Source organism: Danio rerio, chromosome 17, assembly GCF_052040795.2.
Source record: "Danio rerio strain M-AB ecotype USA chromosome 17, GRCz13ab, whole genome shotgun sequence".
In the NCBI taxonomy this organism is placed as follows: domain Eukaryota; kingdom Metazoa; phylum Chordata; class Actinopteri; order Cypriniformes; family Danionidae; genus Danio; species Danio rerio.
In genome coordinates this window covers 41,989,232-42,058,938 of record NC_141037.1, presented here as the reverse complement: position 1 = coordinate 42,058,938, position 69,707 = coordinate 41,989,232, and positions in this window count along the sequence as shown.

Genomic DNA, 69,707 nt, shown 5'->3' with positions numbered 1-69,707 from the left:
TCTCCCTGGACTTTCAGTAGAGGCCCCAGGGTGCCCCCAGGCCCTCCACCTAAGGAGTTCTGACCCCAGCAAGCTACACAGGGGTCCACCTCTCTCCCTGGACTTGCGTTAGAGGCCCAAGGGTACCCCCTTGCGCTCCACCTATGGGCTTCAGACCACATCAAGCTACCTAGGGGTCCACAACTCTCCCTGGATTTGCAGTAGAGGCCCCAGGGTGCCCCCTGGCCCTCCACCTACTGGCCTCTGACCCCAGCAAGCTACCCAGGGGTCCATCTTTCTCCCTGGACTTGAAGTAGAGGCCCCAGGGTGCCCACTGGCCCTCCAGATAGAGGCTTAAGACCCCAGCAAGCTACCCAGGGGTCCACAACCCTCCCTGGACTTGCAGTAGAGGCCCCAAGGTGCCCCTTGGCCCTCCACCTAGGGGCCTCTGACCCCACCAAGCTACCCAGGGGTCCACAACTCTCCCTGGACTTGCAGTAGAGGCCCCAGGGTGCCCCTTGGCCCTCCACCTTGGGGCTTCTAACATCGGCAAGGTACCCAGGTTTCCACATCTCTCCCTGGACTTGCAGTATAGGCCCCAGGGTGCCCCCTGGCCCTCCACCTAGGGGCCTAAGATCTCAGCAAGCTACCCAGGGGTCCACCTCTCTCCCTTGACTTGAAGAATAGGCCCCAGGGTGCCCCCTGGCCCTCCACCTAGGGGCTTAGGACCCTAACAAGCTACCCAGGGGTCCACAACCCTCCCTGGACTTGCAGTAGAGGCTCCAAGGTGCCCCTTGGCCCTCCACCTTGGGGCCTCTGACATCAGCAACGTACCCAGGTGTCCACATCTCTCCCTGGACTTGCAGTGTAGGCCCCAGGGTGCCCCCTGGCCCTCCACCTAAGGTCCTAAGATCTCAGCAAGCTACCCAGGGGTCCACCTCTCTCCCTTGATTTGAAGTATAGGCCCCAGGGTGCCCCCTTGCCCTCCACCTAGGGGCTTAGGACCCCAGCAAGCTACCCAGGGGTCCACCTCTCTCCCTGGACTTGCAGTAGAGGCCCCAGGGTGCCCCCTGGCCCTCCACCTAGGGGCCTAAGACCCTAGCAAGCTACACAGGGGTCCACCTCTCTCCCTGTACTTGCGTTAGAGGCCCTAGGGTACTCCCTTGCCCTCCACCTATGGGCTTCAGACCTCATCAAGCTACCCAGGGATCCACATCTCTCCTTGGACTTGCAGTATAGGCCTCAGGGTGCCCCCTGGCCCTCCACCTAGGGGCCTCTGACCCCAGCAAGCTACCAAGGGGTCCAAAACTCTCCCTGGACTTGCAGTAGAGGCCCCAGGGTGCCCCCTTGGCCCTCCATCTAGGGTCCTCAGACCGTAGGAATCTTCCAAGGAGTCCACAACTCTCGCTGGACTTGCAGTAGAGGCCCCAGGGTGCCCCCTGGCCCTCCACCTAAGGGCCTCTGACCCCAGCTAGCTAGCCAGGGGTCCACCTCTCTCCCTGGACTTGCAGTAGAGGCCCTAGGGTATCCCCTGGCCCTCCACCTAGGGGCTTTATTCCCCAGCAAGCTACCCTGGGGTCCACCTCTCTCCCTGGACTTGCAGTAGAGGCCCCAGGGTGCCCGCTGGCCCTCCACCTAGGGGCCTCTGACCCCAGCAAGTTACCCAGGGGTCCAGCTTTCTCCCTGGACTTGTAGTAGAGGCCCCAGGGTGCCCACTGGCCCTTCACCTAGGGGCCTAAGATCTCAGCAAACTACCCAGGGGTCCACCTCTCTCCCTTGATTTGAAGTATAGGCCCCAGGGTGCCCTCTTGCCCTCCACCTAGGGGCTTAGGACCCCAGCAAGCTACCCAGGGGTCCACCTCTCTCCCTGGACTTGCAGTAGAGGCCCCAGGGTGCCCCCTGGCCCTCCACCTAGGGGCCTAAGACTCTAGCAAGCTACACAGGGGCCCAATTATCTCCCTGGACTGGCAGTATAGGCCCCAGGGTGCCCTCTGGCCCTCCACCTAGGGGCTTCTGACCCCAGCAAGCTACCCAGGGGTCCACAACTCTCCCTGGACTTTCAGTAGAGGCCCCAGGGTGCCCCCTGGCCCTCCACCTAAGGACCTCTGACCCCAGCAAGCTACACAGGGGTCCACCTCTCTCCCTGGATCTGCAGGATAGAACCCAGGGTGCCCCGTAGCCCTCCACCTAGGGGCCTCTGACCCCAGCAAGCTACCCAGAGGTCCACCTCTCTCCCTGGACTTGCAGTAGAGGCCCCAGGGTGCCCCCTGGCCCTCCACCTAGGGACCTCTGACCCCAGCAAGCTACCCAGAGGTCCACCTCTCTCCCTGGACTTGCAGTAGGGGCCTTAGGGTACCTCCTGGCCCTACACCTAGGGGCCTCTGACATCAGCAAGCTACCCAGGGTTCCACAACTCTCCCTGGACTTGCAGTGAGGCCCCAGGGTGCCCCCTTGCCCTCCACCTAGGGGCCTCTGACCCCAGAAAGCTACCCAGGGGTCCACCTTTCTCCCTGGACTTGAAGTAGAGGCCCCAAGGTGCCCCCTTACCCTCCACCTAGGGGCCTCTTACCCCAGGAAGCTACCTAGGGGTCCACCTATCTTCCTGGACTTGCAGTATAGGCCCCAGGGTGCCCCCTTGCCCTCCACCCTGGGGCTTCTGACCCCAGCAAGCTACCCAAGAGTCCACAACTCTCCGTGGACTTGCAGTAGAGGCCTCAGGGTGCCCCTTGGCCCTCCACCTAGGCCACTCTCAGCCAAGCAAACATCCCAGGGGTCCACCTCTCTCCCTGGACTTGCAGGATAGAACCCAGGGTGCCCCCTGGCCCTCCACCTAGTTGCCTCTGACCCCTGCAAGCTACCCAGGGTTCCAACTGTCTACCTGGACTTGCAGTAGGGGCCCCTGGTTGCCCTTTGGCCCTCCACCTAGGGGCCTCTGTCCCCAGCAAGCTACGCAAGGGTCTACCTCTCTCCCTGGACTTGCAGTAGAGGCCCTGGGGTGCCCCCTGGCCCTCCACCTAGGGGCCTCTGACCCCAGCAAGCTACCCAGGGGTCCACCTCTCTCCCTGGATCTGCAGGATAGGCCCCAGGGTGGCCCGTGGCCCTCCACCTAGGGTTCTCTGACCTCATGAAGCTACCTAGGAGTCCACCTCTCTCCCTGGACTTGCCGTATAGAACCCAGGGTGCTCCCTGGTCCTCCACCTATAGGCCTCTGACCCCTGAAAGCTACCCAGGAGTCCACCTCTCTTCCTGGACTTGCAGTAGTGGCCCCATGATGCCTACTTGGCCCTCCACCTAGGGGCCTCTGACCCCAGCAAGCTACCCAGGGGTCCAAAACTCTCCCTGGACTTGCAGTAGAGGCCCCAGGGTGCCCCCTGGCCCTCCACCTAGGGGCGTAGGACCCCAGCAAGCTACCCAGGGGTCCACCTCCCTCCCTGGACTTGCAGTAGAGGCCCCAGGGTGCCCCCTGGGCCTCCACATAGGGGCTTAAGACCACAGCAAGCTACACAGGGGTCCAGTTATCTCCCTGGACTGGCAGTATAAGTCCCAGGGTGCCCCCTGGCCCTCCACCTAGGGGCTTCTGACCCCAGCAAGATACCCAGGGGTCCACAACTCTCCCTGGACTTTCAGTAGAGGCCCCAGGGTGCCCCCTAACCCTCCACCTTAGGGCCTCTGACCCCAGCAAGCTACAGAGGGGTCCACCTCTTTCCCTGGACTTGCGTAAGAGGCCCTAGGGTACCCCCTTGCCCTCCACCTATAGGCTTCAGACCTTATCAAGCTACCCAGGGTTCCACCTCTCTCCCTGGACTTGCAGTATAGGCCCCAGGGTGCCCACTGGCCCTCCACCTAGGGGCCTCTCACCTCAGCAAGCTACCAAGGGGTCCAAAAGTCTCCCTGGACTTGCAGTAGAGGCCCCAAGGTGCCCCCTGGCCCTCCATCTAGGGTCCTCAGACCCTAGGAATCTACCAAGGGGTCCACAACTATCCCTGGACTTGCACTAGAAGCCCCTGGGTGCCCCCTGGCCCTTCACCTAAGGGTCTCTGACCCCAGCTAGCTACCCAGGGGTCCACCTCTCTCCCTGGACTTGCAGTAGAGAACCTAGGGTATCCCCTGGCCCTCCACCTAGGGGCTTTTTCCCCCAGCAAGCTACCCAGGGGTCCACCTCTCTCCCTGGACTTGCAGTAGAGGCAACAGGGTGCCCGCTGGCCCTCCACCTAGGGGCCTCTGACCCCAGCAAGCTACCCAGGGGTCCACCTCTCTCCCTGGACTTGCAGGATAATCCCAAGGGTGCCCCTTGGCCCTCCACCTAGTTGCCTCTGATCCCAGCAAGCTACCCATGGGTCCACCTCTCTCCCTGGGCTTGAAGTATGGGCCCCAAGGTGCCCAATGGACCTCCACCTAGGGGCCTCTGACCCCAGCAAGCTACCCAGGGGTCCACATCTCTCCCTGGCCTTTCAGTATAGGCCCCAGGGTGCCCCCTGGCCCTCCATCTAGGGGCCTAAGATCCCAGCAAGCTACCCAGGGGTCCACCTCTCTCCATGGACTTGCAGTAGAGGCTCCAGAGTGCCCGCTGGCCCTCCACCTAGGGGCCTCTGACCCCAGCAAGCTACCCAGGGGTCCACCTCTCTCCTTGGACTTGCAGGATAATCCCAAGGGTGCCCCTTGGCCCTCCACCTAGTTGCCTCTGATCCCAGCAAGCTACCCATGGGTCCACCTCTCTCCCTGGGCTTGAAGTATGGGCCCCAAGGTTCCCAATGGACCTCCACCTAGGGGCCTCTGACCCCAGCAAGCTACCCAGGGTTCCACATCTCTCCCTGGCCTTGCAGTATAGGCCCCAGGGTGCCCCCTGGCCCTCCACCTAGGGGCCTCTGACCCCAGAAAGCTACCCAGGGGTCCACCTTTCTCCCTGGACTTGAAGTAGAGGTCCCAGGGTGCCCACTGGCCCTCCAGATAGGGGCTTAAGACCCCAGCAAGCTACCCAGGGGTCCACAACCCTCCCTGGACTTGCAGTAGAGGCCCCAAGGTGCCCCTTGGCCCTCCACCTAGGGGCATCTGACCCCACCAAGCTACCCAGGGGTCCACAACTCTCCCTGGACTTGCAGTAGAGGCCCCAGGGTGCCCCTTGGCCCTCCACCTTGGGGCCTCTGACATCAGCAAGGTACCCAGGTGTCCACATCTCTCCCTGGACTTGCAGTATAGGCCCCAGGGTGCCCCCTGGCCCTCCACCTAGGGGCGTAAGATCTCAGCAAGCTACCCAGGGGTCCACCTCTCTCCCTTGACTTGAAGTATAGGCCCCAGGGTGCCCCCTGGCCCTCCACCTAGGGGCTTAGGACCCTAGCAAGCTACCCAGGGGTCCACAACCCTCCCTGGACTTGCAGTAGATGCTCCAAGGTGCCCCTTGGCCGTCCACCTAGGGGCCTCTGACCCCACCAAGCTACTCAGGGGTCCACAACTCTCCCTGGACTTGCAGTAGAGGCCCCAGGGTGCCCCTTGGCCCTCCACCTTGGGGTCTCTGACATCAGCAAGGTACCCAGGGGTCCACCTCTCTCCCTGGACTTGAAGTATGTGCCCCAGGGTGCCCCCTGGCCCTCCACCTAGAGGCTTAGGACCCTAGCAAGCTACCCAGGGGTCCACCTCTCTCCCTGGACTTGCAGTAGAGGCCCCAGGGTGCCCCCTGGCCCTCCACCTAGGGGCCTAAGACCCCAGCAAGCTACCCAGGGGTCCACAACTCTCCCTGGACTTTCAGTAGAGGCCCCAGGGTGCCCCCTGGCCCTCCACCTAAGGACTTCTGACCCCAGCAAGCTACCCACGGGTCCACCTCTCTCCCTGGACTTGCGTTAGAGGCCCTAGGGTACCCCCTTGCCCTCCACCTATGGGCTTCAGACCTAATCAAGCTACCCAGGGATCCACATCTCTCCATGGACTTGCAGTAGAGGCCCCAGGGTACCCCCTGGCCCTTCACCTAGGGGCCTAGGACCCCAGCAAGCTACCCAGAGGTCCACCTCTCTCCCTGGACTTGCAGTAGAGGCCCCAGGGTGCCCCCTGGCTCTCCACCTAGGGGCCTCTGACCCCAGCAAGCTACCCAGAGGTCCACCTCTCTCCCTGGACTTGCAGTCGAGGCCTTAGGGTACCTCCTGGCCCTACACCTAGGGGCCTCTGACCCCAGCAAGCTACCCAGGGGTCCACAACTCTCCCTGGACTTGCAGTAGAGGCCCCAGGGTGGCCCCTTGCCCTCCACCTGGGGGCTTCTGACCCCAGAAAGCTACCCAGGGCTCCACATTTCTCCCTGGACTTAAAGTAGAGGCCCCAGGGTGCCCCCTGGCCCTCCACCTAGGGGCCTAAGACACCAGCAAGCTACCCAGGGGACCACAACTCTCCCTGGAATTGCAGTAGAGGCCCCAGGGTGCCCCTTGGCCCTCCACCTAGAGGCCTCTGACCCCAGCAAGCTACCCAGGGGTCCACAACCCTCCCTGGACTTGCAGTAGAGGCCCCAGGGTGCCCCTTGGTCCTCCACCTAGGGGCCTCTGACATCAGCAAGCTACCCAGGGGTCCACATCTCTCCCTGGACTTTCAGTAGAGGCCCCAGGGTGCCCCCTGGCCCTCCACCCAAGGACTTCTGACCCCAGCAAGCTACACAGGGGTCCACCTCCCTTCCTGTACTTGCATTAGAGGCCCTAGGGTACCCCCTTGCCCTCCACCTATGGGCTTCAGACCTCATCAAGCTACCCAGGGATCCACATCTCTCCCTGGACTTGCAGTTAAGGCCTCAGGGTGCCCCCTGGCCCTCCACCTAGGGGCCTCTGACCCCAGCAAGCTACCAAGGGGTCCAAGACTCTCCCTGGACTTGCAGTAGAGGCCCCAGGGTGCCCCCTTGGCCCTCCATCTAGGGTCCTCAGACCCTAGGAATCTACCAAGGAGTCCATAACTATCCCTGGACTTGCACTAGAGGCCCCAGGGTGCCCCCTGGCCCTCCACCTAGGGGCCGCTGACCCCAGCTAGCTACCCAGGGGTCCACCTCTCTCCCTGGACTTGCAGTAGAGGCCCTAGGGTATCTCCTGACCCTCCACATAGGGGCTTTATTCCCCAGCAAGCTACCCTGGGGTCCACCTCTCTCCCTGGACTTGCAGTAGAGGCCCCAGGGTGCCCCCTGGCCCTCCACCAAAGGGCCTCTGACCCCATCTTGCTACCCAGGGGTCCACCTCTCTCCCTGGACTTGCAGTAGAGGCCCTAGGGTATCCCCTGGCCCTCCACCTTGGGGCTTTATTCTCCAGCAAGCTACCCTGGGGTCTACCTCTCTCCCTGGACTTGCAGTAGAGGCCCCAGGGTGCCAGCTGGCCCTCCACCTAGGGGCCTAAGACCCCAGCAAGCTACACAGGGGTCCAATTATCTCCCTGGACTGGCAGTATAGGCCCCAGGGTACCCTCTGGCCCTCCACCTAGGGGCTTCTGACCCCAGCAAGCTACCCAGGGGTCCACAACTCTCCCTGGACTTTCAGTAGAGGCCCCAGGGTGCCCCCTGGCCCTCCACCTAAGGACCTCTGACCCCAGCAAGCTACACAGGGGTCCACATCTCCCCCTGGACTTGCGTAAGAGGCCCTAGGGTACCCCCTTGCCCTCCACCTATGGGCTTCAGACCTCATCAAGCTACCCAGGGATCCACCTCTCTCCCTGGACTTGCAGTATAGGCCCTAGGGTCCCCCCTGGCCCTCCACCTAGGGGCCTCTGACCCCAGCAAGCTACCAAGGGGTCCAAAACTCTCCCTGGACTTGCAGTAAAGGCCCCAGGGTGCCCCCTTGGCCCTCCACCTAGGGTCCTCAGACCCTAGGAATCTACCAAGGAGTCCACAAATAACCCTGGACTTGCACTATAGGCCCCAGGGTGCCCCCTGGCCCTCCACCTAAGGGCCTCTGACCCCAGCTTGCTACCCAGGGGTCCACCTCTCTCCCTGGACTTGCAGTAGAGGCCCTAGGGTATCCCCTGGCCCTCCACCTTGGGGCTTTATTCTCCAGCAAGCTACCCTGGGGTCTACCTCTCTCCCTGGACTTGCAGTAGAGGCCCCAGTGTGCCAGCTGGCCCTCCACCTAGGGGCCTCTGACCCCAGCAAGCTACCCAGGGGTCCACCTCTCTCCCTGGGTTTGAAGTATAGGCCCCAAGGTGCCCATTGGACCTCCACCTAGGGGCCTAAGACCCCAGCAAGCTACCCATGGGTCCAAAACTCTCCCTGGACTTGCAATAGAGGTCCCAGGGTGACCCTTGGCCCTCCACCTGGGGGCCTCTGACCCCAGCAAGCTACCCAGGGTTCCACATCTCTCCCTGGCCTTGCAGTATAGGCCCCAGGGTGCCCCCTGGCCCTCCACCTAGGGGCCTAAGATCCCAGCAAGCTACCCAGGGGTCCACCTCTCTCCCTGGACTTGCAGTAGAGGCCCCAAGGTGCCCCTTAGCCCTCCACCTCGGGGCCTCTCCCCACCAAGCTACCCAGGGGTCCACAACTCTCCCTGGACTTGCAGTAGAGGCCCCAGGGTGCCCCTTGGCCCTCCACCTTGGGGCCTCTGACATCAGCAAGTTACCCAGGTGGCCACATCTCTCCCTGGACTTGCAGTATAGGCCCCAGGGTCCCCCCTGGCCCTCCACCTAGGGGCCTAAGATCTCAGAAAGCTACCCAGGGGTCCACCTCTCTCCCTTGACTTGAAGTATAGGCCCCAGGATGCCCCCTGGCCCTCCACCTAGGGGCTTAGCACCCTAGCAAGCTACCCAGGGGTCCACTTCTCTCCCTGGACTTGCAGTAGAGGCCCCAGGGTGCCCCCTGGCCCTTCACCTAGGGGCCTAAGACCCCAGCAAGCTACACAGGGGTCCAAATATCTCCCTGGACTGGCAGTATAGTCGCCAGGGTGCCCTCGGGCCCTCCACCTAGGGGCTTCTGACCCCAGCAAGCTACCCAGGGGTCCACAACTCTCCCTGGACTTTCAGTAGAGTCCCCAGGGTGCCCCCTGGCCCTCCACCTAAGGACTTCTGACCCCAGCAAGCTACACAGGGGTCCAAAACTCTCCCTGGACTTGCAGTAGAGGCCCCAGGTTGCCCCCTTGGCCCTCCATCTAGGGTCCTCAGACCCTAGGAATCTACCAAGGAGTCCATAACTATCCCTGGACTTGCAGTAGAGGCCCTAGGGTATCCCCTGGCCCTCCTCCTAGGGGCTTTATTCCCCAGAAAGCTACCCTGGGGTCCCCCTCTCTACCTGGACTTGCAGTAGAGGCCCCAGGGTGCCCGCTGGCCCTCCACCTAGGGGCCTCTGACCCTAGCAAGCTACCCAGGGGTCCAGCTTTCTCCCTGGACTTGTAGTAGAGGCCCCAGGGTGCCCCCTGGCCCTCCACATAGGGGCCTAAGATCTCAGCAAGCTGCCCAGGGGTCCACCTCTCTCCCTTGACTTGAAGAATAGGCCCCAGGGTGCCCCCTGGCCCTCCACCTAGGGGCTTAGGACCCCAGCAAGCTACCCAGGGGTCCACCTCTCTCCCTGGACTTGCAGTAGAGGCCCCAGGGTGCCCCCTGGCCCTCCACCTAGGGGCCTAAGACCCCAGCAAGCTACACAGGGGTCCAATTATCTCCCTGGACTGGCAGTATAGGCCCCAGGGTTCCCTCTGGCCCTCCACCTAGGGGCTTCTGACCCCAGCAAGCTACCCAGGGGTCCACAATTCTCCCTGGACTTTCAGTAGAGGCCCCAGGGTGCCCCCTGGCCCTCCACCTAAAGACCTCTGACCCCAGCAAGCTACACAGGGGTCCACATCTCCACTGGACTTGCGTTAGAGGCCCTAGGGTACCCCCTTGCCCTCCACCTTTGGGCTTTAGACCTCATCAAGCTACCCAGGGATCCACCTCTCTCCCTGGACTTGCAGTATAGGCCCCAGGGTGCCCCCTGGCCCTCCACCTAGGGGCCTCTGACCCCAGCAAGCTACCAAGGGTTCCAAAACTCTCCCTGGACTTGCAGTAAAGGCCCCAGGGTGCCCCCTTGGCCCTCCACCTAGGGTCCTCAGACCCTAGGAATCTACCAAGGAGTCCACAACTAACCCTGGACTTGCACTAGTGGCCACAGGGTGCCCCCTGGCCCTCCACCTAAGGGCCTCTGACCCCAGCTTGCTACCCAGGGGTCAACCTCTCTCCCTGGACTTGCAGTAGAGGCCCTAAGGTATCCCCTGGCCCTCCACCTAGGGGCTTTATTCTCCAGCAAGCTACCCTGGGGTCCACCTCTCTCCCTGGACTTGCAGTAGAGGCTCCAGGGTGCCCGCTGGCCCTCCACCTAGGGGCCTCTGACCCCAGCAAGCTACCCAGGGGTCCACCTCTCTCCCTGGACTTGCAGGATAATCCCAAGGGTGCCCCTTGGCCCTCCACCTAGTTGCCTCTGATCCCAGCAAGCTACCCATGGGTCCACCTCTCTCCCTGGGCTTGAAGTATGGGCCCCAAGGTGCCCAATGGACCTCCACCTAGGGGCCTCTGACCCCAGCAAGCTACCCAGGGGTCCACATCTCTCCCTGGCCTTTCAGTATAGGCCCCAGGGTGCCCCCTGGCCCTCCATCTAGGGGCCTAAGATCCCAGCAAGCTACCCAGGGGTCCACCTCTCTCCATGGACTTGCAGTAGAGGCTCCAGAGTGCCCGCTGGCCCTCCACCTAGGGGCCTCTGACCCCAGCAAGCTACCCAGGGGTCCACCTCTCTCCTTGGACTTGCAGGATAATCCCAAGGGTGCCCCTTGGCCCTCCACCTAGTTGCCTCTGATCCCAGCAAGCTACCCATGGGTCCACCTCTCTCCCTGGGCTTGAAGTATGGGCCCCAAGGTGCCCATTGGACCTCCACCTAGGGGCCTCTGACCCCAGCAAGCTACCCAGGGGTCCACATCTCTCCCTGGCCTTTTAGTATAGGCCCCAGGGTGCCCCCTGGCCCTCCATCTAGGGGCCTAAGATCCCAGCAAGCTACCCAGGGGTCCACCTCTCTCCATGGACTTGCAGTAGAGGCCCCAGGGTGCCCCCTGGCCCTCCACCTGGGGGCCTAGGACCCCAGCAAGCTACCCAGAGGTCCACCTCTCTCCTTGGACTTGCAGTAGAGGCCCTAGGGTACCTCCTGGCCCTACACCTAGGGGCCTCTGACCCCAGCAAGCTACCCAGGGGTCCAAAACTCTCCCTGGACTTGCAGTAGAGGCCCCAGGGTGCCCCTTGGCCCTCCACCTTGGGGCCTCTGACATCAGCAAGCTACCCAGGGGTCCACATCTCTCCCTGGACTTGCAGTATAGGCCCCAGGGTGCCCCCTGGCCCTCCACCTAGGGGCCTAAGATGCCAGCAAGCTACCCAGGGGTCCACCACTTTCCCTGGACTTGCAGTAGAGGCCCCAGGGTGCCCCCTGGCCCTCCAACTAGGAACCCAAGACCCCTAAAAGCTACCCAGAGGTCCACAACTCTCCCTGGACTAGCAGTAGAGGCCCCAGGGTGCCCTCTGGCCCTCAACCTACGGGCCTCTGACCCCAGCAGGCTACCCAGAGGTTCACCTCTCTGCCTGGACTTGCAGTAGAGGCCCTAGGGTACCTCCTGGCCCTACACCTAGGGGCCTCTGACCCCAGCAAGCTACCCAGGGGTCCACCTCTCTCCCTGGACTTGCAGTAGAGGCCCTAGGGTATCCCATGGCCCTCCACCTAGGGGCTTTATTCCCCAGCAAGCTACCCAGGGGTCCACCTCTCTCCCTGGACTTGCAGTAGAGGCCCCAGGGTGCCCGCTGGCCCTCCACCTAGTGGCCTCTGACCCCAGCAAGCTACCCAGGGGTCCACAACTCTCCCTGGATTTGCAGTAGAAGCCCCAGGGTGCCCCTTGGCCCTCCACCTAGGGGCCTCTGACATCAGCAAGCTACCCAGGGGTCCACATCTCTCCCTGGACTTGCAGTATCGGCCCCAGGGTGCCCCCTGGCCCTCCACCTAGGGGCCTAAGATCCCAGCAAGCTACCCAGGGGTCCACCTCTCTCCTTTGACTTAAAGTATAGGCCCCAGGGTGCCCCCTGGCCCTCCACCCAGGGTGTCTTAGTACCCCAGCAAGCTACCCAAGGGTCCAACTCTCTCCCTGGACTTGCAGTAGAGGCCCTAGGGTACCTCCTGGCCCTACACCTAGGGGCCTCTGACCCCAGCAAGCTACCCAGGGGTCCAGCTCTCTCCCTGGACTTGCAGTACAGGCCCCAGGGTGCCCCCTAGCCCTCCACCTAGGGGCCTCTGATCCCAACAAGCTACCCAGGGGTCCACCTTTCTCCCTGGACTTGAAGTATAGGCCCCAGGGTGCCCCTTGGCCCTCTATATAGGGGCCTCTGACCCCAGCAAGCTACCCAGGGGTCCACAACTCTACCTGGACTTGCAGTAGAGGCCCCAGGGTGCCCCTTGGCCCTCCAACTAGGGGCCTCTGACAACAGCAAGCTACCCAGGGGTCCACATCTCTCCCTGGACTTGCAGTATAGGCCCCAGGGTGCCCCCTGGCCCTCCACCTAGGGGTCTAAGATCCCAGCAAGCTACCCAGGGGTCCACCTCTCTCTCTTGACTTGAAGTATAGGCCCCAGGGTGCCCCCTGGCCCTCCACCTAGGGGCCTAGGACCACAGCCAGCTACCCAGGGGTCCACCTCTCTCCCTGTACTTGCAGTAGAGGCCCCAGGTTGCCCCCTGGTCCTCCACCTAGGGGCCTAAGACCCCAGCCTGCTACCCCGGGGTCCAATTATCTCCCTGGACTGGCAGTAGAGGCCCCAGGGTGCCCCCTGGCCCTCCACGTAGGGGCCTCTGACCCTAGAAATCTACACAGGGGTCCACCTCTCTCCCTGGACTTGCGTTAGAGGCCCTAGGGTACCCCATTGCCCTCCACCAATGGGCTTCAGACTTCATCAAGCTACCCAGGGATCCACCTCTCTTCCTGGACTTGCAGTATAGGCCCCAGGGGACCCCCTGGCCCTCCACCTAGGGGCCTCTTACCCCATGAAGCTACCCAGGGGTCCACCTCTCTCCCTGGACTTGCAATAGAGGCCCCAGGGTGCCCCCAGGCACTCCACCTAGGGGCCTTTGACCCCAGCAAGCTACCCAGGGGTCCACAACTCTCCCTGGATTTGCAGTAGAAGCCCCAGGGTGCCCCTTGGCCCTCCACCTAGGGGCCTCTGACATCAGCAAGCTACCCAGGGGTCCACATCTCTCCCTGGACTTGCAGTATTAGCCTCAAGGTGCCCCCTGGCCCTCCTCCTAGGGGCCTAAGATCCCAGCAAGCTACCCAGGGGTCCACCTCTCTCCTTTGACTTGCAATAGAGGCCCGAGGGTGCCCCCTGGCCCTCCACCTAGGGGCCTAAGACCCCAGCAAGCTACCCAGGGGTCCACAACTCTCCCTGGACTTGCAGTAGAGGCCCCAGGGTGCCCCCAGGCCCTCCACCTAGGGGCCTAAGTCCCCAGCAAGCTACACAGGGGTCCAATTATCTCCCTGGACTGGCAGTATAGGCCCCAGGGTTCCCTCTGGCCCTCCACCTAGGGGCCTCTGACCCCAGCAAGCTACTTAGAGGTTCACCACTCTCCCTGGACTTGCAGTAGAGGCCATAGGGTACCTCCTGGCCCTACACCTAGGGGCTTCTGGCCCCAGCAAGCTACCCAGGGGTCCACATCTCTCCCTGGACTTGCAGTATCGGCCCCAGGGTGCCCCCTGGCCCTCCACCTACGGGCTTCAGACCTCATCAAGCTACCCAGGGATCCACCTCTCTCCTTGGACTTGCAGTATAGGCCCCAAGGTACCCCCTGGCCCTCCACCTAGGGGCCTCTGACCCCAGCAAGCTACCAAGGGGTCCACAACTATCCCTGGACTTGCACTAGAGGCCCCAGGGTGCCCTCTGGCCCTCCATCTAAGGGCCTCTGACCCCAGCTAGCTACCCAGGGGTCCACCTCTCTCCCTGGACTTGCAGTAGAGGCCCTAGGGTATCCCCTGGCCCTCCACCTAGGGGCTTTATTCCGCAGCAAGCTACCCTGGGGTCCACCTCTCTCCCTGGACTTGCAGTAGAGGCCCCAGGGTGCCCGCTGGCCCTCCACCCATGGGCCTCTGACCTCAGCAAGCTACCTGGGGGTCCACCTCTCTCCCTGGACTTGCAGTAGAGCCCCAAGGAAGCCCCTTGGCCCTCCTTCTAGGGGCCTCTGACCCCAGCAAGCTACCCAGGAGTCCACCTCTCTTCCTGGACTTGTAGTATAGGCCCCAAGGTGCCCCCTTACCCTCCACCTAGGGGCCTCTTCCCCAGGAAGCTACCCAGGGGTCCACCTCTCTTTATGGACTTGCAGTATAGGCCCCAGGGTGCCCCCTTGCCCTCCACCCTGGGGCCTCTGTTCCCAGCTAGCTACACAGGGGTCCACAACTCTCCGTGGACTTGCAGTAGAGGCCCCAGGGTGCCCCCTTGCCCTGCACCTAGGGGCCTCTGACCCCAGCAAGCTACTCAGGGGTCCACATCTCTCCATGGACTTGCAGTATAGGCCCCAGGGTGCCCCCTGGCACTCCACCTAGGGGCCTAAGACCCCAGCAAACTTCCCAGGGGTCCACCTCTCTCCCTGGACTGGCAGTATAGGCCCCAGGGTGCCCCCTGACCCTCCACCTAGGTTCTTCTTACCCCAGCAAGCTACCCAGGGGTCCACCTCTCTCCCTGGACTTGCAGAAGAGGCCCCAGGGTGCCCGCTGGCCCTCCACTTAGGGGCCTCTGACCCCAGCAAGCTACCCAGGGGTCTACATCTCTCCCTGGACTTGCAGTAGAGGCCCCAGGAAGCCCCCTGGCTCTCCACCTAGGGTCCTCTGACCCCAGCAATCTACCAAGGGGTCCACAACTCTCCCTGGAATTGCAGTAGAGGCCCTAGGGTAGCCCCTGGCCTTCCACCTAGGGGCTTTATTCCCCAGCAAGCTACCCAGGGGTCCACCTCTCTCCCTGGACTTGCAGTGTAGGCCCCAGGGTGCCCCCTGGCCTTCCAGTTAGGGGCCTCTTACCCCAGCAAGCTACCCAGGGGTCCACCTCTCTCCCTGGACTTGCAGTATAGAACCCAGGAAGCCCCCTGGCCCTCCACCAAGGAGCTTCTGACGCCATCAAGCTAACCAGGGGCCCATCTCTTTCCCTGGACTTGCAGTAGAGGCACTAGGGTACCCCCTGGCCCTCCATCTAGGGGCCTCTGACCTCAGCAAGCTACCCAGGGGTCCACCTCTCTCCCTGGACATGCAGTAGATGCCCCAGGGTGCCCTGGCCCTACACCTAGGGGCTTCGTACCCCAGCAAGCTATCCAGGGGTCCACCTCTCTCCCTGGATCTGCAGGCTAGGCCCCAGGTTGCCCCGTGGCCCTTCACCGAGGGGCCTCTGACCTCATGAAGCTACCCAGGGGTCCACCTCTCTCCCTGGACTTGCAGTATAGGCCCCAGGGTGCCCCCTGGCCCTCCACCTAGGGGCCTATGACCCCTGAAAGCTACCCAGAAGTCCACCTCTCTTCCTGAACTTGCAATAGAGGCCCCAGGGTGCCCCTTGGCCCTCCACCTAGGGGCCTGTGACCCCAGCAAGCTACCTAGGGGTCCACATCTCTCCATGGACTTGAAGTATAGAACCCAGGGTGCCACCTGGCCCTCCACCTAAGAGCCTAAGATCCCAGCAAGCTACCCCGGGGTCCAATTATCTCCCTGGACTGGCAGTAGAGGCCACAGGGTGCCCCCTGGCCCTCCACCTAGGGGCCTCTGACTCCAGAAAGCAACACAGGGGTCCACCTCTCTCCCTGGACCTGCGTTAGAGGTCCTAGGGTACCCCCTTGACCTCCACCTATGGGCTTCAGACCTCATCAAGCTACCCAGGGATCCACCTCTCTCCCTGGACTTGCAGTATAGGCCCCAGGGTACCACCTGGCCCTCCACCTAGGGGCCTCTTACCCCAGGAAGCTACCCAGGGGTCCACCTCTCTCCCTGCACTTGCAATAGAGGCCCCAGGGTGCCCCCTGTCACTCCACCTAGGGGCCTATGACCTAAGCAAGCTACCCAGGGGTCCACCTCTCTCACTGGACTGGCAGTATAGGCCCCAGGGTGCCCCCTGGCCCTCCACCTAGGGGCCTCTGACCCCAGCAAGCTACCCAGGGGTCCACCTCTCTCCTTGGTCTTGCAGTAGAGGCCCCAGGGTGCCCGCTGGCCCTCCACCAAGGGGCCTCTTACCCCAGCAAGCTACCCAGGGGTCCACAACTCTCCCTAGTCTTGCAGTAGAGGCCCAAGAGTGTCCCCTGGCCATCCACCTAGGGTCCTCTGACCCCAGCAATCTACCCAGGGGTCCACCTGTTTCCCTGGACTTGCAGTTTAGGCCCCAGGGTGCCCCCTGGCCCTCCACCTAGGGACCTATGACCCCTGAAAGCTACCCAGAAGTCCACCTCTCTTCCTGAACTTGCAATAGAGGCCCCAGGGTGCCCCTTGGCCCTCCACTTAGGGGCCTCTGACCCCTGCAAGCTACCTAGGGGTCCACATCTCTCCCTGGACTTGCAGTATAGGCCCCAGGGTGCCCCCTGGCCCTCCACCTAGGGGCCTAAGATCCCAGCAAGCTACCCAGGGGTCCACCTCTCTCCCTTGACTTGAAGTATAGGCCCCAGGGTGCCCCCTGGCCCTCCACCTAGGGGCCTAGGACCACAGCAAGCTACCCAGGGGTCCACCTCTCTCCCTGGACTTGCAGTAGAGGCCCCAGGGTGCCCCCTGGCCCTCCACCTAGGGGCCTAAGATCCCAGCAAGCTACCCAGGGGTCCACTTCTCTCCCTTGACTTGAAGTATAGGCCCCAGGGTGCCCCCTGGCCCTCCACCTAGGGGCCTAAGACCCCAGCAAGCTACCCCGGGGTCCAATTATCTCCCTGGACTGGCAGTAGAGGCCCCAGGGTGCCCCCTGGCCCTCCACCTAGGGCCCTCAGACCCTAGGAATCTACCAAGGGGTCCACAACTATCCCTGGACTTGCACTAGAGGCCACAGGGTACCCACTTGCACTCCACCTATGGGCTTCAGACCTCATCAAGCTACCCAGGGATCCACCTCTCTCCCTGGACTTGCAGTATAGGCCCCAGGGTACCCTCTGGCCCTCCACCTAGGGGCCTCTTACCCCAGGAAGCTACCCAGGGGTCCACCTCTCTCCCTGGACTTGCAATAGAGGCCCCAGGGTGCCCCCTGGCCCTCCACCTAGGGTCCTCAGACCCTAGGAATCTACCAAGGGGTCCACAACTTTCCCTGGACTTGCACTAGAGGACCCAGGGTGTCCCCTGGCCCTCCACCTAAGGGCCTCTGACCCCAGCTAGCTACCCAGGGGTCCACCTCTCTCCATGGACTTGCAGTAGAGGCCCTAGGGTACCCCCTGGCACTCCACCTAGGGGCTTTATTCCCCAGCAAGCTACCCAGGGTTCCACATCTCTCCCTGGACTTGCAGTAGAGGCCCCAGGGTGCCCGCTGGCCTTCCACCTAGGGGCCTCTGACCCCAGCAAGCTACCCAGGTGTCCACCTCTCTCCCTGGACTTGCAGTAGAGGCCCTAGGGTACCCCCTGGCCCTCCAGCTATTGGCGCTGACCCCAGAAAGCTATCCAGGGGTCCAGCTCTCTCCCTGGACTTGCAGTACAGGCCCCAGGGTGCCCCCTAGCCCTCCACCTAGGGGCCTCTGATCCCAACAAGCTACCCAGGGGTCCACCTTTCTCCCTGGACTTGAAGTATAGGCCCCAGGGTGCCCCTTGGCCCTCCATATAGGGGCCTCTGACCCCAGCAAGCTACCCAGGGGTCCACAACTCTCCCTGGACTTGCAGTAGAGGCCCCAGGGTGCCCCTTGGCCCTCCAACTAGGGGCCTCTGACCACAGCAAGCTACCCAGGGGTCCACATCTCTCCCTGGACTTGCAGTATAGGCCCCAGGGTGCCCCCTGGCCCTCCACCTAGGGGTCTAAGATCCCAGCAAGCTACCCAGGGGTCCACCTCTCTCTCTTGACTTGAAGTATAGGCCCCAGGGTGCCCCCTGGCCCTCCACCTAGGGGCCTAGGACCACAGCCAGCTACCCAGGGGTCCACCTCTCTCCCTGTACTTGCAGTAGAGGCCCCAGGTTGCCCCCTGGTCCTCCACCTAGGGGCCTAAGACCCCAGCCTGCTACCCCGGGGTCCAATTATCTCCCTGGACTGGCAGTAGAGGCCCCAGGGTGCCCCCTGGCCCTCCACGTAGGGGCCTCTGACCCCAGAAATCTACACAGGGGTCCACCTCTCTCCCTGGACTTGCGTTAGAGGCCCTAGGGTACCCCTTTGCCCTCCACCAATGGGCTTCAGACTTCATCAAGCTACCCAGGGATCCACCTCTCTTCCTGGACTTGCAGTATAGGCCCCAGGGTACCCCCTGGCCCTCCACCTAGGGGCCTCTTACCCCATGAAGCTACCCAGGGGTCCACCTCTCTTCCTGGACTGGCAGTATAGGCCCCAGGGTGCCCCCTGACCCTCCACCTAGGTTCTTCTTACCCCAGCAAGCTACCCAGGGGTCCACCTCTCTCCCTGGACTTGCAAAAGAGGCCCCAGGTTGCCCGATGGCCCTCCACTTAGGAGCCTCTGACCCCAGCAAGCTACCCAGGGGTCTACATCTCTCCCTGGACTTGCAGTAGAGGCCCCAGGAAGCCCCCTGGCCCTCCACCTAGGGTCTTCTGACCCCAGCAATCTACCAAGGGGTCCACAACTCTCCCTGGAATTGCAGTAGAGGCCCTAGGGTAGCCCCTGGCCCTCCACCTAGGGGCTTTAGTCCCCAGCAAGCTACCCAGGGGTCCACCTCTCTCCCTGGACTTGCAGTGTAGGCACCAGGGTGCCCCCTGGCCCTCCAGTTAGGGGCCTCTTACCCCAGCAAGCTACCCAGGGGTCCACCTCTCTCCCTGGACTTGCAGTAGAGAACCCAGGAAGCCCCCTGGCCCTCCACCAAGGGACTTAGGACCCCAGCAAGCTACCAAGGGGTCCACATCTCTCCCTGGACTTGCAGTAGAGGCCACAGGGTGCCCCCTGGCACTCCACCTAGGGGCCTAAGACCCCAGCAAGCTACACAGGGGTCCAATTATCTCCCTGGACTGGCAGTATAGGCCCCAGGGTGCCCTCTGGCCCTCCACCTAGGGGCTTCTGACCCCAGCAAGCTACCCAGGGGTCCACAACTTTCCCTGGACTTTCAGTAGAGGCCCCAGGGTGCCCCCTGGCCCTCCACCTAAGGACCTCTGACCCCGGCAAGCTACACAGGGGTCCACCTCTCTCCCTGGACTTGCGTTAGATGCCCTAGGGTACCCCCTTGCCCTCCACCTATGAGCTTCAGACCTCATCAAGCTACCCAGGGATCCACCTCTCTCCCTGGACTTGCAGTATAGGCCCCAGGGTGCCCTCTGGCCCTCCACCTAGGTGCCTCTGACCCCAGCAAGCTACCAAGGGGTCCAAAACTCTCCCTGGACTTGCAGTAGAGGCCCCAGGGTGCCCCCTGGCCCTCCACCTAAGGGCCTCTGACCCCAGCTAGCTAGCCAGGGGTCCACCTCTCTCCCTGGACTTGCAGTAGAGGCCCTAGGGTGCCCCCTGGCCCTCCACCTAGGGACCTAAGATCCCAGCAAGCTACCCAGGGGTCCACCTCTCTCCTTTGACTTGAAGTATAGGCCCCAGGGTGCCCCCTGGCCCTCCACCCAGGGGCTTAGGACCCCAGCAAGCTACACAGGGGTCCACCTCTCTCCCTGGACTTGCAGTATAGGCCCCAGGGTGCCCCTTGGCCCTCCACCTAGGGGCCTAAGATCCCAGCAAGCTACCCAGGGGTCCACCTCTCTCCCTTGACTTGAAGTATAGGCCCCAGGGTGCCCCCTGGCCCTTCACCTAGGGGCTTAGGACCCCAGCAAGCTACCCAGGGGTCCACCTCTCTCCCTGGACTTGCAGTTGAGGCCCCAGGGTGCCCACTGGCCCTCCATCTAGGGGCCTAAGACCCCAGCAAGCTACACAAGGGTCCAATTATCTCCCTGGACTGGCAGTATAGGCCCCAGGGTGCCCCCTGCCCTCCACCTAGGGGCTTCTGTCCCCAGCAAGCTACCCAGAGGTCCACAACTCTCCCTGGACTTTCAGTAGAGGCCCCAGGGTGCCCCCTGGATCTCCACCTTAGGGCCTCTGACCCCAGCAAGCTACACAGGGGTCCACCTCTCTCCCTGGACTTGCGTTAGAGGCCCTAGGGTACCCCCTTGCCCTCCACCTACGGGCTTCAGACCTCATCAAGCTACCCAGGGATCCACCTCTCTCCTTGGACTTGCAGTATAGGCCCCAAGGTACCCCCTGGCCCTCCACCTAGGGGCCTCTGACCCCAGCAAGCTACCAAGGGGTCCACAACTATCCCTGGACTTGCACTAGAGGCCCCAGGGTGCCCCCTGGCCCTCCATCTAAGGGCCTCTGACCCCAGCTAGCTACCCAGGGGTCCACCTCTCTCCCTGGACTTGCAGTAGAGGCCCTAGGGTATCCCCTGGCCCTCCACCTAGGGGCTTTATTCCCCAGCAAGCTACCCTGGGGTCCACCTCTCTCCCTGGACTTGCAGTAGAGGCCCCAGGGTGCCCGCTGGCCCTCCACCCATGGGCCTCTGACCTCAGCAAGCTACCTGGGGGTCCACCTCTCTCCCTGGACTTGCAGTAGAGCCCCCAAGAAGCCCCTTGGCCCTCCTTCTAGGGGCCTCTGACCCCAGCAAGCTACCCAGGAGTCCACCTCTCTTCCTGGACTTGTAGTAGAGGCCCCAGGGTGCCCCTTGGCCCTCCAGCTAGGGGCCCTGACCCCAGAAAGGTACCCAAGGGTCCACCTCTCTCCCTGGACTTGCAGTATAGGCCCCAATGTGCCCCCTTACCCTCCACCTAGGGGCCTCTTCCCCAGGAAGCTACCCAGGGGTCCACCTCTCTTTATGGACTTGCAGTATAGGCCCCAGGGTGCCCCCTTGCCCTCCACCCTGGGGCCTCTGTTCCCAGCTAGCTACACAGGGGTCCACAACTCTCCCTGGACTTGCAGTAGAGGCCCCAGGGTGCCCCCTTGCCCTGCACCTAGGGGTCTCTGACCCCAGCAAGCTACTCAGGGGTCCACATCTCTCCATGGACTTGCAGTATAGGCCCTAGGGTGCCCCCTGGCACTCCACCTAGGGGCCTAAGACCCCAGCAAACTTCCCAGGGGTCCACCTCTCTCCCTGGACTGGCAGTATAGGCCCCAGGGTGCCCCCTGACCCTCCACCTAGGTTCTTCTTACCCCAGCAAGCTACCCAGGGGTCCACCTCTCTCCCTGGACTTGCAGAAGAGGCCCCAGGGTGCCCGCTGGCCCTCCACTTAGGGGCCTCTGACCCCAGCAAGCTACCCAGGGGTCTACATCTCTCCCTGGACTTGCAGTAGAGGCCCCAGGAAGCCCCCTGGCTCTCCACCTAGGGTCCTCTGACCCCAGCAATCTACCAAGGGGTCCACAACTCTCCCTGGAATTGCAGTAGAGGCCCTAGGGTAGCCCCTGGCCCTCCACCTAGGGGCTTTATTCCCCAGCAAGCTACCCAGGGGTCCACCTCTCTCCCTGGACTTGCAGTGTAGGCCCCAGGGTGCCCCCTGGCCTTCCAGTTAGGGGCCTCTTACCCCAGCAAGCTACCCAGGGGTCCACCTCTCTCCCTGGACTTGCAGTATAGAACCCAGGAAGCCCCCTGGCCCTCCACCAAGGAGCTTCTGACGCCATCAAGCTAACCAGGGGCCCATCTCTTTCCCTGGACTTGCAGTAGAGGCACTAGGGTACCACCTGGCCCTCCACCTAGGGGCCTCTGACCTCAGCAAGCTACCCAGGGGTCCACCTCTCTCCCTGGACATGCAGTAGATGCCCCAGGGTGCCCTGGCCCTACACCTAGGGGCTTCGTACCCCAGCAAGCTATCCAGGGGTCCACCTCTCTCCCTGGATCTGCAGGATAGGCCCCAGGTTGCCCCGTGGCCCTTCACCGAGGGGCCTCTGACCTCATGAAGCTACCCAGGGGTCCACCTCTCTCCCTGGACTTGCAGTATAGGCCCCAGGGTGCCCCCTGGCCCTCCACCTAGGGGCCTATGACCCCTGAAAGCTACCCAGAAGTCCACCTCTCTTCCTGAACTTGCAATAGAGGCCCCAGGGTGCCCCTTGGCCCTCCACCTAGGGGCCTGTGACCCCAGCAAGCTACCTAGGGGTCCACATCTCTCCATGGACTTGAAGTATAGAACCCAGGGTGCCACCTGGCCCTCCACCTAAGAGCTTAAGATCCCAGCAAGCTACCCTGGGGTCCAATTATCTCCCTGGACTGGCAGTAGAGGCCCCAGGGTGCCCCCTGGCCCTCCACCTAGGGGCCTCTGACTCCAGAAAGCAACACAGGGGTCCACCTCTCTCCCTGGACCTGCGTTAGAGGTCCTAGGGTACCCCCTTGCCCTCCACCTATGGGCTTCAGACCTCATCAAGCTACCCAGGGATCCACCTCTCTCCCTGGACTTGCAGTATAGGCCCCAGGGTACCACCTGGCCCTCCACCTAGGGGCCTTTTACCCCAGGAAGCTACCCAGGGGTCCACCTCTCTCCCTGCACTTGCAATAGAGGCCCCAGGGTGCCCCCTGGCACTCCACCTAGGGGCCTATGACCTAAGCAAGCTACCCAGGGGTCCACCTCTCTCACTGGACTGGCAGTATAGGCCCCAGGGTGCCCCCTGGCCCTCTACCTAGGGGCCTCTGACCCCAGCAAGCTACCCAGGGGTCCACCTCTCTCCCTGGTCTTGCAGTAGAGGCCCCAGGGTGCCCGCTGGCACTCCACCAAGGGGCCTCTGACCCCAGCAAGCTACCCAGGGGTCCACAACTCTCCCTAGTCTTGCAGTAGAGGCCCAAGGGTGTCCCCTGGCCATCCACCTAGGGTCCTCTGACCCCAGCAATCTACCCAGGGGTCCACCTGTTTCCCTGGACTTGCAGTTTAGGCCCCAGGGTGCCCCCTGGCCCTCCACCTAGGGACCTATGACCCCTGAAAGCTACCCAGAAGTCCACCTCTCTTCCTGAACTTGCAATAGAGGCCCCAGGGTGCCCCTTGGCCCTCCACTTAGGGGCCTCTGACCCCTGCAAGCTACCTAGGGGTCCACATCTCTCCCTGGACTTGCAGTATAGGCCCCAGGGTGCCCCCTGGCCCTCCACCTAGGGGCCTAAGATCCCAGCAAGCTACCCAGGGGTCCACCTCTCTCCCTTGACTTGAAGTATAGGCCCCAGGGTGCCCCCTGGCCCTCCACCTAGGGGCCTAGGACCACAGCAAGCTACCCAGGGGTCCACCTCTCTCCCTGGACTTGCAGTAGAGGCCCCAGGGTGCCCCCTGGCCCTCCACCTAGGGGCCTAAGATCCCAGCAAGCTACCCAGGGGTCCACTTCTCTCCCTTGACTTGAAGTATAGGCCCCAGGGTGCCCCCTGGCCCTCCACCTAGGGGCCTAAGACCCCAGCAAGCTACCCCGGGGTCCAATTATCTCCCTGGACTGGCAGTAGAGGCCCCAGGGTGCCCCCTGGCCCTCCACCTAGGGTCCTCAGACCCTAGGAATCTACCAAAGGGTCCACAACTATCCCTGGACTTGCACTAGAGGCCACAGGGTACCCACTTGCACTCCACCTATGGGCTTCAGACCTCATCAAGCTACCCAGGGATCCACCTCTCTCCCTGGACTTGCAGTATAGGCCCCAGGGTACCCTCTGGCCCTCCACCTAGGGGCCTCTTACTCCAGGAAGCTACCCAGGGGTCCACCTCTCTCCCTGGACTTGCAATAGAGGCCCCAGGGTGCCCCCTGGCCCTCCACCTAGGGTCCTCAGACCCTAGGAATCTACCAAGGGGTCCACAACTTTCCCTGGACTTGCACTAGAGGACCCAGGGTGTCCCCTGGCCCTCCACCTAAGGGCCTCTGACCCCAGCTAGCTACCCAGGGGTCCACCTCTCTCCATGGACTTGCAGTAGAGGCCCTAGGGTACCCCCTGGCACTCCACCTAGGGGCTTTATTCCCCAGCAAGCTACCCAGGGTTCCACATCTCTCCCTGGACTTGCAGTAGAGGCCCCAGGGTGCCCGCTGGCCTTCCATCTAGGGGCCTCTGACCCCAGCAAGCTACCCAGGTGTCCACCTCTCTCCCTGGACTTGCAGTAGAGGCCCTAGGGTACCCCCTGGCCCTCCAGCTATTGGCGCTGACCCCAGAAAGCTATCCAGGGGTCCAGCTCTCTCCCTGGACTTGCAGTACAGGCCCCAGGGTGCCCCCTAGCCCTCCACCTAGGGGCCTCTGATCCCAACAATCTACCCAGGGGTCCACCTTTCTCCCTGGACTTGAAGTATAGGCCCCAGGGTGCCCCTTGGCCCTCCATATAGGGGCCTCTGACCCCAGCAAGCTACCCAGGGGTCCACAACTCTCCCTGGACTTGCAGTAGAGGCCCCAGGGTGCCCCTTGGCCCTCCAACTAGGGGCCTCTGACCACAGCAAGCTACCCAGGGGTCCACATCTCTCCCTGGACTTGCAGTATAGGCCCCAGGGTGCCCCCTGGCCCTCCACCTAGGGGTCTAAGATCCCAGCAAGCTACCCAGGGGTCCACCTCTCTCTCTTGACTTGAAGTATAGGCCCCAGGGTGCCCCCTGGCCCTCCACCTAGGGGCCTAGGACCACAGCCAGCTACCCAGGGGTCCACCTCTCTCGCTGTACTTGCAGTAGAGGCCCCAGGTTGCCCCCTGGTCCTCCACCTAGGGGCCTAAGACCCCAGCCTGCTACCCCGGGGTCCAATTATCTCCCTGGACTGGCAGTAGAGGCCCCAGGGTGCCCCCTGGCCCTCCACGTAGGGGCCTCTGACCCCAGAAATCTACACAGGGGTCCACCTCTCTCCCTGGACTTGCGTTAGAGGCCCTAGGGTACCCCTTTGCCCTCCACCAATGGGCTTCAGACTTCATCAAGCTACCCAGGGATCCACCTCTCTTCCTGGACTTGCACTATAGGCCCCAGGGTACCCCCTGGCCCTCCACCTAGGGGCCTCTTACCCCATGAAGCTACCCAGGGGTCCACCTCTCTCCCTGGACTTGCAATAGAGGCCCCAGGGTGCCCCCAGGCACTCCACCTAGGGGCCTAAGACCTCAGCAAGCTACCCAGGGGTCCACCTCTCTTCCTGGACTGGCAGTATAGGCCCCAGGGTGCCCCCAGACCCTCCACCTAGGTTCTTCTTACCCCAGCAAGCTACCCAGGGGTCCACCTCTCTCCCTGGACTTGCAAAAGAGGCCCCAGGTTGCCCGCTGGCCCTCCACTTAGGGGCCTCTGACCCCAGCAAGCTACCCAGGGGTCTACATCTCTCCCTGGACTTGCAGTAGAGGCCCCAGGAAGCCCCCTGGCCCTCCACCTAGGGTCTTCTGACCCCAGCAATCTACCAAGGGGTCCACAACTCTCCCTGGAATTGCAGTAGAGGCCCTAGGGTAGCCCCTGGCCCTCCACCTAGGGGCTTTAGTCCCCAGCAAGCTACCCAGGGGTCCACCTCTCTCCCTGGACTTGCAGTAGAGAACCCAGGAAGCCCCCTGGCCCTCCACCAAGGGGCTTAGGACCCCAGCAAGCTACCAAGGGGTCCACATCTCTCCCTGGACTTGCAGTAGAGGCCCCAGGGTGCCCCCTGGCACTCCACCTAGGGGCCTAAGACCCCAGCAAGCTACACAGGGGTCCAATTATCTCCCTGGACTGGCAGTATAGGCCCCAGGGTGCCCTCTGGCCCTCCACCTAGGGGCTTCTGACCCCAGCAAGCTACCCAGGGGTCCACAACTTTCCCTGGACTTTCAGTAGAGGCCCCAGGGTGCCCCCTGGCCTTCCACCTAAGGACCTCTGACCCCGGCAAGCTACACAGGGGTCCACCTCTCTCCCTGGACTTGCGTTAGATGCCCTAGGGTACCCCCTTGCCCTCCACCTATGAGCTTCAGACCTCATCAAGCTACCCAGGGATCCACCTCTCTCCCTGGACTTGCAGTATAGGCCCCAGGGTGCCCTCTGGCCCTCCACCTAGGTGCCTCTGACCCCAGCAAGCTACCAAGGGGTCCAAAACTCTCCCTGGACTTGCAGTAGAGGCCCCAGGGTGCCCCCTGGCCCTCCACCTGAGGGCCTCTGACCCCAGCTAGCTAGCCAGGGGTCCACCTCTCTCCCTGGACTTGCAGTAGAGGCCCTAGGGTGCCCCCTGGCCCTCCACCTAGGGACCTAAGATCCCAGCAAGCTACCCAGGGGTCCACCTCTCTCCTTTGACTTGAAGTATAGGCCCCAGGGTGCCCCCTGGCCCTCCACCCAGGGGCTTAGGACCCCAGCAAGCTACACAGGGGTCCACCTCTCTCCCTGGACTTGCAGTATAGGCCCCAGGGTGCCCCTTGGCCCTCCACCTAGGGGCCTAAGATCCCAGCAAGCTACCCAGGGGTCCACCTCTCTCCCTTGACTTGAAGTATAGGCCCCAGGGTGCCCCCTGGCCCTCCACCTAGGGGCTTAGAACCCCAGCAAGCTACCCAGGGGTCCACCTCTCTCCCTGGATTTGCAGTTGAGGCCCCAGGGTGCCCACTGGCCCTCCATCTAGGGGCCTAAGACCCCAGCAAGCTACACAAGGGTCCAATTATCTCCCTGGACTGGCAGTATAGGCCCCAGGGTGCCCCCTGGCCCTCCACCTAGGGGCTTCTGTCCCCAGCAAGCTACCCAGAGGTCCACAACTCTCCCTGGACTTTCAGTAGAGGCCCCAGGGTGCCCCCTGGACCTCCACCTTAGGGCCTCTGACCCCAGCAAGCTACACAGGGGTCCACCTCTCTCCCTGGACTTGCGTTAGAGGCCCTAGGGTACCCCCTTGCCCTCCACCTACGGGCATCAGACCTCATCAAGCTACCCAGGGATCCACCTCTCTCCTTGGACTTGCAGTATAGGCCCCAAGGTACCCCCTGGCCCTCCACCTAGGGGCCTCTGACCCCAGCAAGCTACCAAGGGGTCCACAACTATCCCTGGACTTGCACTAGAGGCCCCAGGGTGCCCCCTGGCCCTCCATCTAAGGGCCTCTGACCCCAGCTAGCTACCCAGGGGTCCACCTCTCTCTCTGGACTTGCAGTAGAGGCCCTAGGGTATCCCCTGGCCCTCCACCTAGGGGCTTTATTCCCCAGCAAGCTACCCTGGGGTCCACCTCTCTCCCTGGACTTGCAGTAGAGGCCCCAGGGTGCCCGCTGGCCCTCCACCCATGGGCCTCTGACCTCAGCAAGCTACCTGGGGGTCCACCTCTCTCCCTGGACTTGCAGTAGAGCCCCCAGGAAGCCCCTTGGCCCTCCTTCTAGGGGCCTCTACCAGCAAGCTACCCAGGAGTCCACCTCTCTTCCTGGACTTGTAGTAGAGGCCCCATGGTGCCCCTTGGCCCTCCAGCTAGGGGCCCTGACCCCAGAAAGGTACCCAAGGGTCCACCTCTCTCCCTGGACTTGCAGTATAGGCTCCAAGGTGCCCCCTTGCCCTGCACCTAGGGGCCTCTGACCCCAGCAAGCTACTCAGGGGTCCACATCTCTCCATGGACTTGCAGTATAGGCCCCAGGGTGCCCCCTGGCACTCCACCTAGGGGCCTAAGACCCCAGCAAACTTCCCAGGGGTCCACCTCTCTCCCTGGACTGGCAGTATAGGCCCCAGGGTGCCCCCTGACCCTCCACCTAGGTTCTTCTTACCCCAGCAAGCTACCCAGGGGTCCACCTCTCTCCCTGGACTTGCAGAAGAGGCCCCAGGGTGCCCGCTGGCCCTCCACTTAGGGGCCTCTGACCCCAGCAAGCTACCCAGGGGTCTACATCTCTCCCTGGACTTGCAGTAGAGGCCCCAGGAAGCCCCCTGGCTCTCCACCTAGGGTCCTCTGACCCCAGCAATCTACCAAGGGGTCCACAACTCTCCCTGGAATTGCAGTAGAGGCCCTAGGGTAGCCCCTGGCCCTCCACCTAGGGGCTTTATTCCCCAGCAAGCTACCCAGGGGTCCACCTCTCTCCCTGGACTTGCAGTGTAGGCCCCAGGGTGCCCCCTGGCCTTCCAGTTAGGGGCCTCTTACCCCAGCAAGCTACCCAGGGGTCCACCTCTCTCCCTGGACTTGCAGTATAGAACCCAGTAAGCCCCCTGGTCCTCCACCAAGGAGCTTCTAACGCCATCAAGCTAACCAGGGGCCCATCTCTTTCCCTGGACTTGCAGTAGAGGCACTAGGGTACCCCCTGGCCCTCCACCTAGGGGCCTCTGACCCCAGCAAGCTACCCAGGGGTCCACCTCTCTCCCTGGACATGCAGTAGATGCCCCAGGGTGCCCTGGCCCTACACCTAGGGGCTTCGTACCCCAGCAAGCTATCCAGGGGTCCACCTCTCTCCCTGGATCTGCAGGATAGGCCCCAGGTTGCCCCGTGGCCCTTCACCTAGGGGCCTCTGACCTCATGAAAATACCCAGGGGTCCACCTCTCTCCCTGGACTTGCAGTATAGGCCCCAGGGTGCCCCCTGGCCCTCCACCTAGGGGCCTATGACCCCTGAAAGCTACGCAGAAGTCCACCTCTCTTCCTGAACTTGCAATAGAGGCCCCAGGGTGCCCCTTGGCCCTCCACCTAGGGGCCTCTGACCCCAGCAAGCTACCTAGGGGTCCACATCTCTCCATGGACTTGAAGTATAGAACCCAGGGTGCCACCTGGCCCTCCACCTAAGAGCCTAAGATCCCAGCAAGCTACCCCGGGGTCAAATTATCTCCCTGGACTGGCAGTAAAGGCCCCAGGGTGCCCCCTGGCCCTCCACCTAGGGGCCTCTGACTCCAGAAAGCAACACAGGGGTCCACCTCTCTCCCTGGACCTGCGTTAGAGGTCCTAGGGTACCCCCTTGCCCTCCACCTATGGGCTTCAGACCTCATCAAGCTACCCAGGGATCCACCTCTCTCCCTGGACTTGCAGTATAGGCCCCAGGGTACCACCTGGCCCTCCACCAAGGGGCCTCTTACCCCAGGAAGCTACCCAGGGGTCCACCTCTCTCCCTGCACTTGCAATAGAGGCCCCAGGGTGCCCCCTGGCACTCCACCTAGGGGCCTATGACGTAAGCAAGCTACCCTGGGGTCCACCTCTCTCACTGGACTGGCAGTATAGGCCCCAGGGTGCCCCCTGGCCCTCCACCTAGGGGCCTCTGACCCCAGCAAGCTACCCAGGGGTCCACCTCTCTCCCTGGTCTTGCAGTAGAGGCCCCAGGGTGCCCGCTGGCCCTCCACCAAGGGGCCTCTGACCCCAGCAAGCTACCCAGGGGTCCACAACTCTCCCTAGACTTGCAGTAGAGGCCCAAGGGTGTCCCCTGGCCATCCACCTAGGGTCCTCTGACCCCAGCAATCTACCCAGGGGTCCACCTGTTTCCCTGGACTTGCAGTTTAGGCCCCAGGGTGCCCCCTGGCCCTCCACCTAGGGACCTATGACCCCTGAAAGCTACCCAGAAGTCCACCTCTCTTCCTGAACTTGCAATAGAGGCCCCAGGGTGCCCCTTGGCCCTCCACCTAGGGGCCTCTGACCCCTGCAAGCTACCTAGGGGTCCACATCTCTCCCTGGACTTGCAGTATAGGCCCCAGGGTGCCCCCTGGCCCTCCACCTAGGGGCCTAAGACCCAGCAAGCTACCCAGGGGTCCACCTCTCTCCCTTGACTTGAAGTATAGGCCCCAGGGTGCCCCCTGGCCCTCCACCTAGGGGCCTAGGACCACAGCAAGCTACCCAGGGGTCCACCTCTCTCCCTGGACTTGCAGTAAAGGGCCCCAGGGTGCCCCCTGGCCCTCCACCTAGGGGCCTAAGATCCCAGCAAGCTACCCAGGGGTCCACTTCTCTCCCTTGACTTGAAGTATAGTCCCCAGGGTGCCCCCTGGCCCTCCACCTAGGGGCCTAAGACCCCAGCAAGCTACCCCGGGGTCCAATTATCTCCCTGGACTGGCAGTAGAGGCCCCAGGGTGCCCCCTGGCCCTCCACCTAGGGTCCTCAGACCCTAGGAATCTACCAAGGGGTCCACAACTATCCCTGGACTTGCACTAGAGGCCACAGGGTACCCACTTGCACTCCACTTATGGGCTTCAGACCTCATCAAGCTACCCAGGGATCCACCTCTCTCCCTGGACTTGCAGTATAGGCCACAGGGTACCCTCTGGCCCTCCACCTAGGGGCCTCTTACCCCAGGAAGCTACCCAGGGGTCCACCTCTCTCCCTGGACTTGCAGTAGAGAACCCAGGAAGCCCCCTGGCCCTCCACCAAGGTGCTTCTGACGCCAGCAAGCTACCCAGTGGCCCATCTCTCTCCCTGGACTTGCAGTAGAGACCCCAGGGTGCCCGCTGGCACTCCACCTAGGGGCCTCTGACCCCAGCAAGCTACCCAGGGGTCCACATCTCTCCCTAGACTTGCAGTAGAGGCCCAAGGGTGCCCCCTGGCCCTCCACCTAGGGTCCTCTGACCCCAGCAATCTACCCAGGGGTCCACTTCTTTCCCTGGACTTGCAGTAGAGGCACTAGGGTACCCCCTGGTCCTCCACCTAGGGGCCTCTGACCCCAGCAAGCTACCCAGGGGTCCACCTCTCTCCCTGGACATGCAGTAGATGCCCCAGGGTGCCCCTGGCCCTACACCTAGGGACGTCGTACCCCAGCAAGCTATCCAGGGGTCCACCTCTCTCCCTGGATCTGCATGATAGGCCCCAGGTTGCCCCGTGGCCCTCCACGTAGGGGCCTCTGACCTCAGGAAGCTACCCAGGGGTCCACCTCTCTCCCTGGACTTGCAGTATAGGCCCTTGGGTGCCCCCTGGCCCTCCACCTAGGGGCCTATGACCCCTGAAAGCTACCCAGAAGTCCACCTCTCTTCCTGAACTTGCAATAGAGGCCCCAGGGTGCCCCTTGGCCCTCCACCTAGGGGCCTCTGACCCCAGCAAGCTACCTAGGGGTCCACATCTCTCCCTGGACTTGAAGTATTGGCCCCAGGGTGCCCCCTGGCCCTCCACCCAGGGGCCTAAGACCCCAGCAAGCTACCCCGGGGTCCAATTATCTCCCTGGACTGGCAGTAGAGGCCCCAGGGTGCCCCCTGGCCCTCCACCTAGGGGCCTCTGACTCCAGATAGAAACACAGGGGTCCACCTCTCTCCCTGGACCTGCGTTAGAGGCCCTAGGGTACCCCCTTGCCCTCCACCTATGGGCTTCAGACCTCATCAAGCTACCCAGGGATCCACCTCTCTCCCTGGACTTGCAGTATAGGCCCCAGGGTACCCCCTGGCCCTCCACCTAGGGGCCTCTTACCCCAGGAAGCTACCCAGGGGTCCACCTCTCTCCCTGCACTTGCAATAGAGGCCCCAGGGTGCCCCCTGGCACTCCACCTAGGGGCCTATGACCTAAGCAAGCTACCCAGGGGTCCACCTCTCTCCCTGGACTGGCAGTATAGGCCCCATGGTGCCCCCTTGCCCTCCACCTAGGGGCCTCTGACCCCAGCAAGCTACCCAGGGGTCCACCTCTCTCCCTGGTCTTGCAGTAGAGGCCCCAGGGTGCCCGCTGGCCCTCCACCAAGGGGCCTCTGACCCCAGCAAGCTACCCAGGGGTCCACAACTCTCCCTAGACTTGCAGTAGAGGCCCAAGGGTGCCCCCTGGCCCTCCACCTAGGGTCCTCTGACCCCAGCAATCTATCAAGGGGTCCACAACTCTACCTGGAATTGCAGTAGAGGCCCTAGGGTAGCCCCTGGCCCTCCACCTAGGGGCTTTAGTCCCCAGCAAGCTACCCAGGGGTCCACCTCTTTCCCTGGACTTGCAGTGTAGGCCCCAGGGTAGCCCCTGGCCTTCCAGTTAGGGGCCTCTTACCCCAGCAAGCTACCCAGGGGTCCACCTCTCTCCCTGGACTTGCAGTAGAGAACCCAGGAAGCCCCCTGGCCCTCCACCAAGGAGCTTCTGACGCCAGCAAGCTACCCATGGGCCCATCTCTCTCCCTGGACTTGAAGTAGAGACCCCAGGGTGCCCGCTGGCACTCCACCTAGGGGCCTCTGACCCCGGCAAGCTACCCAGGGGTCCACATCTCTCCCTAGACTTGAAGTAGAGGCCCAAGGGTGCCCCCTGGCCCTCCACCTAGGGTCCTCTGACCCCAGCAATCTACCCAGGGGTCCACCTCTTTCCCTGGACTTGCAGTAGAGGCACTAGGGTACCCCCTGGCCCTCCACCTAGGGGCCTCTGACCCCAGCAAGCTACCCAGGGGTCCACCTCTCTCCCTGGACATGCAGTAGATGCCCCAGGGTGCCCCTGGCCCTACACTTTGGGGCTTCGTACCCCAGCAAGCTATCCAGGGGTCCACCTCTCTCACTGGTTCTGCAGGATAGGCCCCAGGTTGCCCCGTGGCCCTCCACCTAGGGGCCTCTGACCTCAGGAAGCTACCCAGGGGTCCACCTCTCTCCCTGGACTCGCAATAGAGGCCCCAGGGTGCCCCTTGGCCCTCCACCTAGGGGCCTCTGACCCCAGCAAGCTACCTAGGGGTCCACTTCTCTCCCTGGACTTGCAGTATAGGCCCCAGGGTGCCCCCTGGCCCTCCACCTAGGGGCCTAAGATCCCAGCAAGCTACCCAGGGGTCCACCTCTCTCCCTTGACTTGAAGTATAGGCCCCAGGGTGCCCCCTGGCCCTCCACCTAGGGGCCTAAGACCCCAGCAAGCTACCCCGGGGTCCAATTATCTCCCTGGACTGGCAGTATAGGCCCCAGGGTGCCCCCTGGCCCTCCACCTAGGGGCCTCTGACTCCAGAAAGCAACACAGGGGTCCACCTCTCTCCCTGGACCTGCGTTAGAGGCCCTAGGGTACCCCCTTGCCCTCCACCTATGGGCCTCTTACCCCAGGAAGCTACCCAGGGGTGAACCTCTCTCCCTGCACTTGCAAAAGAGGCCCCAGAGTGCCCCCTGGCCCTACACCTAGGGGCTTCGTACCCAAGCAAGCTATCCAGGGGTCCACCTCTCTCCCTGGATCTGCAGGATAGGCCCCAGGTTGCCCCGTAGCGCTCCACCTAGGGGCCTCTGACCTCAGGAAGCTACCCAGGGGTCCACCTCTCTCCCTGGACTTGCAGTTTAGGCCCCATGGTTCCCCCTGGCCCTCCACCTAGGGGCCTATGACCCCTAAAAAACTACCCAGAAGTCCACCTCTCTTCCTGAACTTGCAATAGAGGCCCCAGGGTGCCCCTTTGCCCTCCACTAGGGCCTCTGACCCCAGCAAGCTACCTAGGGGTCCACATCTCTCCCTGGACTTGCAGTATAGGCCCCAGGGTGCCCCCTGGCCCTCCACCTAGGGGCCTAAAATCCCAGCAAGCTACCCAGGGGTCCACCTCTCTCCCTTGACTTGAAGTATAGGCCCCAGGGTGCCCCCTGGCCCTCCACCTAGGGGCCTCTGACCCCTGAAAGCTACCCAGGAGTCCACCTCTCTTCCTGGACTTGCAGTAGAGGCCGCAGGATGCCCCCTGGCCCTCCGCCTAGTAGCTTCTGACCCCAGCAAGCTACCCAGGGGTCCACCTCTTTCCCTAGACGTGCAGTAGAGGCCCCAGGGTGCCCCCTGGCCCTCCATCTAGGGGCCTCTGACCCCAGCAAGCTACCCAAAGGTCCAGCTTTCTCCCTGGACTTGTAGTAGAGGCCCCAGGGTGCCCCCTGGCCCTTCACCTAGGGGCCTAGGACCCCAGCAAGCTACCCAGGGATCCACCTCTCTCCCTGGACTTGCAGTATAGGCCCCTGGGTGCCCCCTGGCCCTCCACCTAGGGGCCTCTGACCCCAGCAAGCTACCAAGGGGTCCAAAACTCTCCCTGGACTTGCAGTAGAGGCCCCAGGGTGCCACCTGGCCCTCCACCTAGGATCCTCAGACCCTAGGAATCTACCAAGGGGTCCACAACTATCACTGGACTTGCAGTAGAGGCCCCAGGGTGCCCCCTGGCCGTCCACCTAAGGGCCTCTGACCCCAGCTAGCTACCCAGGTGTCCAACTCTATCCCTGGACTTGCAGTAGAGGCCCTAGGGTATCCCCTTGCCCTCCACCTAGGGGCTTTATTCCCCAGCAAGCTACCCAGGGTCCACCTCTCTCCCTGGACTTTCAGTAGAGGCCCCAGGGTGCCCACTGGCCCTCCACCTAGGGCCTCTGACCCCAGCAAGCTACCCAGGGGTCCACCTCTCTCCCTGGACTTGCAAGATAATCCCAAGGGTGCCCCTTGGCCCTCCACCTAGTTGCCTCTGACCCCAGCAAGCTACCCAGGGGTCCACCTCTCTCCCTGGACTTGCAGTATAGGCCCCAGGGTGCCCATTGGCCCACCACCTAAGGGCCTAAGACCCCAGCAAGCTACCCAGGGGTCCACAACTCTCCCTGGACTTGCAGGATAGGCCCCAGGGTGCCCCTTGGCCCTCCACCTAAGGGCCTCTGACCCCAGCAAGCTACCCAGGGGACCACATCTTTCCCTGGCCTTGCATTAGGCCACAGGGTGCCCCCTGGCCCTCCACCTAGAGACCTAAGATCCCAGCAAGCTACCCAGGGGTCCACCTCTCTCCCTGGACTTGCAGTAGAGGCCCTAGGGTATCCCCTGGCCCTCCACCTAGGGGCTTTATTCCCCAGCAAGCTACCCTGGGGTCCCCCTCTCTACCTGGACTTGCAGTAGAGGCCCCAGGGTGCCCGCTGGCCCTCCACCTAGGGGCCTCTGACGCTAGCAAGCAACCCAGGGGTCCAGCTTTCGCCCTGGACTTGTAGTAGAGGCCCCAGGGTGCCCCCTGGCCCTCCACATAGGGGCCTAAGATCTCAGCAAGCTACCCAGGGGTCCACATCTCTCCCTTGACTTGAAGTATAGGCCCCAGGGTGCCCCCTGGCCCTCCACCTAGGGGCTTAGGACCCCAGCAAGCTACCCAGGGGTCCACCTCTCTCCCTGGACTTGCAGTAGAGGCCCCAGGGTGCCCCCTGGCCCTCCACCTAGGGGCCTAAGACCCAAGCAAGCTACACAGGGGTCCAATTATCTCCCTGGACTGGCAGTATAGGCCCCAGGGTGCCCTCTGGCCCTCCACCTAGAAGCTTCTGACCCCAGCAAGCTACCCAGGGGTCCACAATTCTCCCTGGACTTTCAGTAGAAGCCCCAGGGTGCCCCCTGGCCCTCCACCTAAAGACCTCTGACCCCAGCAAGCTACACAGGGGTCCACATCTCCCCTGGACTTGCGTTAGAGGCCCTAGGGTACCCCCTTGCCCTCCACCTTTGGGCTTTAGACCTCATCAAGCTACCCAGGGATCCACCTCTCTTCCTGGACTTGCAGTATAGGCCCCAGGGTGCCCCCTGGCCCTCCACCTAGGGGCCTCTGACCCCAGCAAGCTACCAAGGGTTCCAAAACTCTCCCTGGACTTGCAGTAAAGGCCCCAGGGTGCCCCCTTGGCCCTCCACCTAGGGTCCTCAGACCCTAGGAATCTACCAAGGAGTCCACAACTAACCCTGGACTTGCACTAGTGGCCACAGGGTGCCCCCTGGCCCTCCACCTAAGGGCCTCTGACCCCAGCTTTCTACCCAGGGGTCCACCTCTCTCCCTGGACTTGCAGTAGAGGCCCTAAGGTATCCCCTGGCCCTCCACCTAGGGGCTTTATTCTCCAGCAAGCTACCCTGGGGTCCACCTCTCTCCCTGGACTTGCAGTAGAGGCTCCATGGTGCCCGCTGGCCCTCCACCTAGGGGCCTCTGACCCCAGCAAGCTACCCAGGGGTCCACCTCTCTCCCTGGACTTGCAGGATAATCCCAAGGGTGCCCCTTGGCCCTCCACCTAGTTGCCTCTGATCCCAGCAAGCTACCCATGGGTCCACCTCTCTCCCTGGGCTTGAAGTATGGGCCCCAAGGTGCCCATTGGACCTCCACCTAGGGGCCTCTGACCCCAGCAAGCTACCCAGGGGTCCACATCTCTCCCTGGCCTTTCAGTATAGGCCCCAGGGTGCCCCCTGGCCCTCCATCTAGGGGCCTAAGATCCCAGCAAGCTACCCAGGGGTCCACCTCTCTCCATGGACTTGCAGAAGAGGCCCCAGGGTGCCCCCTGGCCCTCCACCTGGGTTCCTAGGACCCCAGCAAGCTACCCAGAGGTCCACCTCTCTCCTTGGACTTGCAGTAGAGGCCCTAGGGTACCTCCTGGCCCTACACCTAGGGGCCTCTGACCCCAGCAAGCTACCCAGGGGTCAAAACTCTCCCTGGACTTGCAGTAGAGGCCGCAGGGTGCCCCCTTGCCCTCCACCTAGGGGCCTCTGAACTCAGAAAGCTACCCAGGGGTCCACCTTTCTCCCTGGACTTGAAGTAGAGGCCCCAGGGTGCCCACTGGCCCTCCAGCTAGGGGCCTAAGACCCCAGCCAGCTACCCAGGGGTCCACAACTCCCCTTGGACTTGCAGTAGAGGCCCCAGGGTGCCCCTTGGCCCTCCACCTAGGGGCCTCGGACCCCACCAAGCAACCCAGGGGTCCACAACTCTCCCTGGACTTGCAGTAGAGGCCCCAGGGTGCCCCTTGGCCCTCCACCTTGGGGCCTCTGACATCAGCAAGCTACCCAGGGGTCCACATCTCTCCCTGGACTTGCAGTATAGGCCCCAGGGTGCCCCCTTGGCCCTCCACCTAGGGGCCTAAGATCCCAGCAAGCTACCCAGGGGTCCAACTCTCTCCATTGACTTGAAGTATAGGCCCCAGGGTGCCACCTGGCCCTCCACCCAGAGGCTTAGGGCCCCAGAACGCTACCCAGGGGTCCACCTCTCTCCCTGGACTTGCAGTAGAGGCCCCAGGGTGCCCCTTGGCCCTCCAACTAGGGGCCCAAGACCCCTAAAAGCTACCCAGAGGTCCACCTCTCTCCCTGGACTAGCAGTAGAGGCCCCAGGGTGCCCTCTGGCCCTCAACCTACGGGCCTCTGACCCCAGCAGGCTACCCAGAGGTTCACCTCTCTGCCTGGACTTGCAGTAGAGGCCCTAGGGTACCTCCTGGCCCTACACCTAGGGGCCTCTGACCCCAGCAAGCTACCCAGGGGTCCACAACTCTCCCCGGACTTGCAGTAGAGGCCCCAGGGTGCCCCCTTGCCCTCCACCTAGGGGCCTCTGACCCCAGAAAGCTACCCAGGGGTCCACCTTTCTCCCTGGACTTGAAGTAGAGGCCCCAGATTGCCCACTGGCCCTCCAGCTAGGGGCCTAAGACCCCAGCAAGCTACTCAGGGGTCCACAACCCTCCCTGGACTTGCAGTAGAGGCCCCAAGGTGCCCCTTGGCCCTCCACCTAGGGGCCTCTGACCCCAGCAAGCTACCCAGGGGTCCACTACTCTCCCTGGACTTGCAGTAGAGGCCCCAGGGTGCCCCTTGGCTCTCCACCTTGGGGCCTCTGACATCAGCAAGCTACCCAGGGGTCCACATCTCTCCCTGGTCTTGCAGTATAGGCCCCAGGGTGCCCCCTGGCCCTCCACCTAGGGGCCTAAGATCTCAGCAAGCTACCCAGGGGTCCACCTCTCTCCCTTGACTTGAAGTATATTCCCCAGGGTTCCCCCTGGCCCTCCACCTAGGGGCTTAGGACCCCAGCAAGCTACCCAGGGGTCCACCTCTCTCCCTGGACTTGCAGTAGAGGCCCCAGGGTGCCCCCTGGCCCTCCACCTAGGGGCCTAAGACCCCAGCAAGCTACACAGGGGTCCAATTATCTCCCTGGACTGGCAGTATAGGCCCCAGGGTGCCCTCTGGCCCTCCACCTGGGGGCTTCTGACCCCAGCAAGCTACCCAGGGGTCCACAACTCTCCCTGGACTTTCAGTAGAGGCCCCAGGGTGCCCCCTGGCCCTCCACCTAAGGACCTCTGACCCCAGCAAGCTACACAGGGGTCTACCCCTCTCCCTGGACTTGCGTTAGAGGCCCTAGGGTACCCCCTTGCCCTCCACCTATGGGCTTCAGACCTCATCAAGCTACTTAGGGATCCACCTCTCTCCCTGGACTTTCAGTATAGGCCCCAGGGTGATCCTGGCCCTCCACCTAGGGGCCTCTGACCCCAGCAATTTACCAAGGGGTCCAAAACTCTCCCTGGACTTGCAGTCGAGGCCCCAGGGTGCCCCCTTGGCCCTCCACCTAGGGTCCTCATACCCTAGGAATCTACCAAGGAGTCCACAACTATCCCTGGACTTGCACTAGAGGCTCCAGGGTGCCCCCTGGCCCTCCACCTAAGGGCCTCTGACCCCAGCTAGCTAGCCAGGGGTCCACCTCTCTCCCCGGACTTGCAGTAGATGCCCTAGGGTATCCCATGGCCCTCCACCTAGGGGCTTTATTCCCCAGCAAGCTACCCAGGGGTCCACCTCTCTCCCTGGACTTGCAGTAGAGGCCCCAGGGTGCCCGCTGGCCCTCCACCTAGTGGCCTCGGACCCCAGCAAGCTACCCAGGGGTCCACCTCTCTCCCTGGACTTGCAGGATAATCCCAAGGGTGCCCCTTGGCCCTCCACCTAGTTGCCTCTGACCCCAGCAAGCTACCCAGGGGTCCACCTCTCTCCCTGGACTTGAAGTAGAGGCCCAAGGGTGCCCCTTAGCCCTCCACCTAGGGGCCTTTGACCCCAGCAAGCTACCCAGGGGTCCACAACTCTCCCTGGATTTGCAGTAGAAGCCCCAGGGTGCCCCTTGGCCCTCCACCTAGGGGCCTCTGACATCAGCAAGCTACCCAGGGGTCCACATCTCTCCCTGGACTTGCAGTATCGGCCTCAAGGTGCCCCCTGGCCCTCCACCTAGGGGCCTAAGATCCCAGCAAGCTACCCAGGGGTCCACCTCTCTCCTTTGACTTGCAGTAGAGGCCCCAGGGTGCCCCCCGGCCCTCCACCTAGGGGCCTAAGACCCCAGCAAGCTACCCAGGGGTCCACAACTCTCCCTGGACTTGCAGTAGAGGCCCCAGGGTGCCCCCTGGCCCTCCACCTAGGGGCCCAAGACCCCAGCAAGCTACTTAGAGGTTCACCACTCTCCCTGGACTTGCAGTAGAGGCCATAGGGTACCTCCTGGCCCTACACCTAGGGGCCTCTGGCCCCAGCAAGCTACCCAGGGGTCCACAACTCTCCCTGGATTTGCAGTAGAAGCCCCAGGGTGCCCCTTGGCCCTCCACCTAGGGGCCTCTGACATCAGCAAGCTACCCAGGGGTCCACATCTCTCCCTGGACTTGCAGTATCGGCCCCTGGGTGCCCCCTGGCCCTCCACCTAGGGGCCTAAGATCCCAGCAAGCTACCCAGGGGTCCACCTCTCTCCTTTGACTTAAAGTATAGGTCCCAGGGTGCCCCCTGGCCCTCCACCCAGGGTGTCTTAGTACCCCAGCAAGCTACCCAAGGGTCCAACTCTCTCCCTGGACTTGCAGTAGAGGTCATAGGGTACCTCCTGGCCCTACATCTAGGGGCCTCTGGCCCCAGCAAGCTACCCAGTGGTCCACAACTCTCCCTGGACTTGCAGTAGAGGCCCCAGGGTGCCCCCTGGCCCTCCACCTAGGGGCCTAAGTCCCCAGCAAGCTACACAGGGGTCCAATTATCTCCCTGGACTGGCAGTATAGGCCCCAGGGTTCCCTCTGGCCCTCCACCTAGGGGCTTCTGACCCCAGCAAGCTACCCAGGGGTCCACAACTCTCCCTGGACTTTCAGTAGAGGCCCCAGGGTTCCCCCTGGCCCTCCACCTAAGGACCTCTGACCCCAGCAAGCTACACAGGGGTCCACCTCTCTCCCTGGACTTGCAGTAGAGGCCCTAGGGTACCTCCTGGCCCTACACCTAGGGGCCTCTGACCCCAGCAAGCTACCCAGGGGTCCACCTCTCTCCCTTGCCTTGAAGTAAAGGCCCCAGGGTGCCCCCTGGCCCTCCACCTAGGGGCTTAGGACCCCAGCAAGCTACCCAGGGGTCCACATCTCTCCCTGGACTTGCAGTAGAGGCCCCAGGGTGCCCCCTGGCCCTCCACCTTGGGGCCTAAGATCCCAGCAAGCTACCCAGGGGTCCACCTCTCTCCCTTGCCTTGAAGTATAGGCCCCAGGGTGCCCCCTGGCCCTCCACCTAGGGGCTTAGGACCCCAGCAAGCTACCCAGGGGTCCACATCTCTCCCTGGACTTGCAGTAGAGGCCCCAGGGTGCCCCCTGGCACTCCACCTAGGGGCCTAAGACCCCAGCAAGCTACACAGGGGTCCAATTATCTCCCTGGACTGGCAGTATAGGCCCCAGGGTGCCCTCTGGCCCTCCACCTAGGGGCTTCTGACCCCAGCAAGCTACCCAGGGGTCCACAACTTTCCCTGGACTTTCAGTAGAGGCCCCAGGGTGCCCCCTGGCCCTCCACCTAAGGACCTCTGACCCCAGCAAGCTACACAGGGGTCCACCTCTCTCCCTGGACTTGCGTTAGATGCCATAGGGTACCCCCTTGCCCTCCACCTATGAGCTTCAGACCTCATCAAGCTACCCAGGGATCCACCTCTCTCCCTGGACTTGCAGTATAGGCCCCAGGGTGCCCTCTGGCCCTCCACCTAGGTGCCTCTGACCCCAGCAAGCTACCAAGGGGTCCAAAACTCTCCCTGGACTTGCAGTAGAGGCCCCAGGGTGCCCCCTGGCCCTCCACCTAAGGGCCTCTGACCCCAGCTAGCTAGCCAGGGGTCCACCTCTCTCCCTGGACTTGCAGTAGAGGCCCTAGGGTGCCCCCTGGCCCTCCACCTAGGGACCTAAGATCCCAGCAAGCTACCCAGGGGTCCACCTCTCTCCTTTGACTTGAAGTATAGGCCCCAGGGTGCCCCCTGGCCCTCCACCCAGGGGCTTAGGACCCCAGCAAGCTACACAGGGGTCCACCTCTCTCCCTGGACTTGCAGTATAGGCCCCAGGGTGCCCCTTGGCCCTCCACCTAGGGGCCTAAGATCCCAGCAAGCTACCCAGGGGTCCACCTCTCTCCCTTGACTTGAAGTATAGGCCCCAGGGTGCCCCCTGGCCCTCCACCTAGGGGCTTAGGACCCCAGCAAGCTACCCAGGGGTCCACCTCTCTCCCTGGACTTGCATTTGAGGCCCCAGGGTGCCCACTGGCCCTCCATCTAGGGGCCTAAGACCCCAGCAAGCTACACAAGGGTCCAATTATCTCCCTGGACTGGCAGTATAGGCCCCAGGGTGACCCCTGGCCTTCCACCTAGGGGCTTCTGTCCCCAGCAAGCTACCCAGAGGTCCACAACTCTCCCTGGACTTTCAGTAGAGGCCCCAGGGTGCCCCCTGGACCTCCACCTTAGGGCCTCTGACCCCAGCAAGCTACACAGGGGTCCACCTCTCTCCCTGGACTTGCGTTAGAGGCCCTAGGGTACCCCCTTGCCCTCCACCTATGGGCTTCAGACCTCATCAAGCTACCCAGGGATCCACCTCTCTCCTTGAACTTGCAGTATAGGCCCCAAGGTACCCCTGGCCCTCCACCTAGGGTCCTCAGACCCTAGGAATCTACCAAGGGGTCCACAACTTTCCCTGGACTTGCACTAGAGGACCCAGGGTGTCCCCTGGCCCTCCACCTAAGTGCCTCTGACCCCAGCTAGCTACCCAGGGGTCCACCTCTCTCCATGGACTTGCAGTAGAGGCCCCAGGAAGCCCCCTGGCTCTCCACCTAGGGTCCCCTGACCCCAGCAATCTACCAAGGGGTCCACAACTCTCCCTGGAATTGCAGTAGAGGCCCTAGGGTAGCCCCTGGCCGTCCACCTAGGGGCTTTATTCCCCAGCAAGCTACCCAGGGGTCCACCTCTCTCCCTGGACTTGCAGTGTAGGCCCCAGGGTGCCCCCTGGCCTTCCAGTTAGGGGCCTCTTACCCCAGCAAGCTACCCAGGGGTCCACCTCTCTCCCTGGACTTGCAGTATAGAACCCAGGAAGCCCCCTGGCCCTCCACCAAGGAGCTTCTGACGCCATCAAGCTAACCAGGGGCCCATCTCTTTCCCTGGACTTGCAGTAGAGGCACTAGGGTACCCCCTGGCCCTCCACCTAGGGGCCTCTGACCCCAGCAAGATACCCAGGGGTCCACCTCTCTCCCTGGACATGCAGTAGATGCCCCAGGGTGCCCTGGCCCTACACCTAGGGGCTTCGTACCCCAGCAAGCTATCCAGGGGTCCACCTCTCTCCCTGGATCTGCAGGATAGGCCCCAGGTTGCCCCGTGGCCCTTCACCTAGGGGCCTCTGACCTCATAAAGCTACCCAGGGGTCCACCTCTCTCCCTGGACTTGCAGTATAGGCCCCAGGGTGCCCCCTGGCCCTCCACCTAGGGGCCTATGACCCCTGAAAGCTACCCAGAAGTCCACCTCTCTTCCTGAACTTGCAATAGAGGCCCCAGGGTGCCCCTTGGCCCTCCACCTAGGGGCCTCTGACCCCAGCAAGCTACCTAGGGGTCCACATCTCTCCATGGACTTGAAGTATAGACCCCAGGGTGCCACCTGGCCCTCCACCTAAGAGCCTAAGATCCCAGCAAGCTACCCCGGGGTCCAATTATCTCCCTGGACTGGCAGTAGAGGCCCCAGGGTGCCCCCTGGCCCTACACTAAGGGGCCTCTGACTCCAGAAAGCAACACAGGGGTCCACCTCTCTCCCTGGACTTGCAGTAGAGAACCCAGGAAGCCCCCTGGCTCTCCACCAAGGAGCTTCTGACGCCAGCAAGCTACCCAGTGGCCCATCTCTCTCCCTGGACTTGCAGTAGAGACCCCAGGGTGCCCGCTGGCACTCCAGCTAGGGGCCTCTGACCCCAGCAAGCTACCCAGGGGTCCACATCTCTCCCTAGACTTGCAGTAGAGGCCCAAGGGTGCCCCCTGGCCCTCCACCTAGGGTCCTCTGACCCCAGCAATCTACCCAGGGGTCCACTTCTTTCCCTGGACTTGCAGTAGAGGCACTAGGGTACCCCCTGGCCCTCCACCTAGGGGCCTCTGACCCCAGCAAGCTACCCAGGGGTCCACCTCTCTCCCTGGACATGCAGTAGAAGCCCCAGGGTTCCCCTGGCCCTACACCTAAGGACGTCGTACCCCAGCAAGCTATCCAGGGGTCCACCTCTCTCCCTGGATCTGCAGGATAGGCCCCAGGTTGCCCCGTGGCCCTCCACCTAGGGGCCTCTGACCTCAGGAAGCTACCCAGGGGTCCACCTCTCTCCCTGGACTTGCAGTATAGGCCCCTGGGTGCCCCCTGGCCCTCCACCTAGGGGCCTATGACCCCTGAAAGCTACCCAGAAGTCCACCTCTCTTCCTGAACTTGCAATAGAGGCCCCAGGGTGCCCCTTGGCCCTCCACCTAGGGGCCTCTGACCCCTGCAAGCTACCTAGGGGTCCACATCTCTCCCTGGACTTGCAGTATAGGCCCCAGGGTGCCCCCTGGCCCTCCACCTAGGGGCCTAAGATCCCAGCAAGCTACCCAGGGGTCCACATCTCTCCCTGGACTTGCAGTATAGGCCCCAGGGTGCCCCCTGGCCCTCCACCTAGGGGCCTAGGACCACAGCAAGCTACCCAGGGGTCCACCTCTCTCCCTGGACTTGCAGTAGAGGCCCCAGGGTGCCCCCTGGCCCTCCACCTAGGGGCCTAAGATCCCAGCAAGCTACCCAGGGGTCCACTTCTCTCCCTTCACTTGAAGTATAGGCCCCAGGGTGCCCCCTGGCCCTCCACCTAGGGGCCTAAGACCCCAGCAAGCTACCCCGGGGTCCAATTATCTCCCTGGACTGGCAGTAGAGGCCCCAGGGTGCCCCCTGGCCCTCCACCTAGGGTCCTCAGACCCTAGGAATCTACCAAGGGGTCCACAACTATCCCTGGACTTGCACTAGAGGCCACAGGGTACCCACTTGCACTCCACCTATGGGCTTCAGACCTCATCAAGCTACCCAGGGATCCACCTCTCTCCCTGGACTTGCAGTATAGGCCCCAGGGTACCCTCTGGCCCTCCACCTAGGGGCCTCTTACCCCAGGAAGCTACCCAGGGGTCCACCTCTCTCCCTGGACTTGCAATAGAGGCCCCAGGGTGCCCCCTGGCCCTCCACCTAGGGTCCTCAGACCCTAGGAATCTACCAAGGGGTCCACAACTTTCCCTGGACTTGCACTAGAGGCCCCAGGGTGCCCCCTGGCCCTCCACCTAGGGGCCTAAGATCCCAGCAAGCTACCCAGGGGTCCACCTCTCTCCCTTGACTTGAAGTATAGGCCCCATGGTGCCCCCTGGCCCTCCACCTAGGGGCCTAGGACCACAGCAAGCTACCCAGGGGTCCACCTCTCTCCCTGGACTTGCAGTAGAGGCCCCAGGGTGCCCCCTGGCCCTCCACCTAGGGGCCTAAGATCCCAGCAAGCTACCCAGGGGTCCACTTCTCTCCCTTGACTTGAAGTATAGGCCCCAGGGTGCCCCCTGGCCCTCCACCTAGGGGCCTAAGACCCCAGCAAGCTACCCCGGGGTCCAATTATCTCCCTGGACTGGCAGTAGAGGCCCCAGGGTGCCCCCTGGCCCTCCACCTAGGGTCCTCAGACCCTAGGAATCTACCAAGGGGTCCACAACTATCCCTGGACTTGCACTAGAGGCCACAGGGTACCCACTTGCACTCCACCTATGGGCTTCAGACCTCATCAAGCTACCCAGGGATCCACCTCTCTCCCTGGACTTGCAGTATAGGCCCCAGGGTACCCTCTGGCCCTCCACCTAGGGGCCTCTTACCCCAGGAAGCTACCCAGGGGTCCACCTCTCTCCCTGGACTTGCAATAGAGGCCCCAGGGTGCCCCCTGGCACTCCACCTAGGGTCCTCAGACCCTAGGAATCCACAAAGGGGTCCACAACTTTCCCTGGACTTGCACTAGAGGCCACAGGGTACACACTTGCACTCCACCTATGGGCTGCAGACCTCATCAAGCTACCCAGGGATCCACCTCTCTCCCTGGACTTGCAGTATAGGCCCCAGGGTACCCTCTGGCCCTCCACCTAGGGGCCTCTTACCCCAGGAAGCTACCCAGGGGTCCACCTCTCTCCCTGGACTTGCAATAGAGCCCCCAGGGTGCCCCCTGGCCCTCCACCTAGGGTCCTCAGACCCTAGGAATCTACCAAGGGGTCCACAACTTTCCCTGGACTTGCACCAGAGGACCCAGGGTGTCCCCTGGCCCTCCACCTAAGGGCCTCTGACCCCAGCTAGCTACCCAGGGGTCCACCTCTCTCCATGGACTTGCAGTAGAGGCCCCAGGAAGCCCCCTGGCTCTCCACCTAGGGTCCCCTGACCCCAGCAATCTACCAAGGGGTCCACAACTCTCCCTGGAATTGCAGTAGAGGCCCTAGGGTAGCCCCTGGCCGTCCACCTAGGGGCTTTATTCCCCAGCAAGCTACCCAGGGGTCCACCTCTCTCCCTGGACTTGCAGTGTAGGCCCCAGGGTGCCCCCTGGCCTTCCAGTTAGGGGCCTCTTACCCCAGCAAGCTACCCAGGGGTCCACCTCTCTCCCTGGACTTGCAGTATAGAACCCAGGAAGCCCCCTGGCCCTCCACCAAGGAGCTTCTGACGCCATCAAGCTAACCAGGGGCCCATCTCTTTCCCTGGACTTGCAGTAGAGGCACTAGGGTACCCCCTGGCCCTCCACCTAGGGGCCTCTGACCCCAGCAAGATACCCAGGGGTCCACCTCTCTCCCTGGACATGCAGTAGATGCCCCAGGGTGCCCTGGCCCTACACCTAGGGGCTTCGTACCCCAGCAAGCTATCCAGGGGTCCACCTCTCTCCCTGGATCTGCAGGATAGGCCCCAGGTTGCCCCGTGGCCCTTCACCTAGGGGCCTCTGACCTCATAAAGCTACCCAGGGGTCCACCTCTCTCCCTGGACTTGCAGTATAGGCCCCAGGGTGCCCCCTGGCCCTCCACCTAGGGGCCTATGACCCCTGAAAGCTACCCAGAAGTCCACCTCTCTTCCTGAACTTGCAATAGAGGCCCCAGGGTGCCCCTTGGCCCTCCACCTAGGGGCCTCTGACCCCAGCAAGCTACCTAGGGGTCCACATCTCTCCATGGACTTGAAGTATAGACCCCAGGGTGCCACCTGGCCCTCCACCTAAGAGCCTAAGATCCCAGCAAGCTACCCCGGGGTCCAATTATCTCCCTGGACTGGCAGTAGAGGCCCCAGGGTGCCCCCTGGCCCTCCACCTAGGGGCCTCTGACTCCAGAAAGCAACACAGGGGTCCACCTCTCTCCCTGGACTTGCAGTAGAGAACCCAGGAAGCCCCCTGGCTCTCCACCAAGGAGCTTCTGACGCCAGCAAGCTACCCAGTGGCCCATCTCTCTCCCTGGACTTACAGTAGAGACCCCAGGGTGCCCGCTGGCACTCCAGCTAGGGGCCTCTGACCCCAGCAAGCTACCCAGGGGTCCACATCTCTCCCTAGACTTGCAGTAGAGGCCCAAGGGTGCCCCCTGGCCCTCCACCTAGGGTCCTCTGACCCCAGCAATCTACCCAGGGGTCCACTTCTTTCCCTGGACTTGCAGTAGAGGCACTAGGGTACCCCCTGGCCCTCCACCTAGGGGCCTCTGACCCCAGCAAGCTACCCAGGGGTCCACCTCTCTCCCTGGACATGCAGTAGAAGCCCCAGGGTGCCCCTGGCCCTACATCTAAGGACGTCGTACCCCAGCAAGCTATCCAGGGGTCCACCTCTCTCCCTGGATCTGCAGGATAGGCCCCAGGTTGCCCCGTGGCCCTCCACCTAGGGGCCTCTGACCTCAGGAAGCTACCCAGGGGTCCACCTCTCTCCCTGGACTTGCAGTATAGGCCCCTGGGTGCCCCCTGGCCCTCCACCTAAGAGCCTAAGATCCCAGCAAGCTACCCCAGGGTCCAATTATCTCCCTGGACTGGCAGTAGAGGCCCCAGGGTGCCCGCTGGCCTTCCACCTAGGGGCCTCTGACCCCAGCAAGCTACCCAGGGGTCTACATCTCTCCCTGGACTTGCAGTAGAGGCCCCAGGAAGCCCCCTGGCTCTCCACCTAGGGTCCTCTGACCCCAGCAATCTACCAAGGGGTCCACAACTCTCCCTGGAATTGCAGTAGAGGCCCTAGGGTAGCCCCTGGCCCTCCACCTAGGGGCTTTATTCCCCAGCAAGCTACCCAGGGGTCCACCTCTCTCCCTGGACTTGCAGTGTAGGCCCCAGGGTGCCCCCTGGCCTTCCAGTTAGGGGCCTCTTACCCCAGCAAGCTACCCAGGGGTCCACCTCTTTCCCTGGACTTGCAGTATAGAACCCAGGAAGCCCCCTGGCCCTCCACCAAGGAGCTTCTGACGCCATCAAGCTAACCAGGGGCCCATCTCTTTCCCTGGACTTGCAGTAGAGGCACTAGGGTACCCCCTGGCCCTCCACCTAGGGGCCTCTGACCCCAGCAAGCTACCCAGGGGTCCACCTCTCTCCCTGGACATGCAGTAGATGCCCCAGGGTGCCCTGGCCCTACACCTAGGGGCTTCGTACCCCAGCAAGCTATCCAGGGGTCCACCTCTCTCCCTGGATCTGCAGGATAGGCCCCAGGTTGCCCCGTGGCCCTTCACCTAGGGGCCTCTGAACTCATGAAGCTACCCAGGGGTCCACCTCTCTCCCTGGACTTGCAGTATAGGCCCCAGGGTGCCCCCTGGCCCTCCACCTAGGGGCCTATGACCCCTGAAAGCTACCCAGAAGTCCAACTCTCTTCCTGAACTTGCAATAGAGGCCCCAGGGTGCCCCTTGGCCCTCCACCTAGGGGCCTCTGACCCCAGCAAGCTACCTAGGGGTCCACATCTCTCCATGGACTTGAAGTATAGAACCCAGGGTGCCACCTGGCCCTCCACCTAAGAGCCTAAGATCCCAGCAAGCTACCCCAGGGTCCAATTATCTCCCTGGACTGGCAGTAGAGGCCCCAGGGTGCCCCCTGGCCCTCCACCTAGGGGCCTCTGACTCCAGAAAGCAACACCGGGGTCCACCTCTCTCCCTGGACCTGCGTTAGAGGTCCTAGGGTACCCCCTTGCCCTCCACCTATGGGCTTCAGACCTCATCAAGCTACCCAGGGATCCACCTCTCTCCCTGGACTTGCAGTATAGGCCCCAGGGTACCACCTGGCCCTCCACCTAGGGGCCTCTTACCCCAGGAAGCTACCCAGGGGTCCACCTCTCTCCCTGCACTTGCAATAGAGGCCCCAGGGTGCCCCCTGACACTCCACCTAGGGGCCTATGACCTAAGCAAGCTACCCAGGGGTCCACCTCTCTCACTGGACTGGCAGTATAGGCCCCAGGTTGCCCCCTGGCCCTCCACCTAGGGGCCTCTGACCCCAGCAAGCTACCCAGGGGTCCACCTCTCACCCTGGTCTTGCAGTAGAGTCCCCAGGGTGCCCGCTGGCCCTCCACCAAGGGGCCTCTGACCCCAGCAAGCTACCCAGGGGTCCACAACTCTCCCTAGACTTGCAGTAGAGGCCCAAGGGTGTCCCCTGGCCATCCACCTAGGGTCCTCTGACCCCAGCAATCTACCCATGGGTCCACCTGTTTCCCTGGACTTGCAGTTTAGGCCCCAGGGTGCCCCCTGGCCCTCCACCTAGGGACCTATGACCCCTGAAAGCTACCCAGAAGTCCACCTCTCTTCCTGAACTTGCAATAGAGGCCCCAGGGTGCCCCTTGGCCCTCCACCTAGGGGCCTCTGACCCCTGCAAGCTACCTAGGGGTCCACATCTCTCCCTGGACTTGCAGTATAGGCCCCAGGGTGCCCCCTGGCCCTCCACCTAGGGGCCTAAGATCCCAGCAAGCTACCCAGGGGTCCACTTCTCTCCCTTGACTTGAAGTATAGGCCCCAGGGTGCCCCCTGGCCCTCCACCTAGGGGCCTAAGACCCCAGCAAGCTACCCCGGGGTCCAATTATCTCCCTGGACTTGCAGTAGAGGCCCCAGGGTGCCCCCTGGCCCTCCACCTAGGGTCCTCAGACCCTAGGAATCTACCAAGGGGTCCACAACTATCCCTGGACTTGCACTAGAGGCCACAGGGTACCCACTTGCACTCCACCTATGGGCTTCAGACCTCATCAAGCTACCCAGGGATCCACCTCTCTCCCTGGACTTGCAGTATAGGCCCCAGGGTACCCTCTGGCCCTCCACCTAGGGGCCTCTTACCCCAGGAAGCTACCCAGGGGTCCACCTCTCTCCCTGGACTTGCAATAGAGGCCCCAGGGTGCCCCCTGGCCCTCCACCTAGGCTCCTCAGACCCTAGGAATCCACCAAGGGGTCCACAACTTTCCCTGGACTTGCACTAGAGGACCCAGTGTGTCCCCTGGCCCTCCACCTAAGGGCCTCTGACCCCAGCTAGCTACCCAGGGGTCCACCTCTTTCCATGGACTTGCAGTAGAGGCCCTAGGGTACCCCCTGGCACTCCACCTAGGGGCTTTATTCCCCAGCAAGCTACCCAGGGTTCCACATCTCTCCCTGGACTTGCAGTAGAGGCCCCAGGGTGCCCGCTGGCCTTCCACCTAGGGGCCTCTGACCCCAGCAAGCTACCCAGGTGTCCACCTCTCTCCCTGGACTTGCAGTAGAGGCCCTAGGGTACCCCCTGGCCCTCCAGCTATTGGCGCTGACCCCAGAAAGCTATCCAGGGGTCCAGCTCTCTCCCTGGACATGCAGTACAGGCCCCAGGGTGCCCCCTAGCCCTCCACCTAGGGGCCTCTGACCCCATCAAGCTACCCAGGGGTCCACCTTTCTCCCTGGACTTGAAGTATAGGCCCCAGGGTGCCCCTTGGCCCTCCATATAGGGGCCTCTGACCCCAGCAAGCTACCCAGGGGTCCACAACTCTCCCTGGACTTGCAGTAGAGGCCCCAGGGTGCCCCTTGGCCCTCCAACTAGGGGCCTCTGACCCCAGCAAGCTACCCAGGGGTCCACCTCTCTCCCTGCACTTGCAATAGAGGCCCCAGGGTGCCCCCTGACACTCCACCTAGGGGCCTATGACCTAAGCAAGCTACCCAGGGGTCCACCTCTCTCTCTTGACTTGAAGTATAGGCCCCAGGGTGCCCCCTGGCCCTCCACCTAGGGGCCTAGGACCACAGCCAGCTACCCAGGGGTCCACCTCTCTCCCTGTACTTGCAGTAGAGGCCCCAGGTTGCCCCCTGGTCCTCCACCTAGGGGCCTAAGACCCCAGCCTGCTACCCCGGGGTCCAATTATCTCCCTGGACTGGCAGTAGAGGCCCCAGGGTGCCCCCTGGCCCTCCACGTAGGGGCCTCTGACCCCAGAAATCTACACAGGGGTCCACCTCTCTCCCTGGACTTGCATTAGAGGCCCTAGGGTACCCCTTTGCCCTCCACCAATGGGCTTCAGACTTCATCAAGCTACCCAGGGATCCACTTCTCTTCCTGGACTTGCAGTATAGGCCCCAGGGTACCCCCTGGCCCTCCACCTAGGGGCCTCTTACCCCATGAAGCTACCCAGGGGTCCACCTCTCTCCCTGGACTTGCAAAAGAGGCCCCAGGGTGCCCCCAGGCACTCCACCTAGGGGCCTAAGACCCCAGCAAGCTACCCAGGGGTCCACCTCTCTTCCTGGACTGGCAGTATAGGCCCCAGGGTGCCCCCTGACCCTCCACCTAGGTTCTTCTTACCCCAGCAAGCTACCCAGGGGTCCACCTCTCTCCCTGGACTTGCAAAAGAGGCCCCAGGTTGCCAGCTGGCCCTCCACCTAAGGGCTTTAGTCCCCAGCAAGCTACCCAGGGGTCCACCTCTCTCCCTGGACTTGCAGTGTAGGCACCAGGGTGCCCCCTGGCCCTCCAGTTAGGGGCCTCTTACCCCAGCAAGCTACCAAGGGGTCCACCTCTCTCCCTGGACTTGCAGTAGAGAACCCAGGAAGCCCCCTGGCCCTCCACCAAGGAGCTTCTGACGCCAGCAAGCTACCTTGTGGCCCATCTCTCTCCCTGGACTTGCAGTAGAGACCCCAGGGTGCCCGCTGGCACTCCACCTAGGGGCCTCTGACCCAAGCAAGCTACCCAGGGGTCCACATCTCTCCCTAGACTTGCAGTAGAGGCCCAAGGGTGCCCCCTGGCCCTCCACCTAGGGTCCTATGACCCCAGCAATCTACCCAGGGGTCCACTTCTTTCCCTGGACTTGCAGTAGAGGCACTAGGGTACCCCCTGGCCCTCCACCTAGGGGCCTCTGACCCCAGCAAGCTACCCAGGGGTCCACCTCTCTCCCTGGACATGCAGTAGATGCCCCAGGGTGCCCCTGGCCCTACACCTAGGGACGTCGTACCCCAGCAAGCTATCCAGGGGTCCACCTCTCTCCCTGGATCTGCAGGATAGGCCCCAGGTTGCCCCGTGGCCCTCCACCTAGGGGCCTCTGACCTCAGGAAGCTACCCAGGGGTCCACCTCTCTCCCTGGACTTGCAGTATAGGCCCTTGGGTGCCCCCTGGCCCTCCACCTAGGGGCCTATGACCCCTGAAAGCTACCCAGAAGTCCACCTCTCTTCCTGAACTTGCAATAGAGGCCCCAGGGTGCCCCTTGGCCCTCCACCTAGGGTTTCTGACCCCAGCAAGCTACCTAGGGGTCCACATCTCTCCCTGGACTTGAAGTATAGGCCCCAGGGTGCCCCCTGGCCCTCCACCCAGGGGCCTAAGACCCCAGCAAGCTACCCCGGGGTCCAATTATCTCCCTGGACTGGCAGTAGAGGCCCCAGGGTGCCCCCTGGCCCTCCACCTAGGGGCCTCAGACTCCAGATAGAAACACAGGGGTCCACCTCTCTCCCTGGACCTGCGTTAGAGGCCCTAGGGTACCCCCTTGCCCTCCACCTATGGGCTTCAGACCTCATCAAGCTACCCAGGGATCCACCTCTCTCCCTGGACTTGCAGTATAGGCCCCAAGGTACCCCCTGGCCCTCCACCTAGGGGCCTCTTACCCCAGGAAGCTACCCAGGGGTCCACCTCTCTCCCTGCACTTGCAATAGAGGCCCCAGGGTGCCCCCTGGCACTCCACCTAGGGGCCTATGACCTAAGCAAGCTACCCAGGGGTCCACCTCTCTCCCTAGACTGGCAGTATAGGCCCCAGGGTGCCCCCTTGCCCTCCACCTAGGGGCCTCTGACCCCAGCAAGCTACCCAGGGGTCCACCTCTCTCCCTGGACTTGCAGTAGAGGCCCCAGGGTGCCCCCTGGCCCTCCACCTAGGGTCCTCTGACCCCAGCAATCTACCAAGGGGTCCACAACTCTACCTGGAATTGCAGTAGAGGCCATAGGGTAGCCCCTGGCCCTCCACCTAGGGGCTTTAGTCCCCAGCAAGCTACCCAGGGGTCCACCTCTTTCCCTGGACTTGCAGTGTAGGCCCCAGGGTGCCCCCTGGCCTTCCAGTTAGGGGCCTCTTACCCCAGCAAGCTACCCAGGGGTCCACCTCTCTCCCTGGACTTGCAGTAGAGAACCCAGGAAGCCCCCTGGCCCTCCACCAAGGAGCTTCTGACGCCAGCAAGCTACCCATGGGCCCATCTCTCTCCCTGGACTTGAAGTAGAGACCCCAGGGTGCCCGCTGGCACTCCACCTAGGGGCCTCTGACCCCGGCAAGCTACCCAGGGGTCCACATCTCTCCCTAGACTTGAAGTAGAGGCCCAAGGGTGCCCCCTGGCCCTCCACCTAGGGTCCTCTGACCCCAGCAATCTACCCAGGGGTCCACCTCTTTCCCTGGACTTGCAGTAGAGGCACTAGGGTACCCCCTGGCCCTCCACCTAGGGGCCTCTGACCCCAGCAAGCTACCCAGGGGTCCACCTCTCTTCCTGGACATGCAGTAGATGCCCCAGGGTGCCCCTGGCCCTACACTTTGGGGCTTCGTACCCCAGCAAGCTATCCAGGGGTCCACCTCTCTTACTGGTTCTGCAGGATAGGCCCTAGGTTGCCCCGTGGCCCTCCACGTAGGGGCCTCTGACCTCAGGAAGCTACCCAGGGGTCCACCTCTCTCCCTGGACTCGCAATAGAGGCCCCAGGGTGCCCCTTGGCCCTCCACCTAGGGGCCTCTGACCCCAGCAAGCTACCTAGGGGTCCACTTCTCTCCCTGGACTTGCAGTATAGGCCCCAGGGTGCCCCCTGGCCCTCCACCTAGGGGCCTAAGATCCCAGCAAGCTACCCAGGGGTCCACCTCTCTCCCTTGACTTGCAGTATAGGCCCCAGGGTGCCCCCTGGCCCTCCACCTAGGGGCCTAAGACCCCAGCAAGCTACCCCGGGGTCCAATTATCTCCCTGGACTGGCAGTATAGGCCCCAGGGTGCCCCCTGGCCCTCCACCTAGGGGCCTCTGACTCCAGAAAGCAACACAGGGGTCCACCTCTCTCCCTGGACCTGCGTTAGAGGCCCTAGGGTACCCCCTTGCCCTCCACCTATGGGCCTCTTACCCCAGGAAGCTACCCAGGGGTGAACCTCTCTCCCTGCACTTGCAAAAGAGGCCCCAGAGTGCCCCCTGGCCCTACACCTAGGGGCTTCGTACCCAAGCAAGCTATCCAGGGGTCCACCTCTCTCCCTGGATCTGCAGGATAGGCCCCAGGTTGCCCCGTAGCCCTCCACCTAGGGGCCTCTGACCTCAGGAAGCTACCCAGGGGTCCACCTCTCTCCCTGGACTTGCAGTTTAGGCCCCATGGTTCCCCCTGGCCTTCCACCTAGGGGCCTATGACCCCTAAAAAACTACCCAGAAGTCCACCTCTCTTCCTGAACTTGCAATAGAGGCCCCAGGGTGCCCCTTGGCCCTCCACTAGGGCCTCTGACCCCAGCAAGCTACCTAGGGGTCCACATCTCTCCCTGGACTTGCAGTATAGGCCCCAGGTTGCCCCCTGGCCCTCCACCTAGGGGCTTAAGGTCCCAGCAAGCTACCCAGGGGTCCACCTCTCTCCCTTGACTTGAAGTATAGGCCCCAGGGTGCCCCCTGGCCCTCCACCTAGGGGCCTAAAATCCCAGCAAGCTACCCAGGGGTCCACCACTCTCCCTTGACTTGAAGTATAGGCCCCAGGGTGCCCCCTGGCCCTCCACCTAGGGGCCTCTGACCCCTGAAAGCTACCCAGGAGTCCACCTCTCTTCCTGGACTTGCAGTAGAGGCCGCAGGATGCCCCCTGGCCCTCTGCCTAGTAGCTTCTGACCCCAGCAAGCTACCCAGGGGTCCACCTCTTTCCCTAGACGTGCAGTAGAGGCCCCAGGGTGCCCCCTGGCCCTCCACCTAGGGGCCTCTGACCCCAGCAAGCTACCCAGGGGTCCAGCTTTCTCCCTGGACTTGTAGTAGAGGCCCCAGGGTGCCCCCTGGCCCTTCACCTAGGGGCCTAGGACCCCAGCAAGCTACCCAGGGATCCACCTCTCTCCCTGGACTTGCAGTATAGGCCCCTGGGTGCCCCCTGGCCCTCCACCTAGGGGCCTCTGACCCCAGCAAGCTACCAAGGGGTCCAAAACTCTCCCTGGACTTGCAGTAGAGGCCCCAGGGTGCCACCTGGCCCTCCACCTAGGATCCTCAGACCCTAGGAATCTACCAAGGGGTCCACAACTATCACTGGACTTGCAGTAGAGGCCCCAGGGTGCCCCCTGGCCGTCCACCTAAGGGCCTCTGACCCCAGCTAGCTACCCAGGTGTCCAACTCTATCCCTGGACTTGCAGTAGAGGCCCTAGGGTATCCCCTTGCCCTCCACCTAGGGGCTTTATTCCCCAGCAAGCTACCCAGGGTCCAACTCTCTCCCTGGACTTGCAGTAGAGGCCCCAGGGTGCCCACTGGCCCTCCACCTAGGGCCTCTGACCCCAGCAAGCTACCCAGGGGTCCACCTCTCTCCCTGGACTTGCAAGATAATCCCAAGGGTGCCCCTTGGCCCTCCACCTAGTTGCCTCTGACCCCAGCAAGCTACCCAGGGGTCCATCTCTCTCCCTGGACTTGCAGTATAGGCCCCAGGGTGCCCATTGGCCCACCACCTATGGGCCTAAGACCCCAGCAAGCTACCCAGGGGTCCACAACTCTCCCTGGACTTGCAGGATAGGCCCCAGGGTGCCCCTTGGCCCTCCACCTAAGGGCCTCTGACCCCAGCAAGCTACCCAGGGGACCACATCTTTCCCTGGCCTTGCATTAGGCCACAGGGTGCCCCCTGGCCCTCCACCTAGAGGCCTAAGATCCCAGCAAGCTACCCAGGGGTCCACCTCTCTCCATGGACTTGCAGTAGAGGCCCCAGGGTGCCCCCTGGCCCTTCACATAGGGGCCTAGGACCCCAGCAAGCTACCCAGAGGTCCACCTCTCTCCCTGGACTTGCAGTAGAGGCCCCAGGGTGCCCCCTGGCTCTCCACCTAGGGGCCTCTGACCCCAGCAAGCTACCCAGAGGTCCACCTCTCTCCCTGGACTTGCAGTCGAGGCCTTAGGGTACCTCCTGGCCCTACACCTATGGGCCTCTGACCCCAGCAAGCTACCCAGGGGTCCACAACTCTCCCTGGACTTGCAGTAGAGGCCCCAGGGTGCCCCCTTGCCCTCCACCTAGGGGCCTCTGACCCCAGAAAGCTACCCAGGGTCCACCTTTCTCCCTGGACTTGTAGTAGAGGCCCCAGGGTGCCCACTGGCCCTCCACCTAGAGGCCTCTGACCCCAGCAAGCTACCCAGGGGTCCACCTCTCTCCCTGGACTTGCAAGATAATCCCAAGGGTGCCACTTGGCCCTCCACCTAGTTGCTTCTGACCCCAGCAAGCTACCCAGGGGTCCACCTCTCTCCCTGGACTTGCAGTATAGGCCCCAGGGTGCCCATTGGCCCTCCACCTAAGGGCCGAAGACCCCAGCAAGCTACCCAGGGGTCCACAACTTTCCCTGGACTTGCAGGATAGGCCCCAGGGTGCCCCTTGGCCCTCCACCTAAGGGCCTCTGACCCCAGCAAGCTACCCAGGGGACCACATCTTTCCCTGGCCTTGCATTAGGCCACAGGGTGCCCCCTGGCATTCCACCTAGAGGCCTAAGATCCCAGCAAGCTACCCAGGGGTCCACCTCTTTCCATGGACTTGCAGTAGAGGCCCCAGGTTGCCCCCTGGCCCTTCACCTAGGGGCCTAGGACCCCAGCAAGCTAGCCAGAGGTCCACCTCTCTCCCTGGACTTGCAGTAGAGGCCCCAGGGTGCCCCCTGGCTCTCCACCTAGGGGCCTCTGACCCCAGCAAGCTACCCAGAGGTCCACCTCTCTCCCTGGACTTGCAGTCGAGGCCTTAGGGTACCTCCTGGCCCTACACCTAGGGGCCTAGGACCCCAGCAAGCTAGCCAGAGGTCCACCTCTCTCCCTGGACTTGCAGTAGAGGCCCCAGGGTGCCCCCTGGCTCTCCACCTAGGGGCCTCTGACCCCAGAAAGCTACCCAGGGGTCCACCTTTCTCCCTGGACTTAAAGTAGAGGCCCCAGGGTGCCCACTGGCCCTCCACCTAGGGGCCTAAGACCCCAGCAAGCTACCCAGGGGTCCACAACTCTCCCTGGACTTGCAGTAAAGGCCCCAGGGTGCCCCTTGGCCCTCCACCTAGGGGCCTCTGACCCCAGCAAGCTACCCAGGGGTCCACAACTCTCCCTGGACTCGCAGTAGAGGTCCCAGGGTGCCCCTTGGTCCTCCACCTAGGGGCCTCAGACATCAGCAAGCTACCCAGGGGTCCACATCTCTTCCTCGACTTGCAGTATAGGCCCCAGGGTGCCCCCTGGCACTCCACCTAGGGGCCTAAGATCCCAGCAAGCTACCCAGGGGTCCATCTATCTCCCTTGACTTGAAGTATAGGCCCCAGGGTGCCCGCTGGCCCTCCACCTAGGGGCCTCTGACACAAGAAAGCTCCCCAGGGTTCCACCTCTCTCCCTGGACTTGCAGGATAGGCCCCAGGGAGCCCCCTGGCCCTCCACCTAGTTGCTTCTGACCCCAGCAAGCTACCCAGGGGTCCAACTCTCTACCTGGACTTGCAGTAGGGGCCCTAGGGTACCTCCTGGCCCTCCACCTAGGGGCCTCTTATCCCAGCAAGCTACCCAGGGGTCCACCTTTCTCCCTGGACTTGCAGTAGAGGCCCATGGTGGCCCTTTGGCCCTCCACCTAGGGGCCTCTGACCCCAGCAAGCTACCCAAGGGTCCACATCTCTCCCTGGACTTGCAGTAGAGGCCCCAGGGTGCCCCCTGGCACTCCACCTATTGGCCTCTGACCCCAGCAAGCTACCCATTGGTCCACAACTCTCCCTGGACTTGTAGTAGAGGCCCCAGGGTGCCCCCTGGCCCTCCACCTAGGGGCCTAAGATCCCAGCAAGCAACCCAGGAGTCCACCTCTCTCCATGGACTTGCATTAGAGGCCCCAGGGTGCCCCCTGGCCCTCCACCTAGGGGCCTAGGACCCCAGCAAGCTACCCAGAGGTCCGCCTCTCTCCCTTGACTTGCAGTAGATGCCCCAGGGTGCCCCCTGGCCCTCAACCTAGTGGCCTCTGACCCCAGCAAGCTACCCAGAGGTCCAACTCTCTCCCTGGACTTGCAGTAGAGGCCTTAAGGTACCTCCTGGCCCTACACCTAGGGGCCTCTGACCCCAGAAAGCTACCCAGGGGTCCACCTTTCTCCCTGGACTTGAAGTAGAGGCCCCATGGTACCCACTGGCCCTCCAGATAGGGGCCTCTGACCCCAGCAAGCTACCCAGAGGTCCACCTCTCTCCCTGGACTTGCAGTCGAGGCCTTAAGGTACCTCCTGGCCCTACACCTAGGGGCCTCTGACCCCAGCAAGCTACCCAGGGGTCCACAACTCTCCCTGGACTTGCAGTAGAGGCCCCAGGTTGCCCCCTTGGCCCTCCACCTAGGTGTCTCTGACCCCAGCAAGCTACCCAGGGGTCCACCTTTCTCCCTGGACTTAAAGTAGAGGCCCCAGGGTGCCCACTGGCCCTCCACCTAGGGGCCTAAGACCCCAGCAAGCTACCCAGGGGTCCACAACTCTCCCTGGACTGGCAGTAAAGGCCCCAGGGTGCCCCTTGGCCCTCCACCTAGGGGCCTCTGACCCCAGCAAGCTACCCAGGGGTCCACAACTCTCCCTGGACTTGCAGTAGAGGTCCCAGGGTGCCCCTTGGCCCTCCACCTAGGGGCCTCAGACATCAGCAAGCTACCCAGGGGTCCACATCTCTTCCTCGACTTGCAGTATAGGCCCCAGGGTGCCCGCTGGCCCTCCACCTAGGGGCCTCTGACACAAGAAAGCTCCCCAGGGTTCCACCTCTCTCCCTGGACTTGCAGGATAGGCCCCAGGGAGCCCCCTGGCCCTCCACCTAGTTGCTTCTGACCCCAGCAAGCTACCCAGGGGTCCAACTCTCTACCTGGACTTGCAGTAGGGGCCCTAGGGTACCTCCTGGCCCTCCACCTAGGGGCCTCTTATCCCAGCAAGCTACCCAGGGGTCCACCTTTCTCCCTGGACTTGCAGTAGAGGCCCCTGGTGGCCCTTTGGCCCTCCACCTAGGGGCCTCTGACCCCAGCAAGCTAACCAAGGGTCCACATCTCTCCCTGGACTTGCAGTGGAGGCCCCAGGGTGCCCCCTGGCACTCCACCTATTGGCTTTTGACCCCAGCAAGCTACCCATTGGTCCACAACTCTCCCTGGACTTGTAGTAGAGGCCCCAGGGTGCCCCTTGGCCCTCCACCTAGGGGCCTAAGATCCCAGCAAGCTACCCAGGAGTCCACCTCTCTCCATGGACTTTCAGTAGAGGCCCCAGGGTGCCCCCTGGCCCTCCACCTAAGGACTTCTGACCCCAGCAAGCTACCCAGGGGTCCACCTCTCTCCCTGGACTTGCGTTAGAGGCCCTAGGGTACAGACTTGCCCTCCACCTATGGGCTTCAGACCTAATCACGCTACCCAGGGATCCACATCTCTCCATGGACTTGCAGTAGAGGCCCCAGGGTACCCCCTGGCCCTTCACCTAGGGGCCTAGGACCCCAGCAAGCTACCCAGTGGTCCACCTCTCTCCCTGGACTTGCAGTCGAGGCCTTAGGGTACCTCCTGGCCCTACACCTATGGGCCTCTGACCCAAGCAAGCTACCCAGGGGTCCACAACTCTCCCTGGACTTGCAGTTGAGGCCCCAGGGTGCCCCCTTGCCCTCCACCTAGGGGCCTCTGACCCCAGAAAGCTACCCAGGGGTCCACCTTTCTCCCTGGACTTAAAGTAGAGGCCCCAGGGTGCCCACTGGCCCTCCACCTAGGGGCCTAAGACCCCAGCAAGCTACCCAGGGGTCCACAACTCTCCCTGGACTTGCAGTAAAGGCCCCAGGGTGCCCCTTGGCCCTCCACCTAGGGGCCTCTGACCCCAGCAAGCTACCCAGGGGTCCACAACTCTCCCTGGACTCGCAGTAGAGGTCCCAGGGTGCCCCTTGGTCCTCCACCTAGGGGCCTCAGACATCAGCAAGCTACCCAGGGGTCCACATCTCTTCCTCGACTTGCAGTATAGGCCCCAGGGTGCCCCCTGGCACTCCACCTAGGGGCCTAAGATCCCAGCAAGCTACCCAGGGGTCCATCTATCTCCCTTGAGTTGAAGTATAGGCCCCAGGGTGCCCGCTGGCCCTCCACCTAGGGGCCTCTGACACAAGAAAGCTCCCCAGGGTTCCACCTCTCTCCCTGGACTTGCAGGATAGGCCCCAGGGAGCCCCCTGGCCCTCCACCTAGTTGCTTCTGACCCCAGCAAGCTACCCAGGGGTCCAACTCTCTACCTGGACTTGCAGTAGGGGCCCTAGGGTACCTCCTGGCCCTCCACCTAGGGGCCTCTTATCCCAGCAAGCTACCCAGGGGTCCACCTTTCTCCCTGGACTTGCAGTAGAGGCCCATGGTGGCCCTTTGGCCCTCCACCTAGGGGCCTCTGACCCCAGCAAGCTACCCAAGGGTCCACATCTCTCCCTGGACTTGCAGTAGAGGCCCCAGGGTGCCCCCTGGCACTCCACCTATTGGCCTCTGACCCCAGCAAGCTACCCATTGGTCCACAACTCTCCCTGGACTTGCAGTAGATGCCCCAGGGTGCCCCCTGGCCCTCCACCTAGGGGCCTCTGACCCCAGCAAGCTACCCAGAGGTCCACCTCTCTCCCTGGACTTGCAGTAGAGGCCTTAAGGTACCTCCTGGCCCTACACCTAGGGGCCTCTGACCCCAGAAAGCTACCCAGGGGTCCACCTTTCTCCCTGGACTTGAAGTAGAGGCCCCATGGTACCCACTGGCCCTCCAGATAGGGGCCTCTGACCCCAGCAAGCTACCCAGAGGTCCACCTCTCTCCCTGGACTTGCAGTCGAGGCCTTAAGGTACCTCCTGGCCCTACACCTAGGGGCCTCTGACCCCAGAAAGCTACCCAGGGGTCCACCTTTCTCCCTGGACTTGAAGTAGAGGCCCCATGGTACCCACTGGCCCTCCAGATAGGGGCCTCTGACCCCAGCAAGCTACCCAGAGGTCCACCTCTCTCCCTGGACTTGCAGTCGAGGCCTTAAGGTACCTCCTGGCCCTACACCTAGGGGCCTCTGACCCCAGCAAGCTACCCAGGGGTCCACAACTCTCCCTGGACTTGCAGTAGAGGCCCCAGGGTGCCCCCTTGCCCTCCACCTAGGGGCCTCTGACCCCAAAAGCTACCCAGGGGTCCACCTTTCTCCCTGGACTTGAAGTAGAGGTCCCGGGGTGCCCACTGGCCCTCCAGATAGGGGCTTAAGACCCCAGCAAGCTACCCAGGGGTCCACAACCCTCCCTGGACTTGCAGTAGAGGCCCCAAGGTGCCCCTTGGCCCTCCACCTGGGGGAATCTGACCCCACCAAGCTACCCAGGGGTCCTAAACTCTCCCTGGACTTGCAGTAGAGGCCCCAGGGTGCCCCTTGGCCCTCCACCTTGGGGCCTCTGACATCAGCAAGGTACCCAGGTGTCCACATCTCTCCCTGGACTTGCAGTATAGGCCCCAGGGTGCCCCCTGGCCCTCCACCTAGGGGCCTAAGATCTCAGCAAGCTACCCAGGGGTCCACCTCTCTCCCTTGACTTGAAGTATAGGCCCCAGGGTGCCCCCTGGCCCTCCACCTAGGGGCTTAGGACCCTAGCAAGCTACCCAGGGGTCCACAACCCTCCCTGGACTTGCAGTAGATGCTCCAAGGTGCCCCTTGGCCGTCCACCTAGGGGCCTCTGACCCCACCAAGCTACCCAGGGGTCCACAACTCTCCCTGGACTTGCAGTAGAGGCCCCAGGGTGCCCCTTGGCCCTCCACCTTGGGGCCTCTGACATTAGCAAGGTACCCAGGTGTCCACATCTCTCCCTGGACTTGCAGTATAGGCCCCAGGGTGCCCACTGGCCCTCCACCTAGAGGCCTCTGACCCCAGCAAGCTACCCAGGGGTCCACCTCTCTCCCTGGACTTGCAAGATAATCCCAAGGGTGCCCCTTGGCCCTCCACCTAGTTGCTTCTGACCCCAGCAAGCTACCCAGGGGTCCACCTCTCTCCCTGGACTTGCAGTATAGGCCCCAGGGTGCCCATTGGCCCTCCACCTAAGGGCCTAAGACCCCAGCAAGCTACCCAGGGGTCCACAACTCTCCCTGGACTTGCAGGATAGGCCCCAGGGTGCCCCTTGGCCCTCCACCTAAGGGCCTCTGACCCCAGCAAGCTACCCAGGGGACCACATCTTTCCCTGGCCTTGCATTAGGCCACAGGGTGCCCCCTGGCCCTCCACCTAGAGGCCTAAGATCCCAGCAAGCTACCCAGGGGTCGACCTCTTTCCATGGACTTGCAGTAGAGGCCCCAGGGTGCCCCCTGGCCCTTCACCTAGGGGCCTAGGACCCCAGCAAGCTAGCCAGAGGTCCACCTCTCTCCCTGGACTTGCAGTAGAGGCCCCAGGGTGCCCCCTGGCTCTCCACCTAGGGGCCTCTGACCCCAGCAAGCTACCCAGAGGTCCACCTCTCTCCCTGGACTTGCAGTCGAGGCCTTAGGGTACCTCCTGGCCCTACACCTATGGGCCTCTGACCCCAGCAAGCTACCCAGGGATCCACAACTCTCCCTGGACTTGCAGTAGAGGCCCCAGGGTGCCCCCTTGCCCTCCAACTAGGGGCCTCTGACCCCAGCAAGCTACCCAGGGGTCCACCTTTCTCCCTGGACTTAAAGTAGAGGCCCCAGGGTGCCCACTGGCCCTCCACCTAGGGGCCTAAGACCCCAGCAAGCTACCCAGGGGTCCACAACTCTCCCTGGACTTGCAGTAAAGGCCCCAGGGTGCCCCTTGGCCCTCCACCTAGGGGCCTCTGACCCCAGCAAGCTACCCAGGGGTCCACAACTCTCCCTGGACTTGCAGTAGAGGTCCCAGGGTGCCCCTTGGCCCTCCATCTAGGGGCCTCAGACATCAGCAAGCTACCCAGGGGTCCACATCTCTTCCTCGACTTGCAGTATAGGCCCCAGGGTGCCCCCTGGCCCTCCACCTAGGGGCCTAAGATCCCAGCAAGCTACCCAGGGGTCCATCTATCTCCCTTGACTTGAAGTATAGGCCCCAGGGTGCCCGCTGGCCCTCCACCTAGGGGCCTCTGACTCCAGAAAGCTACCCAGGGGTCCACCTTTCTCCCTGGACTTAAAGTAGAGGCCCCAGGGTGCCCACTGGCCCTCCACCTAGGGGCCTAAGACCCCAGCAAGCTACCCAGGAGTCCACAACTCTCCCTGGACTTGCAGTAATAGCCCCAGGGTGCCCCTTGGCCCTCCACCTAGGGGCCTCTGACCCCAGCAAGCTACCCAGGGGTCCACAACTCTCCCTGGACTTGCAGTAGAGGTCCCAGGGTGCCCCTTGGCCCTCCACCTAGGGGCCTCAGACATCAGCAAGCTACCCAGGGGTCCACATCTCTTCCTCGACTTGCAGTATAGGCCCCAGGGTGCCCCCTGGCCCTCCACCTAGGGGCCTAAGATCCCAGCAAGCTACCCAGGGGTCCATCTATCTCCCTTGACTTGAAGTATAGGCCCCAGGGTGCCCGCTGGCCCTCCACCTAGGGGCCTCTGACACAAGAAAGCTCCCCAGGGTTCCACCTCTCTCCCTGGACTTGCAGGATAGGCCCCAGGGAGCCCCCTGGCCCTCCACCTAGTTGCTTCTGACCCCAGCAAGCTACCCAGGGGTCCAACTCTCTACCTGGACTTGCAGTAAGGGCCCTAGGGTACCTCCTGGCCCTCCACCTAGGGGCCTCTTATCCCAGCAAGCTACCCAGGGGTCCACCTTTCTCCCTGGACTTGCAGTAGAGGCCCCTGGTGGCCCTTTGGCCCTCCACCTAGGGGCCTCTGACCCCAGCAAGCTACCCAAGGGTCCACATCTCTCCCTGGACTTGCAGTAGAGGCCCCAGGGTGCCCCCTGGCACTCCACCTATTGGCCTCTGACCCCAGCAAGCTACCCATTGGTCCACAACTCTCCCTGGACTTGTAGTAGAGGCCCCAGGGTGCCCCCTGGCCCTCCACCTAGGGGCCTAAGATCCCAGCAAGCTACCCAGGAGTCCACCTCTCTCCATGGACTTGCATTAGAGGCCCCAGGGTGCCCCCTGGCCCTCCACCTAGGGGCCTAGGACCCCAGCAAGCTACCCAGAGGTCCGCCTCTCTCCCTTGACTTGCAGTAGATGCCCCAAGGTGCCCCCTGGCCCTCCACCTAGGGGCCTCTGACCCCAGCAAGCTACCCAGAGGTCCACCTCTCTCCCTGGACTTGCAGTAGAGGCCTTAAGGTACCTCCTGGCCCTACACCTAGGGGCCTCTTACCCCAGAAAGCTACCCAGGGGTCCACCTTTCTCCCTGGACTTGAAGTAGAGGCCCCATGGTACCCACTGGCCCTCCTGATAGGGGCCTCTGACCCCAGCAAGCTACCCACAGGTCCACCTCTCTCCCTGGACTTGCAGTCGAGGCCTTAAGGTACCTCCTGGCCCTACACCTAGGGGCCTCTGACCCCAGCAAGCTACCCAGGGGTCCACAACTCTCCCTGGACTTGCAGTAGAGGCCCCAGGGTGCCCCCTTGCCCTCCACCTAGGGGCCTCTGACCCCAAAAGCTACCCAGGGGTCCACCTTTCTCCCTGGACTTGAAGTAGAGGTCCCAGGGTGCCCACTGGCCCTCCAGATAGGGGCTTAAGACCCCAGCAAGCTACCCAGGGGTTCACAACCCTCCCTGGACATGCAGTAGAGGCCCCAAGGTGCCCCTTGGCCCTCCACCTGGGGGAATCTGACCCCACCAAGCTACCCAGGGGTCCACAACTCTCCCTGGACTTGCAGTAGAGGCCCCAGGGTGCCCCTTGGCCCTCCACCTTGGGGCCTCTGACATCAGCAAGGTACCCAGGTGTCCACATCTCTCCCTGGACTTGCAGTATAGGCCCCAGGGTGCCCCCTGGCCCTCCACCTAGGGGCCTAAGATCTCAGCAAGCTACCCAGGGGTCCACCTCTCTCCCTTGACTTGAAGTATAGGCCCCAGGGTGCCCCCTGGCCCTCCACCTAGGGGCTTAGGACCCTAGCAAGCTACCCAGGGGTGCACAACCCTCCCTGGACTTGCAGTAGATGCTCCAAGGTGCCCCTTGGCCGTCCACCTAGGGGCCTCTGACCCCACCAAGCTACCCAGGGGTCCACAACTCTCCCTGGACTTGCAGTAGAGGCCCCAGGGTGCACCTTGGCCCTCCACCTTGGGGCCTCTGACATCAGCAAGGTACCCAGGTGTCCACATCTCTCCCTGGACTTGCAGTATAGGCCCCAGGGTGCCCCCTGGCCCTCCACCTAAGGTCTTAAAATTTCAGCAAGCTACCCAGGGGTCCAACTCTCTCCCTGGACTTGAAGTATGTGCCCCAGGGTGCCCCCTGGCCCTCCACCTAGAGGCTTAGGACCCTAGCAAGCTACCCAGAGGTCCACCTCTCTCCCTGGACTTGCAGTAGAGGCCCCAGGGTGCCCCCTGGCCCTCCACCTAGGGGCCTAAGCCCCCAGCAAGCTACACAGGGGTCTAAATATTTCCCTGGACTGGCAGTAAAGTCCCCAGGGTGCCCTCTGGCCCTCCACCTAGAGGCTTCTGACCCCAGCAAGCTACCCAGGGGTCCACAACTCTCCCTGGACTTTCAGTAGAGGCCCCAGGGTGCCCCCTGGCCCTCCACCTAAGGACTTCTGACCCCAGCAAGCTACCCAGGGGTCCACCTCTCTCCCTGGACTTGCGTTAGAGGCCCTAGGGTACCCCCTTGCCCTCCACCTATGGGCTTCAGACCTAATCACGCTACCCAGGGATCCACATCTCTCCATGGACTTGCAGTAGAGGCCCCAGGGTACCCCCTGGCCCTTCACCTAGGGGCCTAGGACCCCAGCAAGCTACCCAGTGGTCCACCTCTCTCCCTGGACTTGCAGTAGAGGCCCCAGGGTGCCCCCTGGCTCTCCACCTAGGGGCCTCTGACCCCAGCAAGCTACCCAGAGATCCACCTCTCTCCCTGGACTTGCAGTCGAGGCCTTAGGGTACCTCCTGGCCCTACACCTAGGGGCCTCTGACCCCAGCAAGCTACCCAGGGGTCCACAACTCTCCCTGGACTTGCAGTAGAGGCCCCAGGGTGGCCCCTTGCCCTCCACCTAGGGGCCTCTGACCCCAGAAAGCTACCCAGGGCTCCACATTTCTCCCTGGACTTAAAGTAGAGGCCCCAGGGTGCCCCCTGGCCCTCCACCTAGGGGCCTAAGACTCCAGCAAGCTACCCAGGGGTCCACATCTCTCCCTGGACTTTCAGTAAAGGCCCCAGGGTGCCCTCTGGCCCTCCACCCAAGGACTTCAGACCTCATCAAGCTACCCAGGGATCCACATCTCTGCCTGGACTTGCAGTATAGGCCTCAGGGTGCCCCCTGGCCCTCCACCTAGGGGCCTCTGACCCCAGCAAGCTACCAAGGGGTCCAAGACTCTCCCTGGACTTGCAGTAGAGGCCCCAGGGTGCCCCCTTGGCCCTCCATCTAGGGTCCTCAGACCCTAGGAATCTACCAAGGAGTCCATAACTATCCCTGGACTTGCACTAGAGGCCCCAGGGTGCCCCCTGGCCCTCCACCTAGGGGCCTCTGACCCCAGCTAGCTACCCAGGGGTCCACCTCTCTCCCGGGACTTGCAGTAGAGGCCCTAGGGTATCCCCTGGCCCTCCACATAGGGGCTTTATTCCCCAGCAAGCTACCCTGGGGTCCACCTCTCTCCCTGGACTTGCAGTAGAGGCCCCAGGGTACCCCCTTGCCCTCCACCTATGGGCTTCAGACCTCATCAAGCTACCCAGGGATCCACCTCTCTCCCTGGACTTGCAGTATAGGCCCTAGGGTCCCCCTGGCCTTCCACCTAGGGGCCTCTGACCCCAGCAAGCTACCAAGGGGTCCAAAACTCTCCCTGGACTTGCAGTAAAGGCCCCAGGGTGCCCCCTTGGCCCTCCACCTAGGGTCCTCAGACCCTAGGAATCTACCAAGGAGTCCACAACTAACCCTGGACTTGCACTAGAGGCCCCAGGGTGCCCCCTGGCCCTCCACCTAAGGGCCTCTGACCCCAGCTTGCTACCCAGGGGTCCACCTCTCTCCCTGGACTTGCAGTAGAGGCCCTAGGGTATCCCCTGGCCCTCCACCTTGGGGCTTTATTCTCCAGCAAGCTACCCTGGGGTCTACCTCTCTCCCTGGACTTGCAGTAGAGGTCCCAGGGTGCCAGCTGGCCCTCCACCTAGGGGCCTCTGACCCCAGCAAGCTACCCAGGGGTCCACCTCTCTCCCTGGGTTTAAAGTATAGGCCCCAAGGTGCCCATTGGACCTCCACCTAGGGGCCTAAGACCCCAGCAAGCTACCCATGGGTCCAAAACTCTCCCTGGACTTGCAATAGAGGCCCCAGGGTGACCCTTGGCCCTCCACCTGGGGGCCTCTGACCCCAGCAAGCTACCCAGGGTTCAACATCTCTCCCTGGCCTTGCAGTATAGGCCCAGGGTGCCCCCTGGCCCTCCACCTAGGGGCCTAAGATCCCAGCAAGCTACCCAGGGGTCCACCTCTCTCCATGGACTTGCAGTAGAGTCCCCAGTGTGCCCCCTGGCCCTCCACCTAGGGCCCTAGGACCCCAGCAAGCTACCCAGAGGTCCACCTCTCTCCCTGGACTTGCAGTAGAGGCCCCAAGGTGCCCCTTGGCCCTCCACCTAGGGGCCTCTCCCCACCAAGCTACCCAGGGGTCCACAACTCTCCTTGGACTTGCAGTATAGGCCCCAGGGTGCCCCCTGGCCCTCCACCTAGGGGCCTCTGACCCCAGCAAGCTACCAAGGGTTCCAAAACTCTCCCTGGACTTGCAGTAAAGGCCTTAGGGTGCCCCCTTGGCCCTCCACCTAGGGTCCTCAGACCCTAGGAATCTACCAAGGAGTCCACAACTAACCCTGGACTTGCACTAGTGGCCACAGGGTGCCCCCTGGCCCTCCACCTAAGGGCCTCTGACCCCAGCTTGCTACCCAGGGGTCCACCTCTCTCCCTGGACTTGCAGTAGAGGCCCTAAGGTATCCCCTGGCCCTCCACCTAGGGGCTTTATTCTCCAGCAAGCTACCCTGGGGTCCACCTCTCTCCCTGGACTTGCAGTAGAGGCTCCAGGGTGCCCGCTGGCCCTCCACCTAGGGGCCTCTGACCCCAGCAAGCTACCCAGGGGTCCACCTCTCTCCCTGGACTTGCAGGATAATCCCAAGGGTGCCCCTTGGCCCTCCACCTAGTTGCCTCTGATCCCAGCAAGCTACCCAGGGGTCCACCTCTCTCCCTGGGCTTGAAGTATGGGCCCCAAGGTGCCCATTGAACCTCCACCTAGGGGCCTCTGACCCCAGCAAGCTACCAAGGGGTCCACATCTCTCCCTGGCCTTTCAGTATAGGCCCCAGGGTGCCCCCTGGCCCTCCATCTAGGGGCCTAAGATCCCAGCAAGCTACCCAGGGGTCCACCTTTCTCCATGGACTTGCAGTAGAGGCCCCAGGGTGCCCCCTGGCCCTCCAACTAGGGGCCCAAGACCCCTAAAAGCTACCCAGAGGTCCACAACTCTCCCTGGACTTGCAGTAGAGGCCCCAGGGTGCCCTCTGGCCCTCAACCTACGGGCCTCTGACCCCAGCAAGCTACCCAGAGGTTCACCTCTCACCCTGGACTTGCAGTAGAGGCTCCAGGGTGCCCCCTTGCCCTCCACCTAGGGGCCTCTGACCCCAGAAAGCTACACAGGGGTCCAATTATCTCCCTGGACTGGCAGTATAGGCCCCAGGGTGCCCTCTGGCCCTCCACCTAGGGGCTTCTGACCCCAGCAAGCTACCCAGGGGTCCACAACTCTCCCTGGACTTTCAGTAGAGGCCCCAGGGTGCCCCCTGGCCCTCCACCTAAGGACCTCTGACCCCAGCAAGCTACACAGGGGTCTACCTCTCTCCCTGGACTTGCGTTAGAGGCCCTAGGGTACCCCCTTGCCCTCCACCTATGGGCTTCAGACCTCATCAAGCTACTTAGGGATCCACCTCTCTCCCTGGACTTTCAGTATAGGCCCCAGGGTGCCCCCTGGCCCTCCACCTAGGGGCCTCTGACCCCAGCAAGCTACCAAGGGGTCCAAAACTCTCCCTGGACTTGCAGTCGAGGCCCCAAGGTGCCCCCTTGGCCCTCGACCTAGGGTCCTCATACCCTAGGAATCTACCAAGGAGTCCACAACTATCCCTGGACTTGCACTAGAGGCCCCAGGGTGCCCCCTGGCCCTCCACCTAAGGGCCTCTGACCCCAGCTAGCTAGCCAGGGGTCCACCTCTCTCCCCGGACTTGCAGTAGATGCCCTAGGGTATCCCATGGCCCTCCACCTAGGGGCTTTATTCCCCAGCAAGCTACCCAGGGGTCCACCTCTCTCCCTGGACTTGCAGTAGAGGCCCCAGGGTGCCCACTGGCCCTCCACCTAGTTGCCTTTGACCCCAGCAAGCTACCCAGGGGTCCACAACTCTCCCTGGATTTGCAGTAGAAGCCCCAGGGTGCCCCTTGGCCCTCCACCTAGGGGCCTCTGACATCAGCAAGCTACACAGGGGTCCACCTCTCTCCTTTGACTTAAAGTATAGGCCCCAGGGTGCCCCCTGGCCCTTCACCCAGCGTGTCTTAGGACCCCAGTAAGCTACCCAGGGGTCCACAACTCTCCCTGGACTTGCAGTAGAGGCCCCAGGGTGCCCCTTGGCCCTCCACCTAGGGGCCTCTGACCCCAGCAAGCTACTTAGAGGTTCATCACTCTCCCTGGACTTGCAGTAGAGGCCATAGGGTACCTCCTGGCCCTACACCTAGGGGCCTCTGGCCCCAGCAAGCTACCCAGGGGTCCACAACTCTCCCTGGATTTGCAGTAGAAGCCCCAGGGTGCCCCTTGGCCCTCCACCTAGGGGCCTCTGACATCAGCAAGCTACCCAGGGGTCCATATCTCTCCCTGGACTTGCAGTATCGGCCCCAGGGTGCCCCCTGGCCCTCCACCTAGGGGCCTAAGATCCCAGCAAATTACCCAGGGCTCCACCGCTCTCCGTTGACTTAAAGTATAGGCCCCAGGGTGCCCCCTGGCCCTCCACCCAGGGTGTCTTAGGACCCCAGCAAGCTACCCAAGGGTCCAACTCTCTTCCTGGACTTGCAGTAGAGGCCCCGGGGTGCCCCCTGGCCCTCCACCTAGGGGCCTAAGACCCCAGCAAGCTACCCAGGGGTCCACAACTCTCCCTGGACTTGCAGGAGAGGCCCCAGGGTGCCCCCTGGCCCTCCACCTAGGGGCCTCTGACCCCAGCAAGCTACTCAGAGGTTCACCACTCTCCCTGGACTTGCAGTAGAGGCCATAGGGTACCTCCTGGCCCTACACCTAGGGGCCTCTGGCCCCAGCAAGCTACCCAGTGGTCCACAACTCTCCCTGGACTTGCAGTAGAGGCCCCAGGGTGCCCCCTGGCCCTCCACCTAGGGGCCTAAGTCCCCAGCAAGCTACACAGGGGTCCAATTATCTCCCTG